Below are 53,762 nucleotides of genomic sequence, written 5' to 3'. Positions count from 1 at the left end.
TTAACCTCCCACTCAACTTGCATCTTTTGCAAACTCTCGTTCAGCTCTTTCTTTAATTCCTCAAATTTTGCATCCATTCTCAGTACTATGTGAATGCAATTGCACAGTTAGAAGTGCTTCCTCAAAGTTTCCAGCAAGGTATGATTAATGCATGTAAACATGCTTAAATGAATGTTATGCAAAATGCAACGATGCAAATGCAAATGCAGAAATGTGGATCCCAACAATGAATATTTTAGAACAATTTTCACCAGAAATAAAAGTTTTCACATTACAAGACAGTCCACTTTACAGACATGCATTCGCTTAGATGCTGAGTCTGAAATAGATCGCTGCTTCGTCTCAGATCTTCGTCCTTGAAATAATGCCCCTCAATGATCTGTAATCTGACACCATTAATGCCCCGGCGGTGCTGAAGTCAGTGCGTCGCTCCTTGATGGATAGCGATGAAATAATTGTAGATGAGAATCTACTGTTGGATTACTCTTCGGATCAATGGATTATCATATCAGTCTCGAATGATGCACGATCTTCGAGCTCACTGCTTCGTCTCGGATCTTTGTACTTGGAACCGATGCCCCTCTATGCTCTGTAAACTAACTCCATTAATACCTCGGCTATGCTGAAGTTTGTGCTTCACTCCCTGATGGTTAACGATGGAATAATTGTGGATGAGAATCTACTGCTGGATTACTCCTTAGATCAGTGGATTATCATATCAGTCTCGAATGATGCACGATCTTCGAGAAAATCTCATTCTTGTACTCTGGACTTCTTTTTAGCCCTCGATGCATGTCTGTGTATGCGATCGCTTGATTGAAAACTTTATCTCTTATTGTGAAAATTTTCTCTCGAATATCCCTTACGGATCAACACTTTTGCATTATGATGATGCAATGCAATGCAATGCAAGTGACAAAATGACACAAACAAAAGAGAAGAAATAAGTTAGTATACACAAACAAAAGAGAAAAATAAGTTAGTACATGTAAAATAATTGATACAAATAAAAATGTAATTCAGAGATGGATATAACACCTACCCCGTCATGATATCTGCCCAAACATGCTTTCAATTAATAACAATCCTACCCGGACATGCTATCTACCCAAAATGATCTATTTTCAAGAAATTGGTCCTAACCGCATGGTATCTAGTTCGCATGCTTTTATTCAAAAAGAAAACAAATTCTACGAAATTAAAACAAAAGATAAGGGTTTAGAAACACTCCTCCTTTGTGTACACCTAGTTGGGTACCTACTGACGGACAGAGGTTCGATATAACTATACCTAGGGTGATCGTTCGACGGTTCACTATATGCTTGGTTTCGGATCTAACGAAAAAAAAAAGACTCGAATTGTCCCTGATGTCGGTGCCCCCTTGGGCTGCCAGACCCTCGATCCTCACCCATTACAGGTTTCAAACGGAACGAGTTCAATTCGAGGGGATTCACTGTCTTATACCCGTACGAGGAATAAATCCCTACGAAGGTATAAGGTATGTATCCCATGGGTTATTTGCTAAAACTCATACGAAGAATAAATTCTTACGAGAGTAAAGCATTCACCCCAACTAATTTGGATCGAAGCTCGTGTCTAGAGCTTATGTTATGCCAATGCGAGTGATGTGTGTGAGGAGGAACATACCTACCTTTGACCCAAAATGAAAAGAAAAAAACTCGACAAAAACTTGGACAGAGCTGAAAGCAAAAAGATAAAATGTTAGTATGATAATTAAAAATGAAGCAATAAAAAACTTCAATAAATGGATCATAAATTAACTAAAGACTCGAACTCATAATTTCGACCATAACGACAATGTGTAAGCGACATACAGCTTGACTCTCTAAAAAAAGTCCCCAGCGGAGTCGCCAAGCTGTCATAACCATTTTTTTGTAAAATAATTAAATATTATTTTTAAAACGATTATGACTTTTATTTTGAAAAATTGAGTATTTTGGATTAATTTGGATTAAATTGAATAGAGTCGCCATAGACCTTTGGGTTAGGTAGGTCGAATACCTAAAAACGTCTTTTTAAAAGAAATTTAAGAAAAATCATTTTTAAGACAAAAATGGTCTACATTTACCAGAAATCAAATTTAACGGGTTCGGGAGTCGGTTACGTGTGGGGAAGGGTAAGCACCCCCACAGCGCCCAAAATGGTACTGTGTCGCGTACACATTGTCGTAAATGATGGAAATGATAAATCGAATATAAAATTAACCTATGATCCATTTTTTGAGATTTATTTAATTTGCCTCGAATTATTTAAAGAAAATCCTTTAACTCAATCAGAAATCTTGAAATTTGCAATCCTCTGTCGGGAAAGCTATTTCAACCATTTCTCATTCGTAAAGAATATTCTACCATTGATTATGTTAAAAATACAAATCGAATATAACTAAAAACAATGTTTACATACGAATAAATTGATTAACTGAAAACGTGAATTGAATACAAATTAAAAATTTTGAAATTTACATTCACATAAAATAAAGTAAATTGTCATTTAAAATAACACACATTGCATCGTTTGGATAAATTAATTAGTAAATATACTCGACTTGTTGCAAGTTCCTATGTCGTTAAATGCCGTATCGGATCGTACCACTTCGACCAAGTGGTACTTTCTACGCCCATTCTACGCATACGTGTTCTTGAAATATAATCGAATATTTCTTACATAGATAAAGATATAATGAAAATAAATGTATTGGAAATACAAAATAAAATATTTACATTAAATGAAATTGAAAACATTATTTACATAATCCAATAATTAAGTAATGAGTAAAATACACATCCATACATAGATGTCTAAAAATAAATTAGTAAATATTACAAACCAAAATAAATATAAAACATTTAAGAGGCTAAAATAATATAAACAGAAACTTAGGAGGCTAAACAGCAAAAAACAGAAAGTTAATGGACCAAAAATAGCACTAACCGAAATTTAAAGGACTAAATATAAAAATAAAAATAATTTAGAGCCCATATCACAAACATTAAACAGTCAAATACTAGAAGTGAAAATAACCCAAAAGTAAAGCTTATGACTAAATTGAAATTTCACAGAATCATGGAGGATCAAAAGTAATTAAATAAAATGTCAGACAGTGACCAAAATAGAACATTTGCAAGTATGATGGCTGAATTCAAACATCCACAAAATATCACAACACAAGAACTTAGGACTAGAATGAAACTATTACAAACATAATGTCTAAAAGTCAAATATTCACAAAATGACATAACATACATTAATAGGACTAAAATAAAATATTTAAAAATGGGATGGCCAGATTCGAATATCAAAGAAACATACATGAAATATTAAATCAGTGGCTAAGATGTAACATTTATAAATATTGAACCCAGAACCAAATATACACAAAAATGATATAACCTAGGATAGTGACTAAAATATGAAAATGAAAAGATAAAGGCTCAAATTGAAATAATGTAAACTTCATTCCATGGCTAAATAACACGGTTACAAAGCATCAGGACCAAAAGAGTAGTTATCCCGTAACTCAAAAAATCAGATGATATTGGGGGCAAAACGACTGCGTTTCAGATGGGGAATTAAAAGCCCCATACACGGGCTAAACCTCTCATCTCCCTCATTTTCCTCTTTCAGAAACAAAAAAGAAGAGATATAGTTGAGAAATCTCTCAACTTCTCTCGCCGGAGACGAGGGCTCTGGCCGCCACCGACGGAGTCCACGGCGGAACTCACGGCGGCCGAGAGAGAGAAGCCTCCAAAAGACTCCTCTCTTAGCTCTCAACCCAAATCTAAAGTCCCCTACCCCAAAATCCAAACAGAAAACCCTAGATTTAGGATCTACCTCACGGAAAACCGAGACTCCAACGACCCCTTTGGACTTCCGATGGTTCCTCCGATCAAGGTATGGGTTCCCCTCTCTCTGTTTTTTTCGTGTTTTTGTTTGAATGGGATGGATGATTTTTCTCTTGGTTTCTTTCTTTTCTTTCCTCTGTTTTTTTTTCCTTTTACCGAATGCCTCCTCTTTTTTTTTTTTTGTTATCACCCTTGAATACCCCCTCTTGTCTGGTTGCATGCTTGATTTATTAGGGGTTTTGAATGAAATCATGAAGCCTACGGGGTATGGGGATTGTTTCTCTGATTTGGTACGATTGAATCCCGAAAAAATCGGGATTTAGAATGATATTTTAATGGGTTTTAGATTTGATATATTTTTTTGACTGATTTGGGCACTGGGGATGACGTTCAGTTACTGTTTGGAAGCTGGATGACAACGGCGGTGGCTTGGGATCGTCGGCGGCACTCACTCGGCTGAGAGGCTGGAACGTCAAGCGGCGGCTGGAGCTGGAAGGCCAAACGGCTGAGCTGAATATTTTAGGGTTTCAAACCCTAAGCTCTGCGTGATCTGGACCGTTGGATGAGTCCAGATCCAACGGCCAGAAACGAGGCGGCTGGAACATTTAGGGTTTGAAACCCTAATCTGTTTTAGGGTTTGAAACCCTAATCTGATTTAGGGTTTGAAACCCTAATATGATGGGTTGATTGTTGGGCTCCGGGATTGGGCCTTTGTAATCTGAATTGGGCTTCTAAGCCTGCAAAAGTGTAATATTTGATATTAATAATATAATAATAATAATAAATAATAATAATAATAATAAAATAACGATAAAAAACCCGGACAAAAACGGGTGTCTACAGTTAGATATACTTAACCTATTAATCTCCAAATAATCAGCATCATATTAGGTCTGACACCAATACTAATAATTATTAATATATAAATAACCATGCATAGTTTCTCTGGAAATGACTCACTATTCCTCGTTCATTACTAAATTGTCTTTTGTGATAATAAAAAACAAAACACTTTTCACTCGTGTAATATGTGCTTATGTAGGCTGAATTGCATTAGAAAACACTAATGTGTAATTAAAGGGTGCTTTGACAACACTCAATGGGAGATCAAAGGAAATTTTTTAGATGAACCACTTAACAAAAATTAAAAAAGCAAAAGCATCCAAGAACTTCCTACTACCTTCCTGAGTGCAACTTAAGTACCGATCATTCTGAAAAGCACTGCAAAAGCTAAAGTCCCACTCCCTTAATGCCTTACTTATCTTTAGTTTTGTGAATATGCTCACCCGTGTTTTGATAAGTTTTAAAAGCTCACTACCCATATTTGATATCTCAACCGTCTACTTAGTTGAAGTGCTTTAGTTTAAAGATAAATTTGAACTCTGAATTAAACTTGGTAAGTTCATTTAGCCTTTTTATGTAGTGTCAGTCATGCTCTAAATTGATCATCAAATCATCAAGGAACTATATTGTTGTACCTCCAGAAAAATTTGTGTCTCTCTAGAGTCAAATGTTGTATCTTCGAAGTTATTTTTATCAATCAAATAGTTATTGTTTCTTGACAAGACTATTGACAAAATCAATAGATATGACAAGATATAACTCTATTGATTGGTAGTTGCATTATTCACTCTGTCAGTCTAGAATAATAATCATGATCTTAGGTTTGATACCAACACACTTAAAAGATCAATATATAAACCCTTGTGCACTGCAAGGAGGGGATCTTCCTCTCCTTCCTCATTTTTCTACTCTCTCGATGATCATCCTTCTTAAAAATCTTCATCATTGATATTATCGGTTGACTGTCGTTTAATTACCGATTATAATTTTCTGTTCAAATTAGAAGAGATAAATCACCTACGACTGTAAACACTTTATTCCCATTAACATACATGATTAAATGACAGTGTTTGTTGTAAATTTAACCATATGATCTCTCCCTTTACATATAGCAGTCCTTGTTGACAATGAATTTTCATCATGTTAATTTATACTAGACAATGACCCAGTCCATAACTCAAGATTTCACTTTTAATCGTAATTAGTATTTGGATAAACCTCTTGAATCTTGGAGTAATCTGATAGCTCAATTCGCCTCCACAATTATAGAAGAAAATATTCCTTGAAGAATGACATGTATATTCATGCATGAATCTTAACATGGATTTTTGTTTAATTAGCTGTGGATGCTTTAAGAATCACTATCAAGAAAATAAAGATTCATAGGTTCTGTTGTCACTGTAGATAAGTTTGTTCTGTATACTCTCATAGGTGACCTTTAACTTGACAATGATTTTAGAGGAGTAGGGATGGAGTATGGACCGAGGGGGCTGATGGGGACAACCGTCCCCTGAAAATTTCAAATTCTATATTTTTTTATAATTTTTATTGATAATTTGTTTATCGCCCACTGAAATTTTATAAATTTATCTCTCTAACATAAAATCTTAGGTTATTCCACAGAGATGATAAAAAAAAAGGCACGATGGTCTTGGGTAAGTGTCTAAGTGTCATAATCTATTTCCATAATTATGCAGCCTTTATTAAATAAAGTTTTTTCCCCATTGAGTTTAGGGTTGTGATCCAGGCTTAATTTGGAGATGGAGATGGGGGGTAAAGAAGAAGGGTATATCCTCTATAGAGCTATGAGCTATACATGAAATTCATGGGTAGAGGAAGGATAGCCACAGAATCATTAAAAGAAAACCCTGCAATTTCTCTGTCAAAACAATGTATTATGTGCCATAATTTTATCTTTTTTTATGTTTGAACATTATCAAAACAATCATAATATTTTTTTATAATTTTTCACAATAATCAATACATCGACATGGGAACAGAGTACAAACGACGAGAACAAACTGCAAATCACTGCACAAGAAAAGTACAACAAGAGAGAGCGACGAACTAACAAGAACCGCAGCACTAAAAATGAACTAGAGATGCATCACGCGAATCAATTGTAAAAATTAGCGTCCTAAATTCCACTATCATCTAATTGTTCTTTCCATGAATTCTGATCGATCAATAAATCAATCATTACTTAAATAACTTCAAGAGATATCATAGTGTTCAAGAGATATCAATAATACTAAGGGTCACCAGTTTTGTTCTCCATATCAAACTTTAGATAAAAAAATCTATCAGATATCAAATATTATAATCACCTTTCTCTCTCTTCTATTTGCATATTTAAACCCTGACCTTATGGCTCAAGCTTCTCATGGAAAGCCACAAAAGAACGAGTTATTTCACAAACATGGCCACCATTCAATCCAACAACAAAGCTTTCTTCTTCAACTATCTCCAATCTCTTTCCCAAACAGTACCTCATAGGCTTAGAAAGAGAATGTTAGCAACATGGACCCCAGATAAAGAGCTTAATCGAATAAGGCTAAGGTGTGGTGCTGATATGAAGAGGAAACTCAGATGGTATGACTTGGTAGCTCTTGGTGTAGGTGGAATGCTTGACGTTGGTGTTTTCGTCACCACCAATCCTATAGCCCGCAATAACTCCGGTCCATCTGTCTTCATATCCTATATCATTGCTGTAATATCAGCACTTCTTTCTGCTTTGTGTTACACTAAATTTTCTGTCAGGATTCCTGTTGCTGGTGGCGCCTTTAGTTATCTGAGAGTGACTTTTGGTATGCATCACCACATTTATAACCATTCTTTTCTCCATTGCATGACTGAAATGATAATAATACAGAAGTATATATGCATATCACCACTTTCTGCAATTCCTTTTTCATAGGAGAATTTGTGGGGTATTTTGCTGGAGCAAACATACTAATAGAGTATGTATTATCAAACGTCGTCGTGGCAAGAAGCTTTACTGAGCATTTATGCTCAGCCTTTGGCGTAAGTGATCCCAATTCCTGGAGAGTTGAAGTTCATGGATTGCTACAAGGCTATAACAAGTTGGATTTTTTAGTTGTTGCTATTGTTCTTATTCTCACTCTTTGCCTATGCCATAGGTTTGATTTCTCACTAGCTACCCTATTATGTCAAGATAACATTTACTATACCCTTATTATTACAATTATTATTTTATTCATTGTTGTTGCAGACAAAGAAAAAGAAATTGCCACAGTTGTTTTTAGTGGGTTTTGAAAGTGATGGATGTTTCCTTTTGTTTTTGGTTTGCAGTACAAAGGAAAGCTCAATCTTGAACCTTATTATGACAATCTTCCATGTTGTTTTCTTCGGGTTCATCATAATAATGAGTTTCTGCAATGGAAGTGTCAATAACTTGGTGAAGCCAAAAGGGCTAACTCCTAATGGTATTAGAGGCGTTCTTGATGGAGCAGCTATAGTTGACTTCAGCTATATAGGCTATGATTCAGTCTCAACCTTGGCCGAAGAGATTCATAACCCTCCAGTAACTCTTCCGGTTGGGATCATTGGTTCGGTTTTATCGTCTCCGGACTTTACTGCCTCATGCCTTGGCTTTGTGTATGATGGTACCTTACAATCAGGTCAGTCATCTGCAACTTGATATTGAAGTATAGGTGTGACTAATTTTTTTTTCTTAGAGGAACAATCTTCATGGTATAGATTGCTGAAACGGCATCATACTCGATGGCTTTCAAAAGTATTGGTTGGAAGTGGACGGGGAATGTTGTAGGGGCAGGAGCAAGCTTGGGGATAGTGACTTCTCTCTTGGTCGCCATGTTAGGCCAAGCCAGGTACCTGTGTGTTATTGGAAGAGCCAGGCTAGTCCCATCCTGGTTGTCTAAGGTTCATCCTTCAACAGGCACCCCATTGAATGCACTCTCTTTCTAGGTACGTGAATTTCTTTTTTAACTATTTCTTAATTGTGAAGTGCTTGACAGTTGTCTAAGGGTCACTTTCAATCACCATTAGAAGGTTAACAATGGCAGACATCCCTGAGTGCATAGCAAAAGCATGTTCTTCAGTGCAATTCTTTTTGTACATCAAATACCATTGTGATTGTATGAAGTAATAAAGATAATTTGATGTGTGTGTGTCCATGGTATAGGGATTTGCACAGCGTTCATTGTACTCTTCACTGACTTGGACATTGTGATTGAAATGATATCCATCGGCACACTGTTGGTGTTCTACCTGGTTGCCAATGCTCTTATCTACAGAAATATGTGATAACAGGTAAAAATCCGCCTTTCTTCACACTTTCCTTCCTCATCCTCATTACATCATGCGCGATAGGCTTCTCGATATCATGGAAACTCGAGCAGCAATGATGGGTTTGCCTCTTTTTGGTGGGATCACGATTGCCGTCATCGCCTTCTTCCAATACATGATGCCTTGCCTAGGGCAGCCAAGTGAGTAGTCAGTGCCACTCATGCCTTGGCCGGCTGCCATATCCATTTTCTTTAATGTCTTCCTTATGACCACATTAAAGATGCTCTCATTCCAAAGGCTTGCTATATGGGCATGTTTGATAACTTTGTTCTATGTATTATATGGAGTTCACTCAACGTTTCAAGCAGAAGAGATGGAGATGGAAGTGGCTGTTAATGAAGTGTCAAACCCATATATCCAATTAACTAAGCTAGATGTTAAACCATTTAAACTCAATTGAAATTAGAAAAATCAAGCTTTTCCTTCCCACTTTTCTATTATTTAAGCTTTATTATTATTATTATTTTTATTGTTCCAAATTCAGTTAACTTGATCGACTCTTTTAAGCTACTGCAAATGTAACTATGCAAGTAATGAGAGACAATCAATCTAAGTTCCTCTTAATTTCGAATTAGAAAAACGAGAATCGACCTAAGTTGCATTGTTTTTAAGAACATTTGGCAAGCTTAAAAAGATAATGCAAATGTAATTATGAAAGTAAACTAAATTATCCCAACACTAGGTGACACAATATCTACTTTTCTTTCTTAATCAAAGCATCTTCTTGCCATTCTTCAACCCCATTTCCTTTCGTATTAGGGAACATAGAGGACGGTTTCCTTTTCCTCTTCTTCTTTTTCGAAGACAATGCGTTGGAAAATGCATCCATGATCTTTTGTTGGGACTCGAGTATCATCTCGTTGTGCTTCAACTCCATCTCCATTCTCGTCTTCTCAATCTCCTTCACCATCTCCATCTTCATCTTCTCCATCCTCACAAACCCTTCAGCCAACAACTTAATCGAGGAAACCATCTCATCAACCGGATCCACACCCCTCTTGACTTTGGCACTAGCATTCTTTCTCCCAAGTCCTTGCCTTGAACAAGAAGCAACTCCATTCAAACCCCCAAAGCCACCACCTGGTTCTGAGTTCCAATCAACTCTACCACATTTCTTTTGATGAAAAGTTTTAGGCACTGAATCCCAATTACTTGAATCTCTTGCTCGAAACGCCATCTCTTCATCGCTTGAGTCATTATCATAATCATAATCAAGATTAGGGCAACCATAATTCTTTGGTTTGAATCCCACGTTCAAAAAACTCCTATCACCTAAGGTCTTAAGAGGAAACTCTCCAACACTATCGACATCCTGAGCAAAACTACGATCAAAATCAACCATAGAACCATAACCATCGCCAATTCTACCGTTACTCTTAAAATTTTTAATTCCTTTCGCCACAAAATCCTCATTTTCATGCCATTTCGCCCCATACCCACTTCCCAATTTGTCATCAAAATTAAAACTTGAATCATACCCACCTCTATATTCAAGATCAAACCTAGATTAGACCCAGAATTCCCATCATATTTTCACGCTTCCTGGATTTCAAGCAAAACCCGCCAATTACAGTGGCTTTATGATCAGTAGTATGATCTTTATCATCAGATCCAGCAACTGACGTTGATGCAAAATTCATAGAATCAAGAAGAGGATACAAGTCCCAAGACGAAGAGAACTTGCCTGAATTTTTTAGGCTCCGCTGCTTCTCGGCACGGTAACGCTTCCTCAGCTTCTCGATCTTATGTCGGCACTGAACAGACGATTTCAAGGTCCCGGGATCGGAAGCGGAGGACACGACGTCCGACACGGTATCCCAATCCGACGCTTTCAGGTTCCCACGTCGAAGAGCGAACCACTTATCCTTGTAAGCCTCGATCAACGCCAGAGTTTCCTCTTTAGTCCAACACGGAGGAGGTACCCGCCGTGTGGCTGTGGCGGAGGAGGATTGAGGAAGAGGAGAAGTGGTGGTGGTTGACATAAGGATAGAGAACGCGGTGGTGGTGGTCGGCGTGGGATAAAGAAAATACAAGAGAGCATTTGTTGTTGAGTGGCTTAAAAAACAAATAAAGAAATATGAAAGCGATTAAAGAGGGAGAGAAGCGGTGGGTTGGTTGGTTAATTGAGGGGTTGCCTGACGATTGATGGGGCGGCTATCCTGCGGTGGGGTTTCGACAGCGAAACACGTAAGGGCTTTTTAGAGTTAGAGTCCGGCACTAAACACGCTAATCAAACTAGTTTATGTCAACTAAGGAAGGTGGCCATGCGGGTGAGAGACTGAGCCCAGTGGCTGATCATGGTGGTGCGGTGCTCATAATGATAACCAGAGCTGTAGGCCACTTCGTTGGTTTGGACTTTGTACTCAAAATTCATTTAAATTTGGGCTTAAAGACTCATCTTTTAGGACCCACGAAGCCATAGCCACATCAAAGAAGGTCCAGATGAGAGGATATGGCAACAAAATCGATTAGAAAATCAGCTTTTAAAGCTTCTCCCTGCACCCACACAATTGCAATGACAGTTTACAAAACCCTCAGTTTTGCCATTGGACTAGCATGGATTGGAATCTATCAAACAGTTTCGGTGGTTAAGAGTGTTATTTTTTTAAAAGTTTTGAATTAAAACAGTTTTATTTATAAGGCGGGTATATTATTAATATTTAAAAAAAAATTAAATATTATCTTATAATCACCTTGTAATATTAAAAAAAATACATGAATTCATGTTGCTTCAATGATACTAGCATTTGTGAAATGGTTTTAAAACAATTAAGATAAAATTTCTAAGAGTTTTTGTGTTAATTTTAAAAATGACATCTATTTTATTATTTTATCAATTAAAATGAGTTTACTTTTAAAATAATAATTTTTATAACTCAATAATCATTTTATCATTTTCTTTGCTTTATTTATTTAAATATTATTTTCAATTATTATTATAATAATTTTGTTTATATTGATTTTTGGATAAAATATATCTCAAATCATTTAAGAATGTATTCAGTGGTAAATAGAATAATTTTTAAAAAAAAAAAATTAATTAAAATATTATTATAAACATATTATTGGTCGTCAAATATTAAATAGAATAATAAAGTGACTCGATATAATAATAATTTTAGTCATAAAAACTTATATCGTTTATCATTTTGATAATAATTCAGAATAATTCAATAATATAATCTTTTATAACTATTACATCATTTTAATTATTTATTTTTCTCCTCAAAATATTGTATTACTTTCTTCTTATTTTTATAGTATAATAACATCTTAACAATAATGTGTTACTTCTTTATGAAAAAATATATTTATCTAATTATTGCTTTAATTTTATAGGTTTAGTTAGTTTAACAGTATCACAAAAAATATTAAATTAATAAAATTTTAAAAAATTAAGATTTAAATTTATTAAACTATTTCAAATAAGTTAGAATTGATAAAATATATACATTTTAAAATTAAAAATATTATTATATTAAATCATATTTTGAATTTTTTTATATTTAGGTTAACCTTTTAAAACTACTACGGATTAAATTTGAACTGAATGATTAGTGTGAATTACGGAGAACGAGTTTCCGATTGAGACAAAGGCAGTCGACTTCCAATTAGAGTTGCTTTATCTCCGACTAACCGGAGATAAGATTATGTTGATCATGAAAATATATATACATAAATATTAAATGTAAAAAAATGTTTTTAAAGAAATTAAATAGAGTAATTCTCTCATTAGTTGAATAGTAAGATTAATGTTTAACACATGTACATATTATCCCTTTCAATTTATGATTTAATACGTACCACACTCTTATGGGAAATTCTATAATGGACGTCGCACACTGCAACGCATCACTAAAATAATGTATCGAAACACACCACATGCAAATTAATCTTTATTATATAAATATTAAAAGTATATTAATTTATTTCAAATTAATCATTTTTTAAATTTTAATTTTAATTTTAATAGAATTTAATTAAATTATGATTTCTTTATTAAAAATAATAATTAATTTAAGTAATTTAATTTGTTTTAGAATCAAAAATTTTAAGTTATATAAGTTTAGTGATTAACCGGTCATCACCATTAGTCACCGTCGGCGATAATTTTGCTTCGCTGAAAACAAATTAAATTACTTAATTTAATTTTAAATTTTATTTAAGTACTTAATTTTTTAAATTATTAATAAAAGTGTTAATATACTTATGTTAAAATTTAAGTCTTCGACAGCGTTGGATATTGTAGCAAATCATTTTCCGGTGAAACAAAATTGTTGTCGACAGTGATTAAAGGTGATGGCCGGTTAATCACTAAACTTATATAACTTAAAAAATTTAATTCTAAAACAAATTAAATTACTTAAATTAATTATTATTTAATAAAAATATAATTATATTAAAATTTTATTAAAATTAAATTTTAGATTTAATAAATGATTAATTTAAAATAAATAAATCATTACACATTTTTAACATTTACATAACAAAGACAAATTTGCCTGAGGTGTGTTACGTGTGCGACATGTGTTGTATATTCATCCCACTTATATATAGTTTTTGAGAAAATTTATATGATTTGATTTCTTTAAAGGAGGCCTACTAAAAATATTAGAAGAAAAAGAATGAGATGTGTCGGAACCGTCTTTCGGTTGAGTCCCGGAATTGGGCTTCGACGTGAATAATTGGGTTAGGGAGTCGCCACCGACCATTTTAAACGGATTTAGGTAGGTCGGACACCATCTTACATGATCTGCGTTTTACCATAAATGTATCGGGTCCGGGAGTCGGTTACGGTCAAGGAAGGATTAGCACCCTTGAATCGCCCTTTCGATACCAATTAATTTATCGGTTGTCTTAATTACGAAAATTAAAAATTAAAAATAAAATTTAAAAAGTTCGATTCAAATTAATTACCTTTGATTGATTGAAAATATCCCTAAAAAGTTAAAAATGTTAAATAAAGAATAATAAATAAATATTAAATAAATGAAAAGAAGGAAAAGAAAAAAATAATACTAAAATAAGGAAATAAAAACATTAAATAAATCAAAAGAAAAAAATGAAATAAAAAGTAATAAACTAAATGAAATAAATATAAAAAAGGAACCCATAGATGAAGGACCATATGTTTGAATTTACCAAAAGTTCAAAAGCATTGTATTTTTTTGTTTGATCTCACGCATGCAGGAGCCTTTTCTAAGGCATTTGCAATTTAATTTAAAACAAACTTTCCCTGTTAGTGCTAGCAACCAAGCAACCTTCAGTGGTAGCCATGGGAACCGAGAACTCTCCTCCATTAAGCAACAACAGCCCAACAATTCCCTCGGAAATCTGCAAGTACTCGATCGGCATCTCACAATGGAAACCCAAAATCGACTTGTAATCGAACCCCTCCAAGGGCAATCCAGACAATGACTTGCCCATTAATCTCTGTAACGACTCACGCCTAATTTCAACCGCTCTCTTGCAATCACTTAATTCCGATTCCAACGAATACGAAGGAATTGTTCCCGCCACAACAGATTTAATTATCTCCTCGTCTTCCTCCGTTAAATCTGTCAAAGGCTTTTCATCGAACAATTTCTGGACAGCTAATGTAGAGAGCTATAGATGAGTATTCGATTATGTCGATTCGATCATCATCAAGCCTTGCATAGTTAAATCCTAGAAGATAATCAACTTGTTCTAATTGATATTGCAGGGCCATGGAGAAGGAAATTAGTAAAGCCTAAATCTCAACTCCATAAGTGGTTCTCAGTATTGGAGAAATAGCAGTAATTTGAAGTGAACATTACCTTTCTTTTTTAATCAAATCAGAAATTGATAAACATAGATGCAATGATAACATCATATAATTATTGTAAGATAAGCACTCCAAATCATCCAAACAAACCCGTGAAGAAATTCAAACAAAAGATTATTGAAAAATAAAATAAGAAGTAGGCCAAATACAACAGATCTAAAGTTCACATCACTTATCTCAATAGCGATTCTTAAGCTCCTCGAGTTGCTGGTTTAACTGCACGATTTTAACAAGAAAGCTAGTAACAGAGAAAAGGATCCAGTACATAATAAGGGCAGCGACGATGAGGAATGCGTGGCGTTGGCTTAGATAACGTCTTTGGTCAGTCCGCTAATTCGATTGCTGGTTCAAACCGGTGGCTCCTTGGTTTTCAGCAAGCAGTGATGGACATAATCCAGGTTCCAAGGATCCCAAAGTCGAGCCATCTATCAATCTTCTCTCCGTTGATATTTTTGTTGTTGAAACTGGTGACGTTGAGACTCTAAAAAGCGCTGATTGGAAGTGGAAAATGTGTAGCATTGGTGGTGGAATCGGGTTGAAGAAAAATGTTGTTTAGTTCAACGTAAGATCAATGAAACCAAAATGCAGCTCGAATGGATCCCAGTATTATTGTTGATGATTAGTTTGAACCCCCTTCTTTCATGTACATATCACCTTATAAGCACATCCTTTGCTTTGGCTTCCCCCCTTCTCAGATGTGAGTTGAGGAGATAATGGGTGGTTATGAATGTTGTAGGAGTAGTTGAGGTTGTTGAGTAGTTGGAAATGGGCCCTGCAAAAAAATAAAAGAAATAATAATAATAATAATTAAATAAATAAATAATACAATAAAAATAAAAATATAAAACCCGGTCAAAAATGGGTGTCTACAGTTGCCCCTCTTTGCATATTCTTGTGTTAACAAGAATAGGGCAAAGACGAAAAAGACAACCAGTTTTTGGCTGGTATTCTCAAATGTGATTGGTCTTCCTGGAATTGGATCGTTGTCTTCTTCTTGGTTTAAAGATTTTGGGTTGAAAATTTTTCCAGAAAGTAGTTCATCGCTGTCATCGAGCTAAATGAAATCGAACTCATCATGTCTTTGGTTGGCAGATAGCTCTTCTCGACTTAAGCTATGCTGCAAATGGTTGCTTGTCACTAAGGTACGGCTAACCCAGGTCCTCTTCTCGACTTGAAAACCTCGACTGCAATCGGAAAGTAGTGCGATTGATGTGTCATCGAGCTGAATGGAATCGAACTCGACAATTTTGATGGCAGATAACCCTTCTAGCCTTGAGTTATGCTGTAAATGATGTGCCTTGGAGCTGTGCGTAGTCGAACTCGAAAGTCTTTGTTGACAGATAATCCTTCTTTGAGTCGGATATCCTTCGTCGCGAGGTTGAAATCCAATCTAAAGATGGATGATGCTTGTGTGCACGATTCCCTTCGTCGTGAGATTGAAACCGCGGGTGACCCCTTCATCGTGAAGTTGAGCCTGGAATTGGATATCCTTCCAAGTAAGTAGCATTGTTCCGAGTCCAATATCCTCCGTCGTGAAGTTGAAATTGGCTCTGGAACCGGGAAATTGTTTGTTGACAACCAGCCGTCCCTTCGTTGTGAAGTTGAACTTGTGTTGTCTCGAGTCCAATATCCTTCGCTGTGAAGTTGAAATTGGCTCTGAAATTGGGAAGTTGTTTGTTGACAACCAGCCGTCCCTTCGTTTTTGAAGTTGAACTTGTGCTGTCTCGAGTCTAATATCCTTCGCTGTGAAGTTGAAATTGACTCTGAATGAAATTTTACTGACAATCAGCCGCCCCTTCGTCGTGAAGTTGAGCTTGTGTTGTCTTGGGTCCAAGATCCTTCGCTGAGAAGTTGAAATTGGGAAGTTGTTTATTAACAACCAGCGGTCCCTTCGTCGTGAAGTTGAACTTGCGTTGTCTTGAGTCCAATATCCTTCGCTGTGAAGTTGGGAAATTGTTTATTGACAACCAGCGGTCCCTTCGTCGTGAAGTTGAACTTGCGTTGTCTTGAGTCCAATATCTTTCGCTGTGAAGTTGAAATTGGCTCTGAAATTGGGAAATTGTTTATTGACAACCAGCGGTCCCTTCGTCATAAAGTTGAACTTGTGTTGTCTGGAGTCCAATATCCTTTGTTGTGAAGTTGAAATTGGCTCTGAAATTGAGAAGTTATTTGTTGACAACCAGCGGTCCCTTCGTCGTGAAGTTGAACTTGTGTTGTCTAGAGTCCAATATCCTTCACTGTGAAGTTGAAATTGGCTCTGAAATCGGGAAATTGTTTGTTGACAACCAGCGGTCCCTTCGTCGTGAAGTTGAACTTGCGTTGTCTGGAGTCCAATATCCTTCGTTGTGAAGTTGAAATTGGCTCTGAAATTGAGAAATATTTATTGACAACCAGCGGTCCCTTCGTCGTGAAGTTGAACTTGCGTTGTCTGGAGTCCAATATCATTCGTTGTGAAGTTGAAATTGGCTCTAAAATTGAGAAATATTTATTGACAACCAGCAGTCCCTTCGTCGTGAAGTTGAACTTGCGTTGTCTGGAGTCCAATATCCTTCGTTGTGAAGTTGAAATTGGCTCTGAAATTGAGAAATGTTTATTGACAACCAGCGGTCCCTTCGTCGTGAAGTTGAACTTGCGTTGTCTGGAGTCCAATATCCTTTATTGTGAAGTTGAAATTGGCTCTGAAATTGAGAAATGTTTATTGACAACCAGCGGTCCCTTCGTCGTGAAGTTGAACTTGCGTTGTCTGGAGTCCAATACCCTTCGTTGTGAAGTTGAAATTGGCTCTGAAATTGGGAAATGTTTATTGACAACCAGCGGTCCCTTCGTCGTGAAGTTGAACTTACGTTGTCTGGAGTCCAATATCCTTCATTGTGAAGTTGAAATTGGCTCTGAAATTGAGAAATGTTTGTTGACAACCAGCGGTCCTTTCGTCGTGAAGTTGAACTTGCGTTGTCTAGAGTCCAATATCCTTGGCTGTGAAGTTGAAATTGGCCCCGAAATCGGGAAATTATTTGTTGACAACCAGCGGTCCCTTCGTCGTGAAGTTGAACTTGCGTTGTCTCGAGTCCAATATCCTTCGTTGTGAAGTTGAAATGGGCTCTGAAATTGAGAAGTTATTTGTTGATAACCAGCGGTCCCTTCATCGTGAAGTTGAACTTGCGTTGTCTGGAGTCCAATATCCTTCGCTGTGAAGTTGAAATTGGCTCCGAAATTGGAAAATTATTTGTTGACAACCAGCGGTCCCTTCATCGTGAAGTTGAACTTGCATTGTCTCGAGTCTAATATCCTTCGCTGTGAAGTTTAAATTGGCTCCGAAATTGGGAAATTGTTTGTTGTCAACCAGCGGTCCCTTCGTCGTGAAGTTGAACTTACGTTGTCTGGAGTCCACTTTCCTTCGCTGTGAAGTTGAAATTGGCTCTAGAAGTGGAAAATTGTTTATTGACAACCAGCGGTCCCTTCGTCATGAAGTTGAACTTGCGTTGTCTGGAGTCCAATTTTCTTCACTGCGAAGTTGAAATAGACTCTGAATGAAATTGGAAAGTTGTTTGTTGACAGACAACTTTTCTTGACTTAAGTTGTGCTGTAAATTTCCTTTAAATGAATGATGGCCCCTTTCGCCAAATTTTGTGAGCCGGATATCTTTCGTCGTGGAATTGAAATCTGGCTTGAAAGTGTTAACTGGAAACATACTGCTCATGGTTGAGTTTGTGTCGAACTGGATTTGTTTTGAACTGGTTCTCGAACCTATCTGAAATTGGTTCTAAGATGTCAAGTCGGTTAAGGTGTAGCTTCTTACTGCCGAGTTAATCAACCACCATCCTTCTTTGAAGGCACTTGAGAATCGAGTATCCTTCATCCTGAAGTCAAAACTTGACTCTAAAAGCTGCAAAAACGTGTATGCTAAAATGATGAATGTGATGCACCTAAGTATGTTTAAGATGCATGCAATATGGATGAATTATGTGTTATCTTCTGGATGGAGTGTCGTGCTTTGTCTGTCAATCAGGTCCTTGGAATGGATCGTGCCCCATTTGCTTCCCGAGCTTTGGCTTTACATACCTTTCATATCTAAGACTGTTCTGCTTGAAAATGTTTTTCTCCTTTTTCTTGTTTTAGGAGAGAGACATGATAAAAATGTTGTAAAATATTGTTCGCAATTGAATCAAATTGTAAATGTGAGTTCAAAAAATATCAAAGGAATCAAGAGCTCTTTTAATTCTTTCAGAGTTACAAATCTTTGACAAATGTTCAAATGGATGAGTTGGCCTTAGGTTGGCCTCCTTTATAAGGTTTTGGTAACCCAAAATGTCATTTTTTAAATATCGCAACATGCTTTGGTATTTCAATTGGGTGCGGACAAAATGACGCAACTAGCATTATCAATTACTAGACCTTTTATTTCGGTCCTCTGAAATCTTCCATTTGTTCAAGCTTTGTAGGCTCCTCTAACGAAGACAGTGCAAAAATATCGGTCTAAAAATGAAATTCTTGAGTGCTCGTGTGAAATTGACTATAACAGGTGTTCCTTAATTCCCTTAGTCCATTTTACCGAAACTTTACGCTTAGATAAATTTGATTTAATTTACCATTATCTGGCTAGCTGAATCCATAAATCCGGGGCGTTTAACCAATTGCTTTAGAGGGACAACTTATCATTATAATCATTTTTATCAAGTTAACTGAAGGGTTCATCTCATCACAAAGTCTTCGGCCTGACAAAAATAGTGGAGCAAACACCGAATTGCCAAGTGTCCGAGCAATGTCATGGTTTGAATGACATCTATTCATAAAGCCAGGGCTTTCGAGTTTCCTCTATAACCAATTGCCTTAGTGGAATAGCTCAGTTTTACGGATTAAATTTCTTAAGATTGTCAAGAAGAACCTGTTATAGTCTAGGTGTTTGTTGAAAGTAAAAAATTTCATCTTTAGAGTTCAATTTTCAAGCAACTGACCTAAACTAGATTCACTTACTCAACTATTCCATATGAGAAGATCATTATCATCACTGAACGTCTTAAATAAAAAGTATAATAATGTCATATGCAAAAGGATGCCCCATGTTGTCCGCACCTTATGAAAGGAAAATGTTATATTGGTTAATTACAAGAGCAGGGTACGGTGTTTGAGTGTATATTCTGGGTAAAGTCAAATTCCTTGTTTTAAATTATGTTACTTTGTCAAAGATATGTAACTTTGAACCATTTTAGAGTTTCTTAATTCAGATGATAGTCAAAGAATTGCAAGTTTGCAAATGTGATTCATTGTTTAACATCTTTAAAGTAACATAAATTTATTTAAAAGTCCTTACAAAAACTTGAGAAAAAAAATAAAAATGAAAAACAAATTCAAACAAAATGTCTCAAATGATGAAATGGTCTTCCTCACTTGGATGCCCCCAAGTTGTTGAAGTCGATCCGATTCTTGTTACGTATTTTATGTATGATTCTCTTGATTGTGGAGTAATTCTCGATAGTGCGCCCTGAGACTCCGCTATGATTTTCGCAATGAGCGTTCTCATCATACTACCTGGGGTACGGGGCTACATGGATTTCTCTGGATATGGTGACACCACGTGTGCGTCAAACAACTGTTGGTAAAGCTCCTTATATATCATAGGATCAAAATGTTCTCATTTTTGATGAGACATGTGAATGTAAAAAAAAAAGGAAAAATAATGCGAATGTAAAGAAATATAACAAAATGCACAATATGTCTGAATGCATGAAATGTTCGAGGCATTGATCCAAAAAATGTACCTGTTATTATAAATAATCCTTATTGGGGCAAAAGTGTTACGTCTTAAGAGACAAAAATATTTTGAAGGCATAGACCCCGAACAACTTCTGATAGGTTGACTAGTATTCTGCCTTCGTCTGTCACCGGTTGAATACCCTGTCAAACCGTTCCGGCTCCTTTGGATAAAATGTGCAAATAACGAGCTGCTTGCCCCCAAAAGGTCTCGAAGGACTGCATCGCCGGCTTTCACTCTATGTTGAGCTTGTTCCAAACGAAAGTGCCATCGGAGCTCTCCACCCAAAGTGTATCGACTTGTTTCTAGAATTTATCAATAATGATCTCCAGCTTAGCTAGGGTTTCGCCATCTTGATCTCGCAGTTTTCGAAAGGACTCTCCGGGTCAGTAACATTTTCCTCGTCTTGCCCCTGCACCCTTTGCCTCCGAGTATTCTTTGACCACGGCTGGGCTTCTGAGCTTTTTATCTCTTTGTATTATAATCCCTTTGTCCATTAATGCAGATTATTCATGTTTAACAAACACATTTTTGGTGGATCAACACCTCGTTTTAAATGATGCGAATGATGAAAACAAAATGAAATAGAACAAAAAATAAAAGGGGTTAGTGAGGTAAATCAAAATAAAAAATCCTACCCCACATGATAATCTACCCGAACATGCTTAATATTCCTACCCGGACATGATCTCTATCCCGCATGCTAATTTCAAACAAATCCTAGCCGCATATTTGTCTAGTTCGTATGCTTTGAACAGAAAGTAAAGCAGGAAATAATTCCGGCATCCTAGGGTTTGAAATGAGGTTTTGAGGTGGGCTCTAACTCCTTGTAGTCTCCCGAGTTAGGTTCTAAAAAAACGGTACCCGAGTTCTCCTTGCTGGTGCCCCCTTGGGCTTGCCAGACCCTTAGTATTAAGCCCATTACAAGCTTATGTGGACTAAGTTAAACTTGAGAGGAAACATTCCCTTATGCCCGCACGGTGAATAAATTCACACGAAGACATAAGGTATATGAATCCCGAATGCTACTTGCTAGGCCCGCACGGTGAATAAATTCACACGAAGGCGTCGCTTTCACCCCCACTTAAATAGGGTTCAGAGCTCGGGTATAGAGCTAGAGATAGAAACTTTTCAAAAAATCTGAAATCATTGAACAAACGTCAATACAACTATTTACTTGAAAAATAATCAAAGTTAAATAAATGGAATCGAATAAATAAATTAAAATTTATAATTTTCGCATAAAAAGACAACCGAAAATTAATTCTGGCCTGACTCACTTACATGTCCCCAGCGGAGTCGCCAAGCTGTCGAAACAGTCTTTCGGTTGAGCCCCGAAATTGGGCTTCGACGTGAATAATTGGGTTAGGGAGTCGCCACCGACCATTTTAAACGAATTTAGGTAGGTCGGACATCATCTTACATGATCTGCATTTTACCAAAAATGTATCGGGTCCGGGAGTCCGTTACGGTCAAGGAAGGATTAGCACCCTTGAACCACCCTTTCGGTACCAATTAATTTGTCGGTTGTCTTAATTACGAAAATTAAAAATTAAAAATAAAATTTAAAAAGTTCGATTCAAATTAATTACCTTTGATTGATTGAAAATATCCCTAAAAAGTCAAAAATGTTAAATAAAGAATAATAAATAAATATTAAATAAATGAAAAGAAGGAAAAGAAAAAAATAATACTAAAATAAGGAAATAAAAACATTAAATAAATCAAAAGAAAAAAATGAAATAAAAAGTATTAAACTAAATGAAATAAATATAAAAAAGGAACCCATAGATGAAGGACCATATGTTGAATTTACCAAAAGTTCAAAAGCATTGTATTTTTTTGTTTGATCTCACGCATGCAGGAGCCTTTTCTAAGGCATTTGCAATTTAATTTAAAACAAACTTTCCCTGTTAGTGCTAGCAACCAAGCAACCTTCAGTGGTAGCCATGGGAACCGAGAACTCTCCTCCATTAAGCAACAACAGCCCAGCAATTCCCTCGGAAATCTGCAAGTACTCGATCGGCATCTCACAATGGAAACCCAAAATCGACTTGTAATCGAACCCCTTCAAGGGCAATCCAGACAATGACTTGCCCATTAATATCTGTAACGACTCACGCCTAATTGCAACCGCTCTCTTGCAATCACCTAATTCCGATTCCAACGAATACGAAGGAATTGTTCCCGCCACAACAGATTTAATTATCTCCTCGTCTTCCTCCGTTAAATCTGTCAAAGGCTTTTCATCGAACAATTTCTGGACAGCTAATGTAGAGAGCTATAGATGAGTATTCGATTATGTCGATTCGATCATCATCAAGCCTTGCATAGTTAAATCCTAGAAGATAATCAACTTGTTCTAATTGATATTGCAGGGCCATGGAGAAGGAAATTAGTAAAGCCTAAATCTCAACTCCATAAGTGGTTCTCAGTATTGGAGAAATAGCAGTAATTTGAAGTGAACATTACCTTTCTTTTTTAATCAAATCAGAAATTGATAAACATAGATGCAATGATAACATCATATAATTATTGTAAGATAAGCACTCCAAATCATCCAAACAAACCCGTGAAGAAATTCAAACAAAAGATTATTGAAAAATAAAATAAGAAGTAGGCCAAATACAACAGATCTAAAGTTCACATCACTTATCTCAATAGCGATTCTTAAGCTCCTCGAGTTGCTGGTTTAACTGCACGATTTTAACAAGAAAGCTAGTAACAGAGAAAAGGATCCAGTACAGAATAAGGGCAGCGACGATGAGGAATGCGTGGCGTTGGCTTAGATAACGTCTTTGGTCAGTCCGCTAATTCGATTGCTGGTTCAAACCGGTGGCTCCTTGGTTTTCAACAAGTAGTGATGGACATAATCCAGGTTCAAAGGATCCCAAAGTCGAGCCATCTATCAATCTTCTCTCCGTTGATGTTTTTGTTGTTGAAACTGGTGACGTTGAGACTCTAAAAAGCGCTGATTGGAAGTGGAAAACGTGTAGCGTTGGTGGTGGAATCGGGTTGAAGAAAAATGATGTTTAGTTCAACGTAAGATCAATGAAACCAAAATGCATCTCGAATGGATCCCAGTATTGTTGTTGATGATCGGTTTGAACCCCCCCCCTTCTGTCATGGACATATCACCTTATAAGCACATCCTTTGCTTTGGCTTCCCCCTTCCCAGATGTGAGTTGAGGAGATAATGGGTGGTTATGAATGTTGTAGGAGTAGTGGAGGTTGTTGAGTAGTTGGAAATGGGCCCTGCAAAAAAAATAAAAGAAATAATAATAATAATTAAATAAATAAATAAATAAATAAATAAATAATACAATAAAAATAAAAATATAAAACCCGGTCAAAAATGGGTGTCTAAAAGATGAAAACGAGATTGTTTCATTCATCAAATTTAGACGAAGCATTATGTAATTATTATTTTTAAAATGTTTACGCAAAAATACGGAAATAGAAGAGGTAGTAGCGTACTTCCACACTTGTAGTGGCGGGGGACACTTCGACCACAGCCTTGAATGAGGCGGATGGCACGGTTGAGGTCGATAATGGAGGCGATTCGTGGCGTGATGACGGGGCAAACGGATTCGTGGCGTGATGACGGGGCAAACGCATTCCAAGTGTGTGACCCTAACTCGCTGGCAGCAGTCAGGGGACGGAAACTTACCGTATACCACCGGCTTGCAAGCCGTGATGGCAAGGTTCCTTTCTTGATCGCACTGAGCCGCACTGAGTGTTGCAGCAGCCATCTCCACCTCCCACATGGCTGCAACTGCAACCACCAGTAACACCACAAATGCCAATGTACACTTACCTAGCTTTATCACCTAACCCACTTGGGCGCGCACACACACACATATAGCCGATGGGATTGGGCAGTATTCAGTGCGTGCAAACCACTCCCCACACCCACCAACCCATCTCTAGCGTGAGATTTGGTCACTTTATTCCATTTCTTTTTTAAAATTGAAAATTTTCTAACATATAAATTTTGTAAAAATATTGAATAATCTAGTGTAATTAGACTCAATAATATCTATCCATAATTTTTTTAACCTTTTGACAATGTGTAATATACAATTTATAGATACATCTGTTTCAACTTATATTATTTAAAAAAATAACATTGGTTTTTACCATTTAAGCCACTCAAATGGATTTAAATGTTATAAATTTTAATTTATATGATTATCTCTATTCTAATATTATGTGTCTTATTTAGAGTTTAGATTTTATGAATTTAGCATTTAAAGATTATAATTTTAGATTTAAGAAAGAATATTTTAAGTTTAAGATTTTAGGTTCAAGTATATAAACTTGTGTAAATTTTAGTTTACATAATTTGTGTATCAAACATCAATTTTTTAATAGTTTACATTAATTTATTTTAACTTTATATTTTTATATTAGTTTTTAATTTTGATTCTTTAATTTATTTTGATAAAGTGATTTTTTAGATTAATTTATGCGTTGGGAAATTATTACAAGACCTAGATCTGGTTACAACTATAACTTTGATTTTTTTAAACATTTATGCATTATTAGGTGTGGGTGGAGTTTGCCGATCCCGTTGTTGTAACATTAGGCTTAATTGGAGTGTTAAATTTTTCCTATGTTTCAGTATATAAATTATGTTTATTAAATAATTTTTAATCACTCAATTTATTTAATTTAAACAGAGATAAAAAGTATATATTACATAGTTTGAATTATTTGAATTTTTACTCATCTTCTCACATCAAGTTTAAATTAATACTATTTTCTTTATTTTGTACAAATTATTCAGTGGCAGGCCAATGAATTTACTTGAAAATTTGTTGACCACACCAATGAATTAAAACAAAAATATTATGCATCTATAAACCCTATTGAACAACACCTGAACTAGTGGGAATTTTAGCAAAATAAAGATTTTTTATTCAAAATTAAAATTAAAAAACCAAACAATAAATGTGGAAAAAATAATCACCCAAAGTAACATAACTTGATTCAACATAAGTTGTTCATTCAAAAGTACTTAGCCTAAATAGAGAATGACTCGGGCTGGAATTTGGCCATATCACTCTCATTCTGGGGTAAGGATCTAGGGTTCTGAAAATATTTTCAGACTGGCCATCCACCATTGCAGCACCAAGAAAACAATGAAGAGAACCACTCATGCGCAAGAAAAATCATGCAAGAATGCCATGGTTTGATTTCAAGTAAACAAGATGATGTATAATGAAGCAAACAGTTGAACCTAAATAAAGTTCCAACTGAATACCGATAAAAAATGAAAATTAAGCACATAGTACACACATCATTGTCTAAAAAAGATGTCAATTAAGCCACTTAACTAAAACACTCAAAACATCGTCATATCAAAGAAGAAGATATATCGATCACCGATGATGGCTCAGCTCTCAGTTTGCTCCCTCAGCCTCCTAATTGTACTCCTCACAGTCACGGCACTAGCAGTGCTGTTAAATTAACAAATGCAGCAACCAGTAAGTTACTTGGACATCCAAAGAGAAGAATTTGAAATGTGAAGGGAGTACAACATGGATCCTTACTTCATAGTATATGCACCACCGGCTTTGACTTTCCCGCAATCCTTGCAACCCCATATTCCGACAGCTTTTCTCTTCACTGCATACTGTGGGAACAAAGTTTATTAGAACAAATACATGCAACTCAAATAAACAAAGAAATGCACCAACATACAGGCAAAAAAAGGCCTCAGAAATATAGGATCGAATAGAAAACAAGCAGCCCACCCTTCCACAGAACTCACAGAAGTACTTGCTGTGTTGACTAACCTCCATCTTCTTAATCTGCTTCCTCAAACTAGCACCATAGCGGGTACCTTTATTATGAGGGGAAACAAGAAATTAGAAACTAATGGACCTTTTAAAGAGACAAAATCACATTAACATCTACCAAATCGAGAGTAATTTGGAAAAAACTTGGGAATGGCAGTAATTTAAAGCACAATCAAATAACAGAGATACTTAATAGTCTTGATCATTCCTATACTATGAATAGGTTCTGCTTAGAAGCTCTCTTTAGGAAAAACAAAGTAAGAAGTCATAAAATATCCTTACCATATTTTCCAACAATTCCAGCCTTCTTGGTTCTCTTTGTCTGGCATCATAAGAGAGGAAATGAGTTAATCATTTGCAACAAGAAACAACATAAACCGATTAACACGAATCAAACACATATTGGTTATAAACTTAAGCAATCCTAATGTAATTCCTTTCCTTCAACACTAGCCTTTTGATACTGAACCAAAATGCATAAATAAACACAGGAACAAGTCAAACGTATGAATAATCGACTAAATTTATTAACCCTAATCTTGTAATATGATAATCCAACTTTCCAACAGATTTCCTTTTGCTTCTTATTTGAAATAAGAAATGAAAATTATGAAGGGGGAACATGAAGACATTGTAGAACCAATCAAAACCAACACCAGAACTAGTACACAATTTCTAATTAAGCTAAAAAAAGAAGTTTATATATAATCTCCAATTTCTTCTACTTGTTTAGCTGACCATCTAATCCAAGAAACAACTTTCACAGAAAGCATTTCCTGAGGAAACAAACATATCCACGGACATACAAAACTGATAAAAAGAAATATTTTTTTCTGAAATAGAAAGAAGAGAAATACCATTGTTGGATTCGCAGGATCTCTGGCTGTCCGGTCTCTGAAGTGACGAGCTGCTCGTCCAGGGAATGCAACAGAATCAAAGAAGAATTAGGGTTTCTCCTGCTAGGCTTTTACGGAAACTAATCGACGGTATTTTTATGTTTAGGCCCATTTGTTATTCTAATATTCATGGCTGAGCAAGTTCAAGGCCCAAAGTGGTATTTTGTGCCATAAACCGATTACCTTTAATTTGTTGTTATTTTATATTCTCATCACAATTTAATTTCTATATTTTTTCAAAACTTTATAAGTTTAGTTTTTATTTGATGATAAAAGTGTAATATAAAATCACAATTACGAGTGATCTAAAAGTCTAAAGATTCTCAACTATTTAATAGTGAACCCTAGTAGTCTCTGGAATCTCTAAAAATAAAAATCATTTCTTGAACTGATGAGATAACTTAGTTCATACAATATTAAAGTTAAACTTGAGTACTGGAGAATCTAAAATTCAATCTCTGTTAATTATACTAGAAACCCATTCCCAATAAGTTTTACCTCCAAAGTGTTGTAATCTAAATGTTGAACTTGACATTTATATGTTAATTCGAACATGACTTTAATGATAGGTTCAATTGGGTTTAATGAATTATTTAACCGAGTGAAAATTAAACTCAAATCAAGTTAAAAGAAAGATTTTTAATCTGCATGCTAAATTGATAGGACCTATAAAGCAAAACACACCATTTGTGAAAATTATGCGTTAATTTCCTTTGTTTCCGATGTTTCATGTCCACCACAGTTCAATATTCAGTGTCTTTCTCTCATTCATGAACCATGTCCCGTCTTTTTCATTGCCTTAATTTCATAGTCTTAAGCACGCCACCGTTCAACATTTACCAAACGTAATTCTGGGTTTATTTAATTGTTTCTCGTCTGGCTTTTACTTTTCCTTGCTTGTTTCTACCCTTTCTTTTGATTCATTTGTTATATATTTTGCTTTTCCTTCACCATTTCCCACTCCCATGCACCTAGACTTTTCTGGGTCATCTTCTATCTACGTTTTCCTTCTTGGGTTCATTTTTCCTTTGATGATGATTCGTAAGGGTTGCAGTTTGTGAAACAATATGTTTGAGTTTTTACTAGAAAAAGATTTTGTTTTGATGAGAAGTAAAACATAGATATGAAGTGTTTCTCCATCTTCATCAAGGACAAATCAAATAACACCAAGAGAGAATCAAGAACCGATCCAGAATTTAGAAACCAAAGCAAATCGGACAATTCAGAACTGAGTCGAACTCGGACATCGAGCTCTTTGCCATCTCCAAGGAGCATACCCGATCAGCACAAAGAGAAAGAGAATAACTTGAGAGTTTTCTCCTTCCAAGAGTAGAGGGATGTAACACACGGTTTCAACAAGCTCTTGAAGATCGACGAGGGTGGCTTTGGTGGTGTCTATAAAGGAACAATTAGCCCTCCAAATGGTAAAGGTGAACCCATAGTTGTTGCTATCAAGAAGCTCAACACCCAGGGTTTACAGGTGAAACTGATGCAAAAACCATTACCTTTCTTTAAATTCAGCACTGAACAAAGATTTCATAGGAATTTGCAGACAAATTGGTGCAAGCAAAGATTTCTAATGTTGGACCATTAGAAAGAATCTCACTATTTTGAAAACTTGTTTATGTTTCTCATGGTGTATTTGGTAACCTTCATATAGGGTCATAAGGAATGGCTTGCGGAGGTTCAATTTCTGGGTGTCGTTAATCATCCGAACCAGTACAGAAGTGTATCAAGAGAATAAAAGTCTTCATTCATCTTTATGATTACATTGCTCTTGTTATTTATACAGCATACACACCATAACAAACTAGCTAAAGTTGTTTGTCTGCTAACTAACTATGTTGAGCTGGATAACAACCACGCTGAGCTGGCACCTTCCAGAATATGCTCAACATCCTCCCTACAGCTTCAGCTCTTCAGAACGATGCTCAACATCCTCCCTACTGATTCAGTTCTTCAAACTCTTCAAATGACCACACTCCTAGCTTCTATCGAAATGCAGCAAAATTATCCTTTGTCAACGCTTTAGTTAATCCATCAGCTACCTGATGTTCTGTAGGTACATAACTGACCTTCAACTTCCCTGCTGCCACTTTCTCCCTAACAAAATGAACATCAAGTTCAACATGCTTAGTTTTTGAGTGATATACTGGATTTTCACTCATGGTAATTGCACTTGAGTTATCACACCAAATAACTGGTGAAGCTTGCATTTGAATTCCCATGTCTGTTATTAACGCACTTAACCAAGTTACATCGGATGTCGTATCTGCCAAACTCCAATACTCAGCTTCAGTAGTAGACCTGGACACCGTCTTCTGTTTTCTTGAACTCCACATAACCAAATTGCCTCCTAGATACACACAACACCCTGATATGGAGCATCTGTCATCTACACTACCCCCCAATCAGCATCTGCAAATGCTGTTAGTTGAACCGGTTCATCACTCGGAGAGAAAACCAGTCCATAGTCAAGCGTTCCTCGAAGATATCGCAGGACTCGTTTCACTGCAGCAAAATGTTGTTCTCGGGGAGCATGCATAAATTGAGCCAGCTTATTCACACTAAACTCAATATCTGGCCTTGTATGACATGCATACAAGCGAGATCCCATTAGACTTCGATATTCCTTTGCATCATTTAGTTGGCCACCTGACTCTTTGAAGAGCTTAGGAGAGGATATCATAGGTGTAGGTGTTGAAGCGACACTCTCCATACTTGTCTTGGTTAACAGTTACATTATGTATTCCTTCTGACTTAGAAAAACAACACCTCTTGCATGCTTAACTTCAATACCAAGAAAGTAACTCAATTTACCAAGATCTTTTAAGCAGAATTTTTTATTCAATAGGTCAACCACCTTTTCAATCTCATTGTTTGAGCAACCTGTGATGATTATATCATCAACATAAACCAAGACATACAACACTTTCCCACTTTCGTGCTTAATAAAAAGCGAACTATCAGCCTGTGTACTTTTGAATCCAATGCTAAGCACATAACCTCTCAACTTAGCAAACCAGTTTCTCGGGACTTGTCTAAGTCCATACAATGCTTTATGTAATTTGCATACCAGACGAGAACCATCTAATGCTTTCTTCTCAAAGCTTTGAGGTTGTTACATGAAAACCTCCTCATGAAGATCTCCATTTAAAAAGGCATTATTCACATCTACTTGCCTTAGCTGCCAACTGTTTTGAACTGCAAGTGATAGTATGACATTGATGGTGGACGACTTGATGACTGGGCTGAAGGTTTCTTGAAAATCTTGGCCAGGAACTTGAGTAAAACCCTTGGCCACAAGCCTGGCCTTATACCTCTGAACAGTCCCATCAACATTTCTTTTCGTTCTAAAAATCCACTTGCAACCTACGACTGATCTCCCTTCAGGTAAAGAGACCAGCGACCATGTGTTATTTCGTTCCAGCGCTTCATATTCTTCATGGACTGCTTCCTTCCATTGAGGAGACTGCAACGCTTCATATATAGAGCATGGTTCTTTCTCAATTTCATTATGAACTATGGAGTAGAGCTTTGGCTTAAAAATGCCACATTTACTTCTGGTCATCATCGAATATCCAGTGACAGGAACAACCACTGATTGCATTTCATTACAATCGTGATGCATCTCTTGTGTACTACTTTGAGCCAGACCAACATCATCAGGTAGTAGACTTTGTGTGTTTCCCTCACTCGCATTCGAGTGTCTTATGCTTCTAGCTGAGCTCGAAGAAGAACTAGAACTAGACACTTGTTGTTCCTCATTTTGAGATCCCACGACAGAATCCATACTCAAGGTGGTTGACCCCTGTTGATTTTTATAGAGCATGCCCTGCTACACACAGACCCTTTCAGCACCATCAACTACAGGTAACTGCATGGGTGATTTTATAACATTTTGCCCACTATCTTGAACACAAGTATCTTGTTTACCTGCAAAGGGAAAGGACCGCTCATCAAAAGTGGCATGCCTTGATATATAGATTCTCCCATCAGAAGCCATGCACTGATACCCCTTGTGCTGTGAACTGTAACCAAGAAATATGCATGGTTGTGAGCGATAGCTTAGCTTGTGATTTTGATAGGGTCGAAGATGAGGAAATCACCTGCAACCAAAGACTTTCAGAAATTCATAGTCAGTTATTTTATTATGCAGCACTTCAAAAGGAGATTTTCCTTGCAAAACACGTGTGGGAAGTCGATTTATCAGATGAACTGCAGTGCTTACTGCATAGGACCAGAACTTAAACGGTAACAATGCTTGAGCCATCAACACAAGGGCTGACTCAATGATATGGCGATGTTTCCTTTCAACCACGCCATTCTGCTCAGAAGTGTGTGGGCAGGACAACCGATGATGAACACCTAATTTTGCCAAAAAAGATGAAATGGATCGATACTCACCCCCCAATCTGTTTGGACTTCCTTAATCACAATATTAAACTGAGTTTTAACCATTTCATGAAATGACTGATATGCCTGTAATGCTTGGTCTTTTGTTTTCAAAAAATACACCCAACAGTATCTTGTGCAAGCATCAACAAACGAAACATAATAATAAAAGTTATTTGAAGCAATATGAGAAGGTCCCCATAAAACTGAGAAAACAAGCTGGAAAGGGTTTGCATATACTGTAGAGGATTCATTGAAAGGAATCTTATGGCTTTTTCCCATCTTACAAGCAACACAAACACCATTATTAATAGCACTGGCATCAGTGGGAAACTCAAGACCAACATTTTTACAAGCCTTTACAAGAGAAGCATGTGCAGGATGCCCAAGTCTCATGTGCCACAAGACATAGGCATTTGTCAAATCAGCATGCACTTTATGAACTACATTTATTTCTAGACAACCACCTGTATTGCCATGTTGATCTCCTGTTGTAGCATCAAATTGATATAAACCTCCACTCTCTCACCCTTGTAACAACACCGCACCAATAGCTTTATCTCTAACTAGACAACTCTTGGCATGAAATTCAAAGTAGACATCATTGTCTCTAGCAAACTTTGAGACAGAAAGCAGATTTTTTGTTACAAAAGGAACATGAAGCAGATTATGAAGAAATAAAGTTCGATTCTTAGTAGTAAGCTTAACAGTTCCAGCCTTGCATATGTCTAAAAAATTATCATTACCTACAACCAGCTTACCTGGACCAGAGTAATCCGAGCCATCAACCACCTTAGAAGCTTCAGGTGTGACATGATGTGTAGCCCCCGAGTCTATCACCCATCTATCTGAAGTTGACGAGGGGACATGTGCTTGGGACTGAGTATTGTTGTTGCGCGAGATATAACTATTTGCCATCTCACACGAGTTAACACGCACATCAGTAGACTCATCGTTGTACTCATCTTTGTGTGCTAAAACCCCTGGAAAACTTTGATCAAATCGATGCCAGCATCTATCCACCGAATGGCCAATTTTACCGCATATTTGGCACTGAAGTTTAGAGCGTCCTCGACCACGAGCTCCTGATCTAGCTCCAGTCCTTCCATTCGAACTATAAGGCCGATTGTACTGACTAGCGCGTCCAGAATCTGGATTACTGTTATGCATGTGAACAACATTTGCACTCATTGTCACTTGATTTTGAATCTGAAAACTCTTGAGTTGCGCCTCAGCATCAACCAACACAACTTTTACTCCATCAAGCGAGAATGCTTCTTTACTCGCAGTGATAACCGCCATAAATGGTTGATAGTCAAACAGTAAGCCATTCAATATGGTTGCTATCTGTTCAAGATCTGAGACTGCACTTCCACATGCAGCCAACGCATCGCATACTTCTTTGATTTGAGTAAGATACGATCTAATACTCTCATCACCTTTCTTAATTGCTCGCAGCTTGCAATGAAGGCTCATTACCGTTGTTGTCGACCGATTGGCAAAGAACTTGAGAACGGTGGACCATACATCCGCAGTAGTTTCTGCACCAACAAATTGAGGAAGTATGTGATCACTAATTGTGGACAACAACCATTAAGTTAAAGCACTGTCCTGTGCAACAAAGATTTCATAATCTTCATTGGTCACAAGACTGCCATCACCAGACTGAATCTGCGCCGGTGGAGGTTTCAATTCACCAGTGAGTAAACGTTCCAAGCGATGACTCCTTACTGTCAAGAGAACTTGTTGTTTCCATAATAGAAAGTTCATTTCATCAAGAACTATGTTGATCTTCTTGTTTGTGAATAGACGATTGCTTCTCGAGGAGTCTCCAACAACCAAACTGTGCTCAACATCCTCAGGTGCCATAACCGAAAAAAAAATGAAAGGAATCACGAGAAGCAATCAAACCAGCAGCTATCAGAGAAGCAACGGAAAGACAACGCCTCCAAGATCAATGGCGAAAGATACCATGTTGAGAAAGCAGTACAGAAATGTATCAAGAGAATAAAAGTCTTCATTCATCTTTATGATTACATTGCTCTTGTTATTTATATAGCATACACACCATAACAAACTAGCTAAAGTTGTTAGTCTGCTAACTAACTATGCTGAGCTGGATAACAACCACGCTGAGCTGGTACCTTCCAGAATATGCTCAACATCCTCCCTACAGCTTCAGCTCTTCTGAACGATGCTCAACAACGGCGAACGAGGGATACATCGGTTGTTGGTGTACGAATTCATGTCGAACCGGAGCTTAGAAGATCATCTTTTCAACAGGGCACCTACTTTGCCTTGGAAAACAAGATTAGAGGTCATGCTTGGTACAGCACAAGGTTTGGCTTATCTACACGAGGGATTGGAAATGAAGGTACAATCTTCTTCTATTCAGATGGCTTTCACCAAAAGCACCCATTCTTCACTTCTCTTTACATTACAACTAATGCACTTAATCTGCCCTGTGTTGTTTCCAAAGGTGATATATCGAGATTTCAAGCCCTCAAATGTGCTCTTGGATGAAAGTTTTAAGCCGAAGCTCTCGGATTTCGGGCTTGCAAGGGAAGGGCCAGCCGTTGACCGTACTCTCGTGTCCACTGCAGTATGTATATCTTAAGTTTTGTGTATAGTACTTAATGAATCTTCACTTACTTTAGTGTCTGCAAAGCATCTCCATTGCACGTTGGCTCCACGGTCCATTAAGTGGTGGTGTACTATTAGCACTAATAAGCCTCTTTTAGCTGTTTTGAACATTAGGCACTCATTATCATTAGGATACTAAATTAATCTTTTATTTTCGTTAAAGGTGGTCGGAACATACGGATATGATGCCCCGGAATATGTGAGAACAGGCCATCTTACAATCCAAAGTGATATATGGACTTTTGAGGTGGTACGTACTTTACGAGATCCTCACCGGAAGATGAGTGGTGGAAAGAAACCGGCTAACATCGGAACAGAAGCTTTTAGATTTGGTGAAACAGTTCCCTCCTGATATTAGAAAATTCAGCATGATAATGAACCCTCGACTCGGAAACAGATATTCTTTGAGTGCAGCTCAAAAGCTGATATCTGCCTAAACAAAAATGCCAAGAAAAGACCAACAATGAGTCAGGTGGCAGAGAGCTTGAAGCAAGCAATACAAGAATCATCAGAAGGAAGGTCTTCATCGGGAAATGGTGGTCGAAGATCGAAATAAGGTTCGGTATGAGTGAATTTCTGATCTGATCTTCAGCAGATAGCCAATCAAGACAGCTCATATTACTGTGACTGATCATATATTCGTAAATCAGAGTAGCCATTGTATGTTGTTGATAAAAAGGGTTCCTTCTTTTGAAAGAAACAATAATAGTAATAAAAATCTATTTTGTTGGTCCATCATTTGGGCCACTATGGCATTAGATAATCGTTTTCTCATGCTGCTGGCGCAACAAGTGAGATACTGTCTAAATAAATAAGGATTTGTTAATACGACATATGTACAAAGTTAAAAGGGAGATTTTGATTAGTGTATGACACCGACACACAGTTAACGTATTCGAATATATATCAAATATTTAAGAATGCAATAAAATTTAAAAAATATATTGAACACAATCAAATACATATAAGACTACGTAAAAGCGAGATTTTGATCGTCGAAAACATCATGTCATGCATGTTTTTACTGAACCGCAAGTAGACTAAAAAAACTTAATCATTGGTTGATACCGATCGTGAATCCATCCCTCTACGAGTCAGATCAAAGGAATGTAGCCTTAGTAACTCCAAAGATTTCGATAAATGAAGGATTGACCGTAAAGATGTGATTTACGGAGAAGATCTAAAGCAGCATATTAGAAGTGTAAATAAATGAAGTACAAATAAGAGCATCAATACATTGAAATGAGCTGATTCAACCTTCATAGGTGACCAAAACAATTGGAAGAAGAAAAAAAAATGTTGTTGCCCAAGTAGAATGAAATCTCCATATAATTCATGGAGATATAATCCTTTTTATTGTGTTTTGACCCATCTGCTAGTTTTCCGTATAATGCAAAAAATTATGATGTTAATAATAACAATCTTTGCTCTGTTTTTTTTCTATGATACACTAATTATATACTGTTGTGTATCGACTCTGTACATTGTTTCTATACAAGAGCAGCCTCCTTTTTCTCAACGTTCTTGTCCCTGATAAACCCAATGTAAAGATTTGTGCCACAGCTGTCGCACTCGGCGATCTTTCTTCCTCCTTCCGACATGTTCTTCACGAACTCAACTAAATGCCTCCAGTTGTCCCCTTCGAACAACTTTTTGTTCATTCTTAAGTATGTAAATGCACTCAATCCGTTGCCTGAATCCGATCTACTGGTCGCCAAAACCTGTGAATATCCACCAGCATCATATCTCTCGAGTGCATTTTCTCCGGCGAGTTCAACGTTGGCCGTCTTTGTTGCCATCTTTACTTGCCGGACCAATCCCTCGGGTGAACAGTTCGCATATGCAGGCTGTTCTCCATCTCTCATTTCCATGCAAGTGAAATTGAAAACAACTCCACGTTTACTGAACATTCGTGCTATGGGGAGGTAACCGTCATGATGTCTAGTATTATAGTATCCTGCTGTTAGTTCAGCAGCATGAGACCTAGTTCCGTAGTGCCAATGAATTCCGGCAACCTTTGCCGATAGTTTCGCTCCGGTTCCATGGAATGTTCCTTTTGCGGCCGCGAGTATCCGGTCTCCGTGTTCGAGTAGCTTTCCGGAGTACCATTGTAGGAAGAACTGGCCGTACTCGGTGTTCCATGTTCCATCCCTTCTGAAAAAACCAGTTTCTTCAGGAACTTGCTTGTAATGACCGGAATCATGTGGACCACTTTTTCCCCAGTCTTTCTTCCCGATGGCTTCTGCTGCTGCTTCCAGGGAAGCTCTCATAAACTGTAAGTTTAACATTTTTGCTTGTTTAGGAAGAAACCATACATAAGTTTTGATCATTCAAGTTATGTACAATATTTAAGCCCTTGTATGTGCACCATAAATGAAACGGAAACTTCATTTAGTTCATCAAATTTACCTTATCATGGCACTGAAACTCTCCAATTCCTGGAAATTTCCAGGTTCCATCACTTTCTGGATAAGATGGGTATCTGAGTTCCCCACAAGGTCCCATCCCCACTTGAATTTCCTGAAATAAGTAGAATTTCATAAGATTTTGGTGTTGAGAAATCCAAGCTTTATACAGAATGAATGAGAAATTACCACAATAACTCGTCCCAAGTAATCTCTGAACCTCTCACGGAAGCTCCTCATGTAATCTGTGTAAGCTTGAATAGGCGTTCTTCCTCTAAGAACAGGAACCGAGTCACATCCCAAGGATATGTACTCAGGATTCCTCTTCCCCGATTTATCGGTGTACACAAGGTCCGGGTTCTTGCTGATTTCTTGAAGCACCCAAGGAGGCAATGGAATACTAAAAATTCAAGCACATAAATTTCAGTTTTATAGATTTTATCAGTCGAGGAAAATCAGATACACCACAAGTTTAAGTAATTACCTGCAAGAGTCTCCAACATTGCCTCCGCACTGATGAAAAGACATGACAACTTGGAGTTTCAGGCCATGTTTTTCGACCATTTTCACAAGCTCGGCATACCCTTCCCAGTTGTAGTTTAAAGGTCCATCTTTCTCCACCAAACCCCACCATGCGTCCACCATAACTCCCTCGACGCCGGCGCTCTTTAACGCCATCAAACTGGCGTTCATCGCCCTCGGCTTATTCAAGTTACCTCCATGAGTCACCGTGTCGAGTGGCAGCATCACGAAAACAGGCACCTTGGAGTTGTTTTCAGTATGGGAAATTGTCAGTCCATGTAACTTTTCCGCTCCTTTGATCAAGACACTCCCATGAGGTGATTCCGGAAACGTCATCGACGTCGAACTCCTTGCTCGGAGACGGCACGTGGGCTTCACCTGAGCAATGGAAATGGTGGCCATGAAGTCATCAGGGGTTTTGAAGCTGTTGGTTTCTTTTAGCTTGATGAAAGAAGTAGAAGAACGTAATGTTAAGGCCATGTTTTGGGGAAATGAAGAGATATTGGAATGAATGAAGATGTTTCACATCCATTTATGAAAGAAATTTGAAGGTAGAAGACAACAATGGTGGGCTCAGTTTCAGATGTGCTCAAGATCAACCTCGTCAGCACAAGGTCACACGTCATCTAAAACGCGTTCATTTCGTGTCCATTCTTTCACGAAACTTACAATCCTAAATTGTGATTAGGGTTTCGCTTTGATTTGGATTTGGTCGGTTCTAATACGAGGAATCATTAAACGGCTGATATCAGTCAATTTCACAAATATAATTCTAGAACTTACATAAACTAAAAATAAAAAGTAAAATAATTTTCATATTTACAGAGATACAAATTTTGTAGCCATATATAGCATTATAATTGTACTTTGAAGTTTTTAAATTTTGTAGCCATATATGGCCTAAATTAATTAAGACAACACTTATTTATTATTATGTTAATTTTTTATGCTTTGGACTCACGTAGTGGATTTAGATACGCGATTTACGTTCGAAGATAGTTTTCTCGTGATTCTGATTTACGATTTTCAGTGGTCTTTCAGTAGTTTGATCTCATGTTGTGATTTGTTTGCCGATGCAGTCAGATCTATTCATATTTATATTTTGTTCGAGTTTTTGGATGTATTTTTAATCTTTTGGTTCGTGCATGATCTGAAACTGTTAGTTTTTTGTGCCTATGATTGGATAAGATGTACTAGTTTTGTGTTTAGTTTAGGCTTATTATTATAAACATTTATTGTAATTCTTTTTAACAAAACTAATAACTTTGTTTACATTAAAAAAAAAACACGTTAGATCACTATAACTCAAAAGATCTAAATAAATAAAGAATATTGACTTTTCCTTTTTTTAATGAAAAAGAATATTAAATTATTAATATATGAAAAATAAAAAGATTATATCGACTCCTTCAAGTAAAGATTGCATTGATTATTAATACTATTGTAGTAAATAATTAATAATATAATAATAAATTACGTTAAGTAAGAAAAGAATCATCTTTAAACCTTAGTCACTCTGTTTCTCTCTTATGTTGATGACAGCGCTTGTCTTAAGTTAATCGTCGACAAATTGTTTTTAATGTTTTTTCTTTCGTCCCTTCTCATAATCTAATTATATTTTTTATTAAGTTAAAGCGATTATAATCTAATTATATTAAAATTTTTAATTACATTTTTTAATATAAAAAAATAGATAATTTTGTCTTTTTTATAGTATATTTTTTATTTGTTCTTATAATATAAAGTTCTTTTTTTTATTAGGATTGAATGTAATTTCATCTCTCTAAATTTAAATAGAGCTTAATTAGTTATCATTGATATGTCCTACTTTGGATCTTTGATAGGCCCCTACAATTGTCAAAGATGAGTCACGATTGAGTTGTATTGTGATGATTTTATGTTGTCGATGAATCATCATTATTCTATATAGTTTAATTTTAGTGTTGATGGTGTTTACTTTCACATTGGTAAATGGTTTTGTTTGTATCAATCATTAATCAAAGTTGTTTAGTTAGATTTTTAACTAATTTCTCGTATGGCTTTTTTATTCTTAAGTGGTTAGTTTGTGTAATTTGAAGATTTAGGGTTAGATATTAGGGATAGACATTTGACTTAGACTTGATAGGTTCCAATTGGTCTTTTTATAAAAAATTCAAGTTTGAGTTTAGAGTAAAAAATAATATGTGACTAAACCGGAGATAATTATCTTTTATATATTTAGAGATAATTTTCAATATTATATTTTTCAATTATGTCCTTATTTCACAAAATAAAAATGATTATATATATATACAAGTCAGGTCGAGTCTAATGCAAATTTTAACTTGAAAATTGGATCAATTTTAGGTAGGGTGAGGCTCTCCTAAACCCGAGTAAGGTCATGTACGAGTGAAGGGGTTTAATTTTTAAACTAAAATTGGGTAAACTAATAATTGAACCCGACTCATGACTATTTTGATAGATATCAATAGATACTCACAATCACTTAAGATAAATCGTGTTTGAATTATGGTAACGTCATATTGTGGATAAATAATTCACATGCTTATGTAGATAAATTAAAATTGAAAAATATTGTGTATTTATTTTGCACTATACTTTTTGTTATTTATTTATATTTTAAATTTTAACTTGAAATTTTATGCTAATATAAACTAATGAATATTATTTATTATGTTTTTTATCAAAAAAAATAAGAAATATTGTATAATATATATGTTGTTGGGCAATCAACATCTTACTTCCAATATGGTCACCATTAACGAGTTTTGTGGAGCAAATTAAACAATTCTTTCTCGTAAGGAAACAATTATCAAGTGGGAACTCCCAAAATGGAAAGGAGAAAAAGGGTGCTTCGTGGAGGCAATTGAAGCATGAAACTTGTATGCCTTCAAGCAACATATTCATTAACCTATGTATGTATGATTTTCAATCACTAAACACTGTAACCTTCCAAATTATGATTTTGAATAATCAACAGGTTAAAGATTTTAATATTTATAATCTGTTCTCATACTCTAGGTTAATGTTTTTTTTTTTAAATAAAAAAAATAAACACTCCAATTCCTGCAATAAACTTGGGTTTGGTGTTGAAATTGAGCAGATAATGAAACAAAAATGTCTCTCTTTCCAACATTGCTGGCAAATTTAAATGCATAATTTGAAAGAAAGAATGATAAATTTCTAATGGTGGGAATTAGTCTTTCTTTCTCCATCATCAAACACACATTTTTATTTTTTTCAATTCAAAGGATGAGTTTTGGTTGGTAGATATAACTCCCTTCCTCTCACCCCCAAGAACAAAGTCCTATACGCATCTTGTTTAAGACAAAATAGCAGAGGGGAAAAAACACCCCATTTTCCTAATGCCTTCACACTTCACCCTCTTCTTTCACTATCAATGCAAACAAGGTCCCCCTCTAATTTAAAAAGAGATCACTAGTGAATGATTAAGCAACAAAACTTGGTTACCTAATCCCTCTTTTTCCTGTACAGGACAGTTTTGTTAGGTACAGATTAAGTCATTGCACAAGCTATCTTGAATTCAAATGCCTCGCAAGTCAACTGTTAAAGAAATTTTTTAAAGTAAAAAGGGATGGTTTATTTCATTTAGAAAGTTTTGAATTACCATACTGATGTTATCTCTTTAATTTTGTGATTATTTTGTATAGTTTGAACATTTTTTCATATTAAGCCTAAAAGAAATGGTGGATAAGTTTGCTGCGGAAATATGATAAGTAGACGACTAACCTGGAAACGTGGTATTGATAAGAAGAGAGTAGCTGTCACGCTAGATATTCCCATTGATAAGAGAAGAGACGTGGAGGGTTAGCAATTAGAACTTCCTCCAGAAATATCTGATGAACCTTCAAAAGATATTTTGTCCGACATTGATATTGGCTGCTTTTAAGATATTTTTTCCTTCAAAAAAGGAAAAAGATGAGCTGCAATGGCATAACACTGAATCACTCTCATGTGTTCAATAATACCGAAACATGGAAGTCTCACAAGTTCAAAACTATACGCAGAATTTGATTTCCACATTCATCATAACATTAAGCCATAGGGGAATGCATGCCAGCAATGTACCCAAGTCTTACACATGCATTATTACCAAATTTTGTAAGTAAATGATCCAAGAAACATAAACATGTCTTTACTGTTTCTCTGGCTTCTGGATAACACTAGTAATACATAGAGCTGAGAATCAACATTATGCTACTGGAAACACAGAATCGATTTTATCTCCGAACCGGCAACACTTGATGTTAACCGAGTATGGACCGAGCTGTACATGGTTGTCCTTTCCGCCCACAAAGAAACAGAGAGTATAGAGAGCAATTTCAAACTCAGGGCTTGCCCCAATCAAAGTGGTTGACACAGCTTTAAGGACCCCATTCCATTGGAACTGAATTGTAAGCAACTGTGTCTTAGAGTCTGGCTGCATAAGGACACAGGTAGAAGAGATGTTTAATACTGCAAAACAGGTGTGGATGCAGATAGGCCAGCAAAAAAAGTTCCACTTCAAGATTATAATAACATTCATCAAACATGACAAAGATCGAAGACGAAGAGACTTACGGTTTCCCCTCGTTTTCGGAGTAATATATAACCTTGATAATCAACTCTTCCTTTTGCTTCTTCTGGGTAAAACTGGAAAATGAAATATAGGATTAGGAGTAAACATCTATAGAGTAGGAAATGCTTACACTAACAAACACACCTGAAGCCAATTGTGGAAGCCAGTGACTTCTTCCCTGCCAGATTGCTTGATTTCCCCAACGAAAACATGTTCAAAAGCAGAAGAGGAACCAGATGATCCGCCTCGACCATAAAGATCAAACCATAGCTTTGTCAACAATCTTTTGAAATCTTGATAGTTTTCAGATACAATGCCCTTCAAAGAAGGTACCTATGAAGATATTTAATAGGATCGGTTCTACTGATTTCTTCTATAAAAGCAGTTTGCTCTTGTTTCTCCTCAGTTGTAACTTCTTTGCACCCAATATTAGGGTTGTAATTATCTAAAAGAGCACAGAAACGAGACAATGTAGGTTTTCTAAATGTGTCTTCACTCAGAGAATAAAATAGCCTATCTTCTGCCATATCTCCCTTCTGGTGAACCTTCTTCCCCTCACCACAGTCAATCTGATAATCCTTTCCAAGTTCCAAACGGTTTAAATCAAGTTGCCACAGCCTGTTGCAAGATTGTGACAAATCAGCAAGTTCCTCTTCTGAAGGTTCAATGCTAGTACCAGTTCCAACCTCATCAGCATATTGTTGCTCATTGGGAAGTCGTTTATACCTTGCCAGTGATCCCTATTGTTGACGAAAACGGGTAAAGAAAACGAAAGAACACGAGAATTTTACGAGGTTCGGCAATGTGCTTACGTCCTCGGATTTTACGAGGTAAGGAAATCCAAGCTTTATTACGTCCGAACATTAAGTGACACATGTCATGCATATAAAATTTCAAGATTTTTTAAATAAAATTTTTATAAGTCTAACATATGTAACTTAACAGTCGAATTTAATGACAAACACCTAAAAATATAACGTCATAAACATTAATCATATATTTTTAACCAAAAATTCTTTAGACAGCTAAATTTAATTTTAAATATAGTTTATATACTTATTTTTTATTAAACCTCAGCTATATTAACATTGTTGGAACTGATACGTTTATATCCAGGTACGTTTGGGTGTTAAGATATTAACCTGATCAGTTTGTACAAGATTTATTGAACCCAATAGCTACACGGCATAGCAGATGAAGTAGTTAGCTACAGTGGCATCGAATCGTGTGTTTCTAATTGCGCATACCGTTCTTCGTCTGTGAATCCACGGTTGAATTGGAGTTAGAGTTACCTACCAAGCTAACGCGCTCCACCCTCATTCACCCAATGGATAATATTTTAAAAATTATATTATTTGTATGATTTTATCTGTGAATTTATATAAAGATTCTTCCCCACTCCCTTCTTCCTCACTTCCAACTTCAAAGTTTGAAGAAACACCCATGGCTTCCTTTGTCCTATACTCCTTACTATCTGTCGTTTTTTCTCTATTTTGTTTGTGTTACCTTGAGGAAGCGTCACCGTGTGCGGCTCCCTCCTGGTCCGAAACCATGGCCGATCATTGGTAACTTGCCGCATATGGGACCTATGCCTCACCAAGGTTTAGCCGCCATGGCTAAAGTCTATGGCCCTCTCATGCACCTAAGGTTGGGGTTCGTGGATGTTGTGGTGGCGGCGTCCGCATCCGTGGCGGCTCAGTTCTTGAAAGTCCATGACTCTAACTTCTTGAACAGGCCGCCGAACGCTGGTGCCAAGTATGTGGCGTATAATTATCAGGACCTTGTGTTTGCGCCGTATGGGCCGAGGTGGCGACTGCTACGTAAAATCAGCTCCGTTCATCTGTTTTCAGGCAAGGCTTTGGATGACTTTAGACACGTTCGCCAGGTAAACGCCGTTGATATATCATAAATTTCATGCATTTTGACTATATTTCAGTTGGTAAAAGTACATCTTTAACGTTTGACTTTATTTTTGTGTTACACTGGCCAAAGATCACTGATCATCACACCAATTAAATTCATAAAAGGGGTCCGTATTGATTCTAATTACCATGTAAGTTTGATTTGAAAACAGGAGGAGATAAGGGTGCTTGTACGAGCATTAGCAAGTGCAAAAACCAAGGTGAATTTAGGCCAACTTTTGAACGTATGCACAGTAAACGCGCTGGGGCGAGTGATGATGGGGAAAAGGGTATTCGGAGACGGCAGCGGCGCCGCCGATCCGAAAGCGGACGAGTTCAAATCGATGGTGGTGGAGCTGATGAAGTTGGCCGGCGTTTTCAACATCGGCGACTTCATCCCGGCGTTGGAATGGCTGGATTTGCAAGGGGTGCAAGGTAAAATGAAGAAACTCCATAAGAGATTCGATAGGTTCTTGAGTGGAATCCTCGAAGAACACAAAATCAAGGCCGGAGAAGATGACAGAAAAGAGAAACACTCGGATTTGTTAAGTACGTTAATCTCATTGGAGAGTGCTGATACTGAAGGCGGAAAGCTCACCGATATTGAAATTAAAGCACTACTTTTGGTAATCTTTCTAGAACTTCGGAAAAAAATATAACCACATATATTTAATTTATTGAACCTGTTCGAATACTGTAGAAACGTAATAACTATCTTCGACCATTAATTAAAGAATTTAGTGTCTTATTCTACTAAATCAACTGATTATTAGTTCAAAAATATGAAATATTTTAATCACTTTAACTAAAATAAATTTTATCACTTAAATAAAACAATGATATACATATTTTTTAAAAATTATATATGAACGATTTTCCGTTAAATGAATTTTTGGGTGAGTGGTTAACATTATATGTGAAAACACTAAAAAATAAAAATAATAGATAAGATATTTAGATTACCATTTTAATTATTTATTTTAATTAGAAAACAGTATGAAAACAAACTATGTGTCTAATTCTAAACCCATTCGAAACTTACGTTGTTTGGAACACAAACGTGTTCCAATAAATAAATTTTATATTGCTTTGCCATCCGAACTAAATGAAAAGTCGTTTACATTGGTACCATTACACGTGGAAAGTGATATAATTTTGTAGGGGATATAGGTATAAGGACGGACACAATTTTAGGAATTAAACTTATGTAAAAAGTAGGAGTAATTTAATACTTATGTAAATATTAATGTGTTTTTGACATGGAAAATGCAGAACATGTTCACAGCTGGAACAGATACATCTTCAAGTACCGTTGAATGGGCAATGGCTGAGTTGATTCGGCATCCCAAAATCATGGCCCGAGCTCGTCAAGAACTCGACTCTGTCGTGGGTCGAGGCCGCCTTGTCTCCGACTTACACTTGTCAAGTCTAACCTATTTCCAAGCCATCATTAAAGAAACCTTCCGCCTCCACCCGTCCACGCCGCTCTCCCTTCCACGGATGGCCTCTGACAGCTGTGAGATCAACGGCTACCACATCCCCAAGGGCGCCACCCTCCTGGTCAATGTATGGGCCATTGCTCGTGACCCTAACGAGTGGAACGACCCGCTCGAGTTTCGACCCGAGAGATTCTTATCGGGCGGCGAAAAGCCGAATGCCGATGTTAGGGGTAATGATTTCGAGGTTATACCCTTCGGCGCCGGACGTAGGATCTGTGCCGGAATGAGCTTGGGATTGCGCATGGTCCAATTGATGACGGCGACATTAGTGCATGCTTTCGACTGGGAGTTGACCGATGGATTGAAGCCGGAAAAGCTGAACATGGAGGAAGCTTATGGATTGACTTTACAACGTTCGGCGCCCTTGATGGTGCATCCGAGACCGAGGTTATCGCAGCAGGCATACTAATCGCCGTCGTCTCATGCATCTTAACGGCATTTACGTTTGGGTTTGAGTTCGTTATTATCAGAGAAGATTTCCATGCACTGCATGTCCATGGCTATAGTTAGGATTGGGGCTAGCTACATATATATATATATGTGGTAATAAATCTACTTTTTAAAGTCTATCAATGCGTAATATTAGTGGGATTAGGTTAAATTTGCTTTTTAAGTTTGTATGATTTTACATTAATAAGATAATGATTATTATTAAAATAAATTGGATCAAAAATAAAAACATTAGGGTTTATATACAAAAATTTATAAAGCAAAAATCACGAACATGAAAAAAAATTAATATAATATCAAAGTTTCTTGAAACTTAAATTAGATGTTTCTTTCGTCTCTTTTCTTTTTTCCCACTTGCTTTTTACCTCATGAAAAGTATCTTGATAGAAGAAGCGTTGAACGACGTTATTATAGTCTATATTACAGTCTCTAAGGACGATGAAGATCTCTAGTCCGTGTAGCTATTATTAACAATCTCTTTAAGATTCATTAAAGACCGTAATATGGACCCTACCGACATCATTCAACGCCTCCTCTCTCAAGATACTTTTCATGAGGTAAAAAGTAAGCGAGAAAGGAAAAGAGAGATGAAAGACGCATTTCAACGCCTCCTCTATCAAGATATTTTTCATGAGGTAAAAAGCAAGTGGGAAGGAAAAAAGAGATGAAAGAAACACCTAATTCAAGTTTCAAGATACTTTGATATTATATTAATTTTTTTAACGTTTGTGAAATTTCTTTTATATTGGACGTGAAAAAATAATATAATATCAAAGTATCTTGAAATTTGAATTAGGTGTTTCTTTCCTCTCTTGTCTTCTTTCCCGCTTGCTTTTTACCTCATAAAAAGTATCTTGATAGAGGAGGTGTTGAGCGATATCGCTACGGTCCATATTATAGTCTCTAAGATCGATAAAGATTTCTCATTCTATGCAGCTATTATTAACAATCTCTTCAAGATTCGTTAAAGATTGTAATATGGACCCTAACGATGTCGTTCAACGCCTCCTCTCTCAAGATACTTTTCATGACGTAAAAAGAAAAAAGAGAGATGAAAAGAAAAGGAACTACTGTATTTTTTTTATTGAACTACTGACTTTAATGAACTACAAACAAACTTGACTAATTTATAGCCCAAATATAACTACCCCAAACATAAATAGTTAGAGATATTTTTTTAATTTTAATGTAATTGATTAAAACACAAAAAGATATATATCAAATCTCAAATGCGACATCTCTATTTCACATATAATTATCAAATTAAGTTGAAATTGTTACAACACTGTTTATAAATTTGAGTATAATGATATTTTATTATGATATATCTTCAAAAAATTATGTATATGAGTAATAATGATGATTTTTCCAAAAGTAAATATGTATATGAGGTCGTGAATATTAAGGGTCTCTTGAAGTATTTTAATTTTAGTTTTAAAAGTATTATAACATATAGTTATGAACTATATTAAAACAAAGGTGGGCTGAAGCTTATTTGGAGGCGCAGGAGGCAACATCGTTAAATAAGCATCTTGGAGTTCTGTTTGGAAGTCCTGTAAATGAGGGTCTATAGGAGCCTCTGTCGTTTGAAGTGTGTTGGGGGCAGTTCGTTTTCTGTAGGGGGTTAAGGTTTATGCTTTCGATTTCTGTGAACTTTTTCCGTTTTTACTGATTTTCTATGGTCTTGGCTTATTTAATTACGGCTGCTTTGTGTTTCAGTTCGACCTGTAGCGGGGTGTATAGTTTAGTTTATTTTCTTTTATTGCCTGTGTTGATGTGAGTCAAGGTTTTTATAGGATTCTTTTGAGGTTAGGTCGGTGAAAGAGTTTTTGCTTTGGAATGCTCATGGTTTTGACATCTTGGCTTCTGTGATGTTTTGGTGGTTTGTCTGCTCGAAGTTGTTGTTGTTGTTGTTAAGGTTTTCGTACTTGATATCTTGGAGCCAGGTAATTTGTTTGAATTTTCCCAGATAGTGAGTTATGGGGATACTGAGCATGACTTTCTTTGTTGGAGGAGTGATTTTAGAGTGCTTTGGAGACATGCTGTAGGTTGCACGTGGGATTGAGGTGGAATGGGATGATTGTATATATATTATATATTATATTATATTATATATATTTTAAAAAACGGATGATTGTCACATGATTAAGTTTGAAAGAATGAAAGTCTTAATTTTAATTTTTTATCTATTCACTTGAAAAATGTATCACAAACATAGTGTACAATACTATATAAAATGTGTTTCATTTTATTTTTATTTGAATTTGATGAAAATTATTGTTCATGTTTTGGTTTTTATGAATGTTTGAGTATCAATGTTTCGTTTCTATGAATGTTAGAAGAATTTGAGCTTAGGATGTAAAAATAGGTTTTGTTCATAGTATCATCCATTTCTCATCCGCTCCACCCGCTCCACCCGCGGATGATGGATGGAACGGATATGGATGAAATTTTTGGTGGATGATGGATGGCGTGGATGGAGATTTGGACCGCGGGTGATAGGGCGGATGAAGCTCCATCCGACCCATCTCCGATCCATTGCCAGCCCTAACTATAGTTGCTATTAACTGCATGTTTAGCTAAGGCGTCTGCTGGAGCATTGTTTTGACGATGAACCCATTGGATAGATGTAACCCAAGCTTTGCTGCGAGCCTTATAACCAGGGAGAGGGAGCTGGACGCAACATCTGATTGTTCCAGGAGTTTAGCTGCCTCGAGAGAATCTGTTTGTAACAGCAGAAGTTCAAACCCTTGTTCCCATGCAATTTGGAGAACAATAAAGATAGCCCAAAGTTCAGCTTGGAGGGGCTGGACAATTCCAATCGACTTGATGAATCCCAATAACCAAGCTCCATCAGCATCTCCAAAAACCCATCCAATGGTTCCATGACCTGTACGAGTGGAAACAGCGCCATCAACGTTTAAGGAAATCCAACCTTGATCTGGGGCTGTCCACTGGTGAGGAATATTTTTGGAGATACGGTTGGAATCAGTTTGAAGCCCTCTATCAATATAATAACGAGCCCAATTAATACTCCTGCAACAGATAGCATTCACCGAGTGGGAATTGTTAGAGAAAACTGTGTCATTACGGTTCTTCTATAATTTCCAAAGAATCGAATCATATAATTAAGTTTGCCAAGGCAGGTCCCAATTCATGACTTTTGCATGGGAGTTTATATTAGCAGATAGCCATTCCTGAAGGTTGTTGTAATGGAATAAGTCAACAGTGATGGTTTGTGGAGCCATAAGAGACCAGACTGCACGGGCACAAGCGCAAATAATAAATCATGTCACTTGGGGAATAAACTTCATTTTTTGTTTAAAGTTTCATCCATTCAATCATACCTATTTAACAATTCTCTTCTTGAAAAGATTAAATTCTTTCATAAAAAAAGAATAAGTCATTTAATCGAAAGGTCTTGACTAGTGTTTTGAAAACCGGACCGATCGGTTCAACCGGGAACCGCTGCCTGTCCGGTCCATTCTACCCCGGTTGATCGATTCTAGTGAACCGCAAGGAACCGTTCGAACCGGCTTTGAATCGTTCGAACCGGATCGGACCGTGAACCGGTTCTACCTAAATGTTTTTAGTTTTTTATTAAATATTTTGATTTTTTTATTTAATTTTTTAAATAATTATGACGTTCTCCAGTTCTTACGACCAGTCTGACCTGTTCGACCGGTTGAACCAGTGAACCGATAACACGACCGGTTCGCTGACCGGTCCGGTTCTAAAAACCATGGTCTTGACCCTTCAATTCATTTCATCTCCCTATATACAGGCTAGTTGAGGCACAAATCTAAGACACAATTCACAACATTAACTTAGGAAAACACTTAGAAAATTTCTTTCAAATTCGTTCTTTCCAATGATAGAGAAAGAAAAGATTGTGTTCGACTGATCACTACGATTGTGCTTACTGTTGTGATCGTTTATTGTTGTATCTTGGGAGACCGACATCCAACGTTACTCAAAGCACCGAGAAGATGACGAATCTGTCTTAAGAAAATGTTCATACAAGTCACAACAAAATTCTTCTTTTATTTACACTCTACTCATCGGTCTACAAACGAGTAAACAAATCGTGTTCTTCTATTTTAATTTTATATTTCTTTTGCTTCGTTCGATTCAATAACAATATATATTTACTTCAAGCTCATAATGACTCCTTTTTTGTTAAATTACCAAAAACATGCTTTAATTTCACGGTGAGCTTTCCACCTTCATCATCTTCCAATGAGATCAACGTACTTAATAAATCCGTGTTTTTCTCATTTTCATCATCTTCTCCGGCCTTGATTTTGTGCTCTTCGAGGATTCCACTTAAGAAACTATCGAATCTTTTATGCAGTTTCTTCATTTTATCCTGCACCCCTTGCAAATCCAACCATGAACCATTCCAACGCCAGGATGAAGTCGCGGATGTTGAAAACGCTGGCCAACTTCATAAGCTCCTCCACCATTGACTTGAACTCATCCGTTTGCGCATCAGCAGCGCCACAGCCATCTCCGAATACCCTTTTTCCCATCATCACTAGAGCCAGGGCATTTACAGTGCATACGTGCTAAAGTTGGCATAAATTCACCTTAGCTTTTTCACTTGCCAAAGCTCGTACAAACATCCTTATCTCCTCCTGTTTTCAAATCAAACTGAAATTTAGTCAAAACTTGTTATGTACCAACTTGCGTTGTTATAAACCAACCTAAATTATAGTTAAGAGTTCTCTACCAATAATTTATATGCACAACAGTTTTCTTCTATTTAAAGTCTGTCTAACTTTAATTTTAGAGTAGTCAGACTCTACATATATATATACACACGTAAATTATAAGTGATCCAATAAACCTGGCGAACTGGTCCAAAATCATCCATAGCCTTGCGGGAGAATAAATGAACGGAGATGATTTTACGTAGCAGTTGCCACCTCGACCCATAAGGCGCAAACATAAGGTCGTGATAGTTATATGCCACATACTTGGCGCCGGCATTCGGTGGCCGACTCGAGAAGTTAAGAGTCATGAACTTTCAAGAACTGATACAAGCAGAGATTAATGACAAATCACGAGAGATTCCGACGCTCTATGGCCAACTCCCTTACTGTTGGACCTGTCATGATCATCAGGAAACCACTATCAATGTTTTGCTAGTATCAATTCATTCATTTTCAATAATTCCTCGCATGAATGAACTTGATGGTTAAAACACTGTTTTGATATGGTGATGGATTCTATGTTTAATATTGCATAAGATATGTAGGCATCCCTTTGAATCTTATCTTCTGAAAATATATTTATTTTATTAGCTGTCTAGTAGACGCGATGTCCATGACCTGTTACAGAATTAGGACAGTGAGATTTATGTGAGGTATGTCATCACGGTAGGACAGATCACATCCGTATGATAGATTGGAAGCAAATAATTTAAGCTAGAATTCCTAGACAACCTACGACAAATTCTACAGGGCTAAGACCCCCTCCTGGTTGGTCATGTTTAAACACTGATGGGACAGTGGTTGCAACTGATGGGCGACGCTCGATTGGTGAAGTGCTCTGAAACTCCAACGGAGATTGGATTATAGGGTTTACCAAGAATGTAGGAACAACATGGATTTACATGCAGAACTTTGGGGTATCTGTGAAGGGTTGCTCATTGCGTGGAATCTTGTCATTTCAAGATTATGAATCTAATCCAATTGCAACCAAGCAGTTAATCTCGTGGGTGATGGTGAACTCTCCATTAGACATTTCCCTTTAGTTCGAGCCATTATAAACTTGTGACACCGAGCTTGGGTGACGAAAATCCAGTGGATTCCAAGAAATGGGAACAAGATCACATGCAAGATTACTAAACTAGCCTCTGGACAACATTTTCAGACGGTTCGCGTTGACTCTCCCCCAAAAGAGCTTGAAGATATTCTAGCTCCAGAAGCAGATATAACACAATCAGATGATTCTACTTTCACCTAGCCTACTGAATTAGGCTTCTTTTCAATCACAAAAACTAAGCATATCTGGTCGATTGATTAAATCATTCATTTTAAGTAATAGGTTATAGACACATTAATAACTCTCTCTTTTCATTCATCTAGAGTTTTCGCTTTTTGTCCCCCTCTAAATAATATTAAGATTAAATTTAAAATTTAACCTCTTTCCACACTTATGAACACCACAATTAAAATGGAATTAAATTGTTTGGTTCACGGAAAGGAGGGAAAAATTGTGAGATGAAATTCAAACAGTGTGGAAAATGCAAAGGGGTGTATTATCTGTGGTCAAAAAAGGTCCCTTATAGGCTACAGTAGCGTTTTCACTTTTTGTTCATTTATCGAAAACAGATATAAAGCAAGACTTTTAATCTTGTGGTCGTGGATCAAGTCTCACGGTGGACAATTCATAACCGGAAGTCTCCCGTGGAAGTTGCTCTCAACCTGACATTGGAAACAGCCTACTATCCTACCTCCCCTTACCCCATTACATATGAGAATAACATCAGCTAATTTAGATATAAAGCAAAAGACAATGAATCTATCTTTTCCATTGAAACATTTTTATCCGCTATGCTTAGCATGGAGTTTCTTAATCTTATCTGTGGAACTAAGAAAATTATCTTCAGTTTATTAAATAATTATGCTTAATTAAATTCATATTATAACTATAATATTTTTAAAATATTTATAATTTAGTATATTAATAACTCAAATGCTATAAATTTTAAATATTCACATTCATATCATTATATTATAATTCATATGACAACATGTTACTATATCGTACTATATATCATTGGAGAGATGAAAAATAATTGATCAGAGGACATCATAATAGCAAGCCAAGAAAGGAGGCATGTGGGCACCGTTGCCAACCTGGTTGAAATAAATGACACCAATTTATAGACTTAAGCTTCTATTAAACGTATTTTTATTTATTAGAATATTTTATATCTTTATAAAGAGTTAAATTCGATAGCATCGCAAAACTTTTTTTTTTAGTTTTATATTTTTTAAAAAATTACATGAATAAGAATAAATGATTAAAATTAATAATAAATAACAAAAAGATATTAAACAATAACTTTTTAAATGTATGATGTTGTTTTAAGACTGTATTTTTTATTTTATTATTTATTTTTCATATAAAATATTTTGTATTAATATTATATTTTTATTTTCTTATATTATTCATATAATATAATTTAAATAATGTCATGTTTAATATTATAAAATTTTCTAATGACTTGTGAATGCAAAAACGAGAAGAATAGGTAAAATATTAAGTGAGCTTTTATTTTTTTTAATTAATGTTCAAAATTTTCAATTGAAATTCAAGTTCAAATTACAAATAGTTTGACTTTGTACGCTGTGCTAATAGATTATATAGTTGTTGTTTGATATATAAATACTTTTTTATTAAATAAACAAATCTAATTATGCAAATTTAAATAATTCAATTTTATTTTTTCAATCAAACTTTAAAAGTGCAGTATATAGGTTTTATTTTTAAGGTGTATGAACTCGCTTTTGAATAATAAATTTTTAGTGCAACTTTAGAATTAAAAATTAAATAATAAAAATATTTTTTCAATATTTTATTATCTTTCATTTGACACTCACTCCAATTTTAGACAAATTATTTTTAAAGGATCAAGTTAAAGTTGGATGATAAGCACCTTGTGATTTAAAATAAATTTGAAGGAATTTACAGACATGCGATAATATTTTTTATATTAAAATTTACCCTAATTAGAGTAAAATATTTTTTTTTGAAAGAGCCTAATTAGGGTAAAATAATACTTTGTTAGAAACGGGTTCTTTTAAAAAATAACTCTTTAGATAAATTATAAAATTTTATATAAATTTTTAAAACTTTAATAATAACTAAATGTATAAAAAATAAAATATTATATTATAATTAAAAAATAAAATATTATGATATAAATAAAATAATATCAATAATACTTATAATTATTATCTTGACTGCATAAGAAAATATAATTCAATTATAACACTACGAAAAATTTCCAGAGTCCTCCCTAATTAGTATAGATTTCATATAATTTTTCTAAAAAAAAAAGCATA

At 36.1% G+C, this 53,762-nt stretch overlaps 6 protein-coding genes and 4 pseudogenes across 6 annotated transcripts; 4 read left to right on the top strand and 6 right to left on the bottom strand.

The window, feature by feature from the left end:
- The first annotated feature begins 6,970 nt into the window (after window positions 1–6,970).
- On the top strand, window positions 6,971–9,458 carry LOC120155087 (annotated as a pseudogene).
- LOC120155099 lies at window positions 8,746–9,458 on the top strand (annotated as a pseudogene).
- A 100-nt stretch (window positions 9,459–9,558) lies between these two features.
- On the bottom strand, window positions 9,559–11,282 carry LOC120155089 (protein FIP2-like). Its single transcript, XM_039166665.1, is given in 2 exon segments — window positions 9,559–10,541; window positions 10,543–11,282. Coding segments are annotated over 2 exon segments (1,287 nt in total). The 5' UTR covers window positions 11,018–11,282; the 3' UTR covers window positions 9,559–9,729.
- A 2,973-nt stretch (window positions 11,283–14,255) lies between these two features.
- LOC120155098 (3-hydroxy-3-methylglutaryl-coenzyme A reductase 1-like) lies at window positions 14,256–15,266 on the bottom strand. Its single transcript, XM_039166671.1, has 2 exons — window positions 15,195–15,266; window positions 14,256–14,642 (listed from the first exon to the last, which is right to left on the bottom strand). The coding sequence occupies exons 1-2, from the start codon at window positions 15,264–15,266 to the stop codon at window positions 14,256–14,258; spliced, it is 459 nt and encodes a 152-aa protein (XP_039022602.1).
- Window positions 15,267–22,484: 7,218 nt separating this feature from the next.
- On the bottom strand, window positions 22,485–24,514 carry LOC120155097 (3-hydroxy-3-methylglutaryl-coenzyme A reductase 2-like). Its single transcript, XM_039166670.1, has 3 exons — window positions 24,511–24,514; window positions 24,261–24,365; window positions 22,485–22,858 (listed from the first exon to the last, which is right to left on the bottom strand). Exons 1-3 carry the CDS (start codon window positions 24,512–24,514, stop codon window positions 22,485–22,487), a joined length of 483 nt encoding a protein of 160 aa, XP_039022601.1.
- A 1,339-nt stretch (window positions 24,515–25,853) lies between these two features.
- Window positions 25,854–27,346, bottom strand: LOC120155088 (60S ribosomal protein L37a-1-like). The gene is made up of 5 exons (XM_039166664.1): window positions 27,252–27,346; window positions 26,677–26,716; window positions 26,350–26,438; window positions 26,146–26,228; window positions 25,854–26,052 (listed from the first exon to the last, which is right to left on the bottom strand). The coding sequence occupies exons 1-5, from the start codon at window positions 27,252–27,254 to the stop codon at window positions 25,989–25,991; spliced, it is 279 nt and encodes a 92-aa protein (XP_039022595.1). The 5' UTR covers window positions 27,255–27,346; the 3' UTR covers window positions 25,854–25,988.
- A 1,032-nt stretch (window positions 27,347–28,378) lies between these two features.
- LOC120155096 lies at window positions 28,379–34,964 on the top strand (annotated as a pseudogene).
- Window positions 34,965–35,612: 648 nt separating this feature from the next.
- On the bottom strand, window positions 35,613–37,779 carry LOC120155091 (beta-amylase 3, chloroplastic-like). The gene is made up of 5 exons (XM_039166667.1): window positions 37,218–37,779; window positions 36,923–37,133; window positions 36,738–36,848; window positions 35,778–36,601; window positions 35,613–35,737 (listed from the first exon to the last, which is right to left on the bottom strand). Exons 1-4 carry the CDS (start codon window positions 37,733–37,735, stop codon window positions 35,819–35,821), a joined length of 1,623 nt encoding a protein of 540 aa, XP_039022598.1. The 5' UTR covers window positions 37,736–37,779; the 3' UTR covers window positions 35,613–35,737; window positions 35,778–35,818.
- Window positions 37,780–41,439: 3,660 nt separating this feature from the next.
- Window positions 41,440–43,154, bottom strand: LOC120155095 (annotated as a pseudogene).
- Window positions 43,155–43,277: 123 nt separating this feature from the next.
- LOC120155094 (flavonoid 3'-monooxygenase-like) lies at window positions 43,278–45,769 on the top strand. Its single transcript, XM_039166668.1, is given in 4 exon segments — window positions 43,278–43,316; window positions 43,318–43,719; window positions 43,909–44,361; window positions 45,008–45,769. Coding segments are annotated over 4 exon segments (1,530 nt in total). The 3' UTR covers window positions 45,644–45,769.
- The last annotated feature ends 7,993 nt before the right edge of the window (window positions 45,770–53,762 follow it).

Source organism: Hibiscus syriacus, unplaced genomic scaffold, assembly GCF_006381635.1.
Source record: "Hibiscus syriacus cultivar Baekdansim isolate YM2019G1 unplaced genomic scaffold, ASM638163v2 tig00111164_pilon, whole genome shotgun sequence".
Classification (NCBI taxonomy): Eukaryota; Viridiplantae; Streptophyta; class Magnoliopsida; order Malvales; family Malvaceae; genus Hibiscus; species Hibiscus syriacus.
Note: the sequence above shows the minus strand (reverse complement) of the source record. Positions and strands in the feature narration are given on the sequence as shown.

Excerpts from the sequence above, each read along its gene's own strand:
- LOC120155097 (XM_039166670.1), bottom strand. Across the intron at positions 22,859-24,260 it reads TTGCAAGCCGGTGGTATACG|CTGTCCAGAAATTGTTCGAT; the intron begins GTAAGTTTCCGT and ends TCTCTACATTAG.
- LOC120155091 (XM_039166667.1), bottom strand. The coding sequence starts at position 37,735 with ATGGCCTTAACATTACGTTCTTCTACTTCTTTCATCAAGCTAAAAGAA. Across the intron at positions 36,849-36,922 it reads ACTTGGGACGAGTTATTGTG|GAAATTCAAGTGGGGATGGG; the intron begins GTAATTTCTCAT and ends TACTTATTTCAG. Across the intron at positions 36,602-36,737 it reads AGTTTCAGTGCCATGATAAG|TTTATGAGAGCTTCCCTGGA; the intron begins GTAAATTTGATG and ends TTAAACTTACAG.
- LOC120155088 (XM_039166664.1), bottom strand. Across the intron at positions 26,229-26,349 it reads TCTGTGAGTTCTGTGGAAGG|TATGCAGTGAAGAGAAAAGC; the intron begins GTGGGCTGCTTG and ends TTGTTCCCACAG. Across the intron at positions 26,053-26,145 it reads GGTGGTGCATATACTATGAA|CACTGCTAGTGCCGTGACTG; the intron begins GTAAGGATCCAT and ends TTAATTTAACAG.
- LOC120155098 (XM_039166671.1), bottom strand. The coding sequence starts at position 15,266 with ATGGCTCGACTTTGGGATCCTTGGAACCTGGATTATGTCCATCACTGC. Across the intron at positions 14,643-15,194 it reads TGAAAACCAAGGAGCCACCG|CTCTCTACATTAGCTGTCCA; the intron begins GTTTGAACCAGC and ends ACTCATCTATAG.